This window comes from Neolamprologus brichardi, chromosome 10 (genome assembly GCF_056152115.1).
Source record: "Neolamprologus brichardi isolate AB-2024 chromosome 10, ASM5615211v1, whole genome shotgun sequence".
In the NCBI taxonomy this organism is placed as follows: Eukaryota; Metazoa; Chordata; class Actinopteri; order Cichliformes; family Cichlidae; genus Neolamprologus; species Neolamprologus brichardi.
In genome coordinates, this window is record NC_142113.1 from 34,789,968 (window position 1) to 34,860,734 (window position 70,767).

The window sequence follows — 70,767 nt, forward strand, 5'->3', positions numbered from 1 at the left end:
TGGAGGCCATGGAGGAAGCGATCACCACATGTTTACGCCGCTTGGACGCGACTCAGCGGAGTGTCACAGCTCAGAGCTGCGTTTAAGGTCACAACAAAGAGCTGAGAAATGATTGTCCTCTGAGGGTGGAACACACTGAACAATCACACACACACATACACTGCTGCACTTTCATTTGATTTAATAAAATATTTAAAAATTAAAACACATTAAATCACAGATCATCACGTGAAACAGCGTCACGAGTCACAGCACACGGATGAGATTTATTGATTTCAGTGGTTTGTTCCAGCATTTTTGTACTTCATCAATCTGTCTCTGTGTGTGAGAGTTTCTACTATCAGAGTAGAAACTAATCTGGAGTTTCTACTAAAGCGTTGGAGGTAGTCCATAAGAGATTACAGGACGAACCTAACCTCAGCAACAGGACCGCTCTCAGCATCGACCAAGTGTGTTTAAACTGTGTCTTAATTCCACCTACTTCACATCCAAGGCTCACTTCCACAGGCAGAAACATGGGTGTGCCATGGGCTCCCAGTTTCACCCATCGTGGCCAATTTGTACATGGAAGAAGTGGAAAAGAGGGCTTTGCTATCCTACCCTGGAACACCACCAAGCCATTGGTTCAGATATGTGGATGACACCTAGGTGAAAATCAAATCTCAGGACGTACCACCTTTCACGGATCACATTAAATTCACCAGGGAGGATATGAAAAGTGGCAGGTTAGCCTTCTTAGACTGTGAGATTTCCATCAGTAATGGGGGACATCTAAAAGCTGACGTGTACCGTAAACCTACACATACGGATCAGTATCTAAGGTTTGACTCTCATCATCCACTGGAGCACAAACTGGGCGTCATCAGGACGCTACAGCACAGAGCGAACACCATCCCCACTGACACAGCAGCCAGGGAAGGCAGAAGAACATCAAATCAAGGAGTAATACAGCCCATTGTTGTCTGTGAAGGTTCTCAGTCATCCAGGTCATCGTAGTTTAGGGAGCTTGGAAAGAAAAATGTCTGGACTTCTTTAAGTTTCTTGAAGACTTGTCATCCAAGAAGCTTGTTCAGTTGTAAGGTCAAATGGCCGAGAGTCCCAGATTTAAGTCCTAGAGGAGTGTCCCCCAAGGGTGTCATGAATCCCCTGTTGATCCTCTACCTAATTGCACAGGTCAAGGTGTGAAAGTAAGTGTAGGTCACAATCAGCCAAGGTTGTTTGGCCATTGTCCAACAGTGCTACTGGATTCAGTCAAACAAATGTCCTGTTTAAAAGGTTGGAAACCTGCAGACAGCTGAGACTGAAGAAGTCACCTGATGATGATGAAATGTTTCTCAAACTGAAAACATTCAGATGGACAGAATCAGCTTTCTGTGCTGACTCCAGGTCAGTTTAACCCTACTGTAGGAGGCTGTGTGAGGCTCTGTTTAACATCCATGATGTGAAGGAGCACAAACACGTTTGATCTGTCTCATAATGCACAAAGTGCATTGTGGGTAAACGCTCAGGCTTGTACCAGCGTGAAAGACAGGTGTCTGCTCGGCACAGGTGAGCACGTGAGGGGTCTGCTTTACTCTACAGCATTTATTAGAGAAAGAAACATGTTTAAAACTAACAATTCTGTTTTTCTTTATTCAGCTGATAATAAAGCAAAGTCAGAAATTGCTTCAATGTCTAAAGAAGAGGCAGCTGATTATTGATCACTAATGTACTGATGTATTGATTGAACATCTGTAGGCAGGTGCGACTGCTCCTCCTGTCAGCCATGAGGAGTTCAGGGTCTGGATGGAGGTCCTGTTCCCACGTTCCTGTGCTGTCTGTGTCTGTGGGTACTGTGGGTGTGTGTCCTTCAGCTGCTGAAGCACAGCAAACCCTCCAACCTCGCTAGACTTCTTCTTCAGGTTTAAGGCGGTGCTTACTGCTTTACAACTCACTTAAAGTTTGCATTATTAGGGGCGTGGCCTCTTTGACTGACAGGTGGATGGTGACACAGGTGACTGCAGCTGCTGGCTGTCTGCTAGCTTCACCTGAGCAGGACCTCTGAACATGTTTGTGCTGCTGGAGCATTTTAATGACATCATGTGACCAATAACATGGCTGTTGTGAGTAACAGAGGACTTGGCTGCAGGTTACTGATTAGCAGGTATTCTAACAGCTGGATCATTATAACTTTATTTAAAAAAATAATTATAGAACTTGAATTATAAATTTTTACAAAAACGAAGCAGCAAACAAGACTGTGATAGAGATACAAGGGAAGTGAAGAAGACACAAACACAGAAATCACTTCAACTTTCAGCAGAACTACAGACCACGCTGACAACACTCCAAGCATCATGTTCATGGAAATCACCGTTTTCAGGTAGAAGCGCTGACAATGATCCAATCAGAATCCAGAGGACAAAAGCACTAAACATGACCTCCTAATGAGGACTGTGACCCCCCACCCCCCCCACGTGTACGTTAACCACCGCTGCACAGACACGTTATCAATAACCTGGGTCTGATTCCACGACATCATTTAAAAAGGAAACTATCAGACATTAAAGCAGCCGTGCTGTTCCAGCCGTGTGGTTCCAGCTGTGACCCAGTGGTCCCGGTTCTGACTGAAGCTCTGTGCAGACGCTGCTGTGCACATTTGCTTCCTGTGGTTCAAACAGCAGTTTAACTGTCCACAAACTTTTGTCCTGCGAGCGCTCTGAAAGCAGCGCCTGGTTTCCTGCTGCTGAATGGCTCAAAGCCACAACAATAAGAGCCTGAGGTCACATGACCCACGCAGTTGGTCAACAAAATCAAAAACTTTTTACAGCAGGTTCACGAAACAAAGAGCAAAACGTGTTTCATGTATGATATTATATTAAAATATTTTCTCTTTCAGAGAAACAAAACATCAGAAAAATTATAAAGTATTTATTAGTTACTCCAAAAGTTGATTCTGTTCATCTGGACGTAGCGTTTTCTGACTGAAGAAGTCACTTGGATGAAAACGCTACGTCCAGATGAACAGAATCAACTTTTGGAGATTTATTTTCCTGGATGATTGAGAATGCATCAAGATATTTATTAGTGAGAAATATTAAAACATCAATCTGAGCAACAAATCAGCCATTTTCATTCCTGTTGCTCCTGTGTTATCTAAAAGGATAATATACATGTGAAAATCATGTAATAAACATGTAATAAACTAATGACACCATTACCAAGCTGTAATAACATAAAAAAATCTTAAAATAAAATTAATCTTTTAAAACCTGAACCATGAAATAACTGCCAGAAGTCTTTAGTTTTTTGATAAAGGAGTGTTTGTTGAACTTTCAGACAATATATATAAAAATATATCAAACTTTAATTTGTATATAAATGAATTTTCAATTGTATCATATTTGCTACATTTTTGCAATTTAGTCATTAAAAACGTGCCATGTATAATTTTTTGAAGGTAAAACAAAGTCACACTGATGATGTAGAAGTCTCAAAAGTCACAAAAACACATGAATCAGTTACGATACGCTGGGCTTTAAAGGGTAAAATGTTAATTTCAGGTCATGAAAAGATTAAATGTGTCATAAACATTTTTAATAAAATATTTGTTTTGTTCATTGAACATTACTGATCGGTTTGATTAAACAAACAAGCTTCCTGACGTTATTGATTTGATTATTAATAAGTGATGTTACTAATGTAACTGTGATCTGAGACCAGTTTCAGGTTTTCCTTTTCATCACTTTGAATGTTTCAGAGTCTTGTTTCTGTTGTTTATTTATAGTTTGTTTTGGTAAACAAAGAGTAAACATAAACATGTTTGTTTTCTTACCTCCTGCAGAGCGGCTCAGGGCGATCAAAAGCAGCACACAGTGGAGCCACATCTCTCTCTCTCTCGCTCAGTGTTGTTGGAGCTGAAGTCAGAGTGAGTCTGACTGAATGAGTCCAACTTCCTCCTGAAACACCGAGCACTCAGCTGCCCCGCCCCTCCTCCTTGCATCCAATCACAGGAGGGGCTCAGTCCTCCAAATTTGATCCACAGGTAACTTCAGCTGGTTTCTGTACTATCAAATTGGTTCACTTCTTACCTGGACCATCACCATGGTAACTGATGCTGCAGACCTGATCTGGTGTGGAGTAGGTAATGTTTGCAGTATAAATTACTATGGTGATGCACCTTTGAGTATAGAAACCAGGGTGAAGTTCTGCCTCTGGGCTACAAACAGAGCTTTCCACCTGGATCCTGATCCAGGACGCAAGTTCAGATTAAACTCTGACTTTGTTCATCCTGAGATTAGATGAAGTTGTTTAACAGACTCTGTGCCAGGTGATCCCACTGACTCCTCCCCTCCTGCTCCACCTGAAGCAGCTGACTGAGTTCATAAAACACTAAAGTTTCAGGTAGACATCAGTTTTCTCTATCACAGCTTAAATAACCAATCAGATGTGAGGACTGACAATAAACCGAGCGGGTGGAGGGAGTGTGACCCCTCAGGTAACAGCGAGACTCGGCATCCTCACCCGGTGTGGGACAAATGGTTTGGGCTGCAGAAACGAGCGGCCTGGAAATGAAACACAAAAGCTTCTGAAACAAGCCGAGCAGACAGAACCTGTCACAGAACCCACCCACAGAAGAACCGTCCACAGCAGAACCCACCCACAGAAGAGCCGTCCACAGCAGAACCCACCCACAGTAGAACCGTCCACAGAAAAACCAGCCACAGCAAAAACTGTCCACAGCAGGACCCGACCTGAGTCACAGTGAGCTGATTCATGGGTTCATGCTCGGCGCCCAGTGTGAATGTTGGCGTTCACTCAGACTGATGATCTGCAGTCTTCTGAGGTTATGTGTAATACGTTTCTTAATTTCTCTGTGGATAAGGTTGCCAGTTTGAGACCCTCCACTTTATCTTCTGTTGGCCCGGCTGTGCATGTTCCCTGTTTAAATTTGCTTATTGCTTTTCAACCAATTGTTCTACCTGAACTCGAGAAGCTTGTGTTAACTGCTAACCCGTGTGGTTCTCCGAATGATGTCGCTCATCCCCGTTTTCTAAAAAAAGTGTTTCCTACTGTTGGACCACATATTCTGAACATAATCAATACCAGCCTCTTGTCAGGTCAAGTACCAAGCGAGTTTAAGCTTGCAGTTATTCATCCCTTACTTAATAAGCCAGGCTTAGATATTTCTGTAATGTCAAACTTTAGACTCATCTCTAAACTTCCTTTTCTGAGTAAGACCTTGGAAAAGGTTGTTCACACTCAGCTGATGGATTATCTAAACAACTCTCAAATGTTTGAAGTTTTTCAGTCTGGCTTTAAGCTGTTTCATAGCACAGAGACAGCTCTCATAAAGGTTATGAATGATATTCTGGTAGCGACAGACTGTGGTAAACACGTAGTGCTTATACTAGATATGACTGCTGCATTTGACACAGTGGATCACGACCTGCTGATCTCTCGATTACAGCTTTGTGTGGGCATTTCTGGCTTGGCACTCCTGTGGATAAAATCATATCTGTCAAACAGGAGCTTCTGTGTTAAGTTGGGCTCATCATCGTCCTCTGTGGCCCCTCTGCCATGGGGTGTACCACGGGGATCTATTCTTGGGCCATGAGCAGGTGGGCTAGAGATCGATGGTTGACAGCCCGATCAGGGTTCCTGCGAGGGCGGCGAGTAGCAGACCAGAACGATTTAGTTCCATTGGAGTTATGGAAAATCCTGCGGGACCTGCGTATAGCGGAGCAGTCCAGCCATAGGATGGTAGATGAGCGTCAGGAGAATCCAAAATAGTGCCGACCAGCTCAGGAACATCTTGGCCCACATCTTCAATTATGTGGAGGAAAAGGAGCCGAGCCGGAGCGACAAACAGGTAGGCTAAAATAGCTCAAACAGTTAAGCTAGTGCAGCTCACTGAGAAGAAGATGTGAGAACACATTCAGCTGACATAACAGAAGTTGAGGACAAGCGTTGCAAATCAATCCCTGGCAGAGATCAATCTGGTCCTGAGTGTGAATGTCCCTGTTCATTCAAATCTGAATCCAAATGATCCAGTTAATCCAAATAAATCCAAATAATCGAAAAATGTACCGGTGAGTAGTGGCAGCCAGGCGCGGCAGCGTTCACTCAAGCCGGAAGTCTTCCATTTCATCTATATGCTGATGATTGCCAGCTTCATGTTCCTTTCAGTCGTTCTGATAGCTCCCCAATTAGACTCCTGCTTGATTGCCTCAGTGATGTTAAGTCATGGATGGCTCAAAACTTTTTAAATTTTAATGAACGTAAAACGGAAGCAATTCTGTTCGGCTCGAATCGTTCCTCTGATACCCCTGATGTTGACCTTGCTGCTCTGACCCCTCACCTGAAGAGCTCGATTACCAATCTTGGGTTAAAAATCGACTCTGCACTTACCTTTGATGGCCACGTGAATGGGGTGAAATCGTCATTCTATCATCTCAGGCGTCTGTCGAAGGTTAAACCTTTTCTTTCAAGGCATGATTTGGAGACTGTTATCCACGCTTTTATAACCTCACGCTTCGATTATTGCAACTCCCTTTTAATAGGGGTTGGCACTCTGACACGCCTGCAACTAGTCCAGAATGCTGCAGCACGGTTTTTATCTGGTAAAAGGAAATTTGAGCACATTACTCCGGTTCTGGCCTCCCTGCACTGGCTTCCAATTTAATTTAGGATTCATTTTAAACTCCTTTTATTGGTTTTTAAATCTTTAAATGGTCTGGCACCTGCGTATCTGTCTGATTTGCTGAAGCTCTTTGTCCCCACTCGTTCGCTCCGGTCGGCTGAGCAGCTGTTGCTCTCAGTCCCCAAATCACGGCTGAAACTGAGGAGACCGAGCGTTCTCTATCGTGGCTCCTTTGGAATAATCTTCCTCTTCACATTAGACGATCGACGTCAGTGCTGGTTTTTATTTTTAGGTTTTTTTTTATTCACTGGCTTTTGACTCAGTGGTTGACTGACTTGTATTTACTTATATTTTATTGTTTTCACTATGTTTATTATTTTATCGTATTTATTATTCTTATGGTATCTATTATGTTTCTATTGTTCAGCACTTTGGTCAGCCTTGTGTGTTTTTAAAGTTCTATATAAATAAACGATGATGATGATGATGATGTTTGGAGACGATGAGGTCAACGTCTAGCTGAACACACACCTCTGTGGTTAACATGATTTCTTACCTGCCTCAGTGCACCCGTGTGCTCCTCCCTGCTCGTTGGTCAGTGGTGGTTCGCTCCTTCAGCAGATTAATGATGGCGTCCACGTCACTGAGAGGTCGCATGCTGCAATTCCTGCTTGAACCAAAGAGTGGTGTGAGGTGGTTGGAGTAAAGGTTCAACAGGTGGACCAAACCATCTGCTTTGGGGTTATTGTTTCCATGGGTTCCCCTCTCTGTGTGTATGTTGGTGTGGTTGACTCGGGCTCTGTGGTGAGGTCAGGCGGTCAGCTGACCTCTATCTGACATTAATGTGGTTTTTGTCATGTTTGGGGGACCAGCGCCCTGCTGGGAGTGGCACACCTGTACCTGTCAGCTGGTTTCCATGACCACAGGTGGACTCATCGTAGGGCCTGAGGTCTAGTTTCATTAAGGCAGAGTCTGTGTTACTGTCTGTGAAACAATGTCATTATTCTGGGACTTCCTGTGGTCAGCCTCAAACCTGCGGTTGCTAAAATGAGCAAAAACCCTGGAAGCTGCTCGGGGATCCATGGTGTGACGACAATCAAGATCTTAGGAGGTTTTCTTGGGTTTAATGAGCTTTCTCACAGTTCAGGGAGTAAACAGCGGTAACCTGGAGGTCCTTTAAGCCCTTGCCTGCTGCCTTCTGACACAATATTTTAACTTTGCGGGATAAATGAGGAAGAAGCTGAGTCACAGCGATTCTTCTTTTCACAGGAAACATTTTCAGACATTCAGCACATTTCTGCCCTCCAGCTCTCCAACAGGAAGCAGAAGAAATGCGTGGCTTCCAGGGCTCTGAGGTCCCTTTATACTGAGCTCTCACCTGCAGGGGGAACCTCCTCCTCCACCTGCTGCAGGTTTCTTGTCCTCATGTGCTGACACTAAGAGTTTTTTTCTCTTTGTCACCTCCCCTCTGCATGTATTATTGTAGGGTCTACCTTATAAGAAGTGACTGTTGTGATTTGGCTCTATATAAATAAAATTGAACTGAATCTGGTTTAAACTTAAAAACTCAAATATTCTTCTCCACCACCAGCACCTAACCAAAAATAAGAAATCATGACAACTGCAGTGCCTCTGGTGTCCAGCAGAGGCAGCAGTGAGTCATAGACTCCCATGTTAAAATAAACATGCCCACAGCCTGATACACAAACTGGTCTATATAGATACCAAAGCAGCTTCATGTTCAGAAATTGTATTGAACTTGGCATTATTAGGGGTGTGGCCTCTGTGACTGATATGGATGGTGAAACAGGTGGCTGTAGCTGCTAGCTTCACCTGAACCTCCACCTGAACATTGGAGGTGAGCTGACTGTTGTTGACCCTGATATGTGTGTGTGTTGTGTTTCTCATGAGGAAGCATCAGAACAGTCTGATCCACGAGTACATTTTAATGGGAGCTTCAGTCCTGACACGGGCCAGCAGTTTGGATATACAGATAGAAAAGTCAGAGTACATGAGGATACTAAAGTTTATAAATGTGAATCAGGACCTGCTGCACACTCAGCACACTATGACTCTGTAACCTAAACAAGCTTTGCAGGTAAAAAGGTTACACAACCTCCTACAGTCCATACTCAGGGCACAGGAGCCCCTTTGCAGAGATGCATGGGTTATTTAAACCCTGCCTTTCAGGCAGGTGAAACCTTCACAGGCAACTCTCCTCCTCAGGCCCCACAGCTTCCTGTCTGTTCTCTGATGATGTCACTTCGGGAGAGTATGAGATGGCGGGAGAATCTGACATCGAAGGGCTGCAGAGAAAACACAGCATCATTTCTATCATCCACACAGGCATTGTAGCTTGCAGGATCGTACCTGACCGCATCACATGGTTTCGTACCTGACTGCGTCCAGCGCAGCGCCACCGCTGCTTTCAATTGTGACTTCGGTAACGGGCAGAATGTAAGCGACATGCGAGGGACCTGCCTCTACTGGCTCCGCCTCTGGCCTATTTACCTGAGAGGTGGCACTTGCTGTGAAGAAAAGGGGCGGGATTTGTTTTAAACTTCTTTGATTTTCAAAAGTGACCTGTCTGTGTCTGTGTGTGTGTCTGTATGTGTGTGTGTGTCTGTATGTGTGTCTGTCTGTGGGTGTGTGTGTGTGTGTGTGTGTGTGTGTGTGTGTGTGTGTCTGTATGTGTGTCTGTCTGTGGGTGTGTGTGTGTCTGTATGTGTGTGTGTGTCTGTATGTGTGTGTGTGTCTGTATGTGTGTCTGTCTGTGGGTGTGTGTGTGTGTGTGTGTGTGTCTGTATGTGTGTCTGTCTGTGGGTGTGTGTGTGTCTGTCTGGGTCTGTGTGTGTGTGTATACGTGTGTGTGTGTGTGTGTTACAGTGTTTTTTGTTAGCCTGTGTGTTAATGTGCGTGTGTGTGTGTTACTGTGTGTGTGTGTGTGTTAACATGTGTGTTACTGTGTGTGTGTGTGTGTGCGTGTGGGTCTGTGTGTGTGTCTATACGTGTGTGTGTGTGTGTGTTACAGTGTTTTTTGTTAGCCTGTGTGTTAATGTGCGAGTGTGTGTGTTACGGTGTGTGTGTGTTAACATGAGTGTTACTGTGCGAGTGAGTGTTACCGCGTGTGCTACTGTGTGTGGTACTGTGTGAGAGTGTGTTAGCGTGTCTGTGTCTGTGTTACTGTGTGTGTTACCGTGCGCGTCCTCCTGCTCCTCTGCACCGCTGGATAAACTCTGCTTGTATCGGTGCACAGCTGGATTTCCTCCGTTCAGGAAGTCTTCGGCAATCTGCAGGTAACGCTGACACACAACAACATGGTCAGCGTCTCCTGGGTCAGGTGGTGTGTGATGCTTACCTGAGGCAGGTGTTGGTACCTGTTTATAGTCGTCAGTCAGCATGTTGCCCATTGCGATGAGCAGTGAAGAGAATGAAGGTCTGGACTGAGGTTTCTCTTCCCAGCAGCGTTTCATCACGTCGTACCTGCAGACCGAAAAGTGCAGAGGGTCATGCTGAGCGTTGTCACAGGAAGCTGATGTGTGCGCCTGCATGCGTTGTGTCATACATGTCCTCAGGAGCGTGGTCGGGTCGACTCATCCTGTATCCTCTCTTCAGAGCAGAGTAGAACTCCTGGGTCATGGGGAGGTCGGGGTACGGGCTGCAGCCTGGGACCAAAACACAGAAACCCTGTGGTGAGGGGGCGGAGACAAGGCTGACAGTAGTGAGCAGACACACCTGTCACAGTCGACCAGAGGGAAGTGTGAGTCTGAAGGAGATCTCACAGCAACGTCTGGACCTTTGTTCTTGTTTTTGATTGAAATGTACAATAAATTCCCTTTTTTCTCTTTGATTAAAGTTAAGTCTGTTCTTCTGGGCTGTGAGGTTGCTGGTAATGGTTTGTTCCAGCTGCTGGATCTGTTTCCTGGTTTTGAACTGGTTTCCAGTTAATGACCAATTTACACTTTCAAATTAAAACTGTGTGTATAACTTTAAAAGGTAAACGTCAGCAAGAAGAATCAATAAACCAGTCCACCCTGTGTAAATGGCAAATGGTAAATGGCCTGTATTTATATAGCGCTTTACTAGTCCCTAAGGACCCCAAAGCGCTTTACACATCCAGTCATCCACCCATTCACACACACATTCACACAGTGGTGATGGCAGCTACACTGTAGCCACAGCCACCCTGGGGTGCACTGATAGAGGCGAGGCTGCTGGACACTGGTGTGACAGACTGGGTTACCCAGAGAGAATATCTCCCACAACAGAACTCCATAGGACCAAACATCGCTCTGCGAGCTGTAAATGTTCTGGAAGATGCTCTCTGGAGACATCCACTTCAGCGGCAGGAAGCTCTGAAACACACAGGTGGGTGCACAGGTGAACACCTGACCTGATGATGTCAGGAACCCTCAGTATAGTTGACTGAACTGGTTAACTAACGTTTCCCCTGGCGATGTAATCCTGGTCCTTCAGCAGGTCTCTGGCCAAACCAAAGTCACAGACCTTCACCAGCTTCCCCTCGCACACCAGAATGTTCCTCGCCGCCAGGTCTCTGTGCACACACTGAGGGACACACAACACGAATACAGATAAATGGGTAAACAAGGTAACATGTGAGTACATCAACTGGTCAACAAAACCCTCGTATCTCAGTATCACTTCCTGTTCCTGTTACATGGTGCGATGTAACAGGACTGCAGGTTTCAACCATATAAACAGGACATTTTAACAGTGACTGAAACTAGCACCACTGAAAGAATTGTCAAGAATGTTTGATATGAAAGGGAGGTTGGAGATTGGCCTATAATTAGCTAAGACAGCTGGGTCTAGAGATGTTTTTTAAGTAATGGTTCAACTACAGCCAGGCCTATCCGGACCGGGGCCCAAAGCAGCAGCACCGCCCAGCCCCACAGAGTCCGGGCAGCCCACCTGACCCCACTGCAGTGAAAACTGCACCCACCCCATCATCCAATCATCTCCCAGACTACACAAGACACCCAAAACACTACACAAGACACCCAGTTTGAGTTCATTTTCTACCTCTCCTATATCTGTCCCCCACCTGCAGAGTGAGCTCCTGTAGAGAGGAGACCTCCTGCAAAGATGTAACAGCCTCCCCACCAGTTAGAGAGACTTCCAGTTGGGCCGATGCACCAGAAGTCTCCCGCACCGGGGCTGAGCCCCCATGCACCCACCTGCATGAATTCTGGGAACTAATGAGGTTGTACAGTGTGTAAGGCAGAGTATACTAACAAAGACTCGGAAGAGAGAGACTTAATGTTTAATAATAATAATAATAATAATCATGAAGATAATAATAATAATATAATAAATTTCCCTGTTTTACTCTTTTGTGCTGTTGTGCGTACTATATATATATTTTGTGTTTAAATTGCTGGTTTTTAGTTTGTTTTTTGTCTGTTTGGGAGCTGACACAGTCTCTATGGAGATGGGTTTTGGGGGGTAACAGGAGGAGAGAAGCTGCAGAGAGGCGTGTAAGACTGCAACTCTGCTTTATGGTCTCAACTCTGGATAGTCATATTTTGGGGGGTTGGATGCCATCTCTCCTAACAAGACCAGGTTTTCTACAGAAAGTTTCCCAATTATCTATGAAGCCCATATTGTTTTTTGGACACCACTCAGACAGCCAGCAATTTAAGAGAACATGTGGCTAAACATGGCAGTCCTGCAGAGGTGGATAGTAACGAGTTAGATTTACTCTGTTACATTTACTTGAGTACGTTTTTGAAAAAAAAAAGTACTCCTAGCAGTACCTTTATTGCACCGTACTTTTTACTCATACTGGAGTACATTTGTGAAGAAGGAACACTACTGTTAATCTTCTATATTTGGCAATATTTGACTCATTACTTTAAAAATAAATAGTAATTAATTTCAAACATTAGATAATACTAGAAATAACAGATTGTGCCACCAGTGGAGTTTCCTGTACCTCTTTCACCAATCAGATGTAGGCATGCAGTCACATGACCAGTTATACACTATGGCAGGCAGAGTGGCCCAAGAAAGATGAAACACATAATAACATGGGAGAGGTAACCGTGTCCGCTAGAAGTGAAGAGGATGAACACCCTTGGCCTCAAATACAAAGAATTTGAAAGAAAGAAGCTTACAAGAACAGCTTTATAATGCGGTGACTTCAGTGTGAGCCACAACAAACCAACATTCAGCATGAAAAAACTCAACTTGTCTAACTGTGTCCAGGTAAGTTTACTCTAAATTTAAGGGGAAGATGCGGCTAAACATGCCACTCCTTGTCCAATTGGGGAGGGGACCAGAGAAATCTACAGAGTCCCACATTGTTTTGGCAAAGTTACACACTGATTCAATATTGACTTTATTGACCTCTGATTGACTTAGCTAGTAATCAGACACTTATTGCACTCACTGCATCCACAAAGCCACCAGTGGCAGACCCCACGAACTCTTCACGCATACTCTTCACTCTGCTGCATTGGCTCCCTGTTAAATCCAGAATTCAAAATCCTGCTCCTCACATTCAACATCTTAAATAATCAGGCCCCATCTTATCTTAATGACCTTATAGTACCATATCACCCAATTAGAGTTTTTAAAAGTCGAATGGGACACAGAGATTCAAACCACTGCAATACTGTGCCTTTAACCCATTAAAATGGATGGGATCATAGGTTTTAGGTTAATCTACCAACTCTTTAACCATTGGTGCAATCACAACATTTCAACCATTTGAAGTTTGAATCTGCTTCATCAAAACAAAATTTAAATTGTAACCTGTAACAGGTAAACTGTAAGAGGAAATTGCTCATTAATTAAAATAAATCTTATATTTCAGAACAGCTGAGAGCAACAATGAGATTTTATTTAAAGCTGCTTTGCTCTCGTCAATCTCTGGCTGCTCCATTGTGCTTGCAATATGCAAATATCCTCGGGCAAACCCAAGTATGAATGTGTGTGAATGTTAGAAAAAGCACTTGCATAGAAGGAAGTGATTCAGTGAATAAGGGAGGTTGTGTCAAGCACTTTGAGTGCTCAGTTAGAGTAGAAGAGCGCTATGTGAGAACCGATCCATTCAACAACTTGAACTCAGTTTACACCTATGGTCATGTGACAGGTACATACTGAAGAATTTGTGTTTATGAGTGTTAGTACCTTTCTAGATGATAGGAAGTCCATAGCCTGAACAATCTGGTAAGAGAAGCTGATGAGATCATTGAGGCTGAGGAGAGGACTGTCACTGAGGAGCAGCGATGATGCCTCCTGCTGGTCTGAAGTAGAACAACACCAGTTAAACCAGAGATATCCCATACTGGTCCATGGAACAGCTTCTTAATATGGATGTTCAGTGACTTGACTCTGCAGGTAGGAGTGTGGTGTGTCCACATATTTATGGCCATAAATGTGTGCAGCCATCACCTGCAGGCGTGTACGGTGTCTCGTATACGGCAGGTTCGATGTCGGCGTAGCTGAGCTCCTTCATGGCAACGTACTGAGCGCTCTCCTCTTTGTTCATGTCTATGTAACCTCCATCATTGTCACTGTGGATGAGCCGGTGAGTCAGCACTGGACAGAATCTACGTGTGTGTGAGTGTGGGTGTGTGACAGACCTCTTGGTCTGTGTGTCTCCATGTAGAAAGGTATGTTTGTTCCTCTGCAGGTAGTTCACCAGGTCTCCATGACAACAGAACTCAGTGATCAGATAGACGGGACCTGCACAGGTGACATGTCAGGTTTAAGTTAGCATCAGTTTGAGTATGGACAGCATTGGAGATGGTTTAGGACTAAGACTTGGGTTAGAACTAAGTCAAGTATCTCCATGAATTATAATCCCAGGATACTGCAGACAACAAGAACACCTCTGTTTAATCTCCGCTATGTACAGTTGGTGTGCCTCACCTGTTCACTCATTAGTGTTGGTCATAATCAGTCACGGTTAAGTTGGAAACTTGTAAATAAATAAAAATAAAATTACTTACTGTAGGATAGACATTAGTTTGTGAATACTCGGGAAAAGAATAGTCTAGAAATAAATGAGGATTAAAAGAGGATTAATTCTGTATTTGCTTGGAATTATGTCTGGATTATGTCTTGATGCATGCTCAATCATCCAGGTAAGTAAATCTCCAAAAGTTAATTCTGTTCATCTGGACATAAAATGGTAAATAGTAAATGGCCTGTATTTGTATAGCGCTTTACTTGGTCCCTAGGGACCCCAAAGAACTTTACACTACATTCTGTCATTCACCCATTCACACACACATTCACACACTGGTGACGGCAGCTACGTTGTAGCCACAGCCACCCTGGGGCGCACTGACAGAGGTGTAGCATTTTCAGTTTCAGAAACGTTTCGTCACTCATCCAAATGACTTCTTCAGTCTCAGCTGACTGCAGGTTTCCCAAATCTTATAAACAGTACATTTGCATAATGACTGAAACCAGTGAAACCACTGAAGGAACAATGGGCTGGGGGGCCAGGTTCTTCAGTGGGCTGGTTTCAGTCATTATCCAAGAGTACTGTTTATAAGATTTGGGAAACCTGCAGTCAGCTGAGACTGAAGAAGTCACTTGGATGAGTGACGAAACGTTTCTGAAACTGAAAATGCTGCGTCCAGAAGAACAAAATCAACCTTTGGAGATATGTCTGGATTTGTTTAAGAATGATATTAGGGTTATATGAGGAACACTTAGGGATTAAACAAAGATTATATCAGGAGTAAACTGAGACCTCCTCGCGTGCAGGCTCCCAGCAGGTTGACAACATTCAGGTGAGGACCGAGATGAACCAAAACCTTCAACTCTGACATCAGAGACTGAACTGCATCACTTCTCGCTGCAGAAAGACAGAGTCAGTCAGTCAGACAGATGGGTAGATAGCCCAACCAACAGAAAGACAGAGAGACAGACCTACAGACAAACAGATACATTCAGACAGACAGACAAAAGAAACAGTCAGGAAGAGTTTGTCAGACATACAAACAGACAAGAGACAGACAGTCAGATAGAGTGTGACAGACACACAGTTAGACAGTATGTGGCGCTGTCATTTGGTGTTGGCTCTCTCTGCGGTAGAGTATCACTTCCTGTTCCGTTTGTGTAGCTCACCTGTGCTCACCTCTTTAATTAGACACCTACAGATAACATTTTATTTCACAGTATAATTTTCACGTACTTCATCCAAAGCACAGTCTCTGTGTACTCACTACCTAATTTATAGCCAAAGTATTCACTCACTGTGTCTTTACTGTTTCGCTAGCTTAGCTTAGCTTATAACGCGCTGGCTAGCAGCATGGCCTCTTCACCTGTCCCTCCTGCACTTTCCTACTCATTGTGTCAGATGTTTAGTTACTCTTCAGCCTCCTTTAGCAGTAATGATACTTGTAACAAATGCAGCATATTTGCAGCTCTGGAGGCCAGGATTACTGAATTGGAGACTCGGCATCGCACCCTTCATTCACCCGTAGCTAGCCAGGCCCCTGTAGCTGGGGCAGCCAAAGATATCGTAGGCCCCGCTAGCTGTTCCCCGGAAGACCCCAAGCAGCTGAGGAAAGAGGGCGGCTGGGTGACGGTGAGGAGGAAGCATTGTCTTAAACAAAAGCTCCAGGTACCCCACCAACCCGTTCATGTGTCTAACCGTTTTTCCCCACTCTGCGACACACCTGCCGGGGTAATTGATGATTCTGTTCTCAGACATGTGAAGCTACAGACACCAGCAATCATAGTCAATTGTCTTCCAGGGGCCAGAGCAGGCAACATTGAGGGAAATGTAAAACTGCTGGCTAAGGGCAAATGTAAATTCAGTAAAATTATAACTCAGAATCAGAAGATTCTGGAGACTCACCGGAAGTGACACACCGAGCTGTCAGCAACAGGTTCTCTGAGCAGAAACGTTGACAAACTTAACATATCTCCTGAAAACGGCAGCTCTCCGCGGATACTAAACTTTGAGAGCGTGTGTGGGAAACCGTCCAGAAGTGGTGGCTCGTCATTTGCGACCTCTCGAAAACTCACAAGTTGACGTTTTTGAACCGTAGCGGTGAGAGAGAGGAAGGACGCTAGCATCAACTAGCTAGCCGGTCGTCACGGCAATGCTACAAGCATGGGCCCGAAAAAAGTTCTGTCAGCCGAGGAAGGTGACGATATTAAGAAGTCACTCGAGTTTATGACAGAGGAGATTTCTACTGTCAAACTGCAGCAGAAAGCCATCCTGGACCTGGTCGAGGAAGTTAAGGGTCTCCGCATCCAGAACGCCGAGAAGGATCGGCGGCTGGCGTACCTGGAGAACAGAGTGGCGGATTTGGAGCAGTACACCCGGATGAACGATGTCATCATCACGGGGCTTCGCATCAAACCCCGGTCATACGCCCGGGCGGTCGCCGCCGACAATGTAGGAGGGCCAGGAGAGGAAGATGTCAACTCCACGGAGCATCAAGTGGTTACCTTTCTACGGTCCAAAGGTGTGGACCGTACCCTTTTTCTAAAAGGGAACGGGGATACAATTTGAGGGGGGAATTAAATTTAAAACATCCTCGTATCCGTACAACATTAAAAAGTTTTTGCATCTCTGTGTGTGGAGTGAAACTGTGGAACAGACTAAGTAAAGATATAAAGCAATGTCCGAGCATGGCACAGTTTAAAAAGCGGTTTAAGGAGATGGTTTTTACAGGGTACAGGGAGGAGGTAGAGATTTGATAGGGTGTTCTTGTCTAATATTTTCATGTGTGTGCGGGTGGACGGGTATGTTGGTATGGGTATATATATATTTGTAGGTTGTGTATCCTTTGAGGTGTTAATGGGGTTATTGAAAATGTGTATATGTGCGTATGTGTAAATACGTATGTATGGATAGATAGAAACATATATGTATATATATTAAAAAAATAAAAAATAAAATAAAATAAATAAATAAAAAAAGAATAATAATTAAAAAAAAAAAAAATACACATGACACATAATGTGATTGCAAGGAGGTATTTCGGTAGTCTATAAATTACTAGATAGTGGAAAAGGGGTGGGATTAAATAAGCTCATGCTTCTTCCTGCTCCTTTTTGAACATAAAAGATATTTGTAGTTGTGGTTGCTCATTTTCTTTTTGTTTTGCTTTGTTTATTTGTCTCTTTTAATTCTATGTTGTTGTACTTTTTTAACATGTTCAAAATAAAGATTCAATCAATCAATCAATCAATCAATCAATCTGAAAAACTATTAATCCCAGAGGTAAACTGAGTTGTCATAGTAGCAAATATAGAATAACCAACAAGCACTCATATAAAATTAGTGTAGAAATATCAGAGATATTGATCAGAGATATTGATAGATAAATACAGAAATAGGTGTAACCCAGTTTCTAAAATCATCACATTTCATGTTCATTGTTTCTGCTCTTATAGCCCTTCTTTAATGACAGTGAAACAAAATCAATATATTTATGTAAACCTAAAAGGGACGCAGATTTATAATAAATTGTTATTATTTAATAATTGTCGGGCTATAAGCCGTTACTTTTTGCACAAGCTTTGAACCCTGCGGCTTTTAGTCGGGTGCGGCTTTTCTATGGATTGTCCATGATTTTTGATTTTTGTGATATCGTAAGAGGATTTGTTTTGTTTGTTCTGCTGTTGTATTGCACTACGTTGCCTGGCGGAAGGATCGGGGTTCAAGAGTGGTATGTTGGTCACATGTCCGTCCGCCAGGCAACGTAGTGCCGTGCGAAGTAGCGCGAAAAACAAACTTCAAAGTAGCGCTACGCGTTCAGCGGGAGGCGTGGATGATGAGAGGCGATAAACTTGTGAAAAGCAAGTTATGCCCAACTCCACCAGTTGATTCTGACAGTGTGGAAAAGTGTGAAAACATCCACGATCACCAACGGATTTCGAAGGGCTGGACTGCTGCATGATGGAGACACCGCCACGGCCCTTCTGAGGGTGTTCGACTCTGACACTGACAACGAGGATTTGTTTGGTTTTGAAAGTGACAACGAGGAAAGAAGCGGAGAGTGGAGGACGAAGCCATCCTGAGCCTGTTCGTTTCCGACACTGGAGAAGAGGACTTTGGTGGTTTTAGTGCGCAGGAAGAAGAGAAACATGGTGGTGAATGACTGACTTTTCTTCTTGTTAAAGCCGTGTCACTGCACCTGAGCCTAAAAGGTAGTCCGAATCTATTTTTCTGGTGTGTTGTAGGTTATTGTTATGTACTACTACATTTGTTACTCATTTATGAAGCACAGTACATGTTTCGTACTTGTAATTACCGGTACTTGTACATATACCTAAAAAGTTATGCAAATATGTACCCGTAACTTGTTTTTCAAAATATTAATAAAGGGGTGTGTCTCCAAACAGCCATCTCTTTCCTGACAATTCCCTTTGTGCATATTCTCTTACATATGATATGTCAACATTGAAACACCTGCGGCTTTTAGTCAGGTGCGGCTAATGTATGTACAAAACAGGATTTTCCCCTGATTTTAGCTTGTGCGGCTAATATTCGGGTGCGCTTTGTAGTCCGGGAAATACGGTATGTGTTTTGGTTAAACAAGGGTTTATTTTTTCCAAGTGTTGATGAGCTCTGATGAGAGCCTATTGTTTTATTCCACTCCTCTCGTGTAAGCCAATTGGTAAAGCTCTAGGTAGCTCTTGTCCCTCTTTAGTACCAGCTCCCAAGTTTTAGTGTCTTGCTTCTACAGCCGATCAGAGCAGGTGGGCTAAAACCTTTTTATCGGTAAGCTGGAGAAATTAACCTCTAACAAGTTAAAAACCATTTAAACGGATATTGTTCATGAAGTACAGTTTTGTGTTTGCTATCATAGAGGACAGAGCGACACCTTCCTTATACTGTTTTGATGTCAATCGGTTATTTTACTATGCTCAGTAATGGATATGTGGAGGTAATTTTTAGTGTATTTCCACTTGTACTATTAGGCCTATAGTAAGTGAAGCACATCTATGTTAATATTCCTATTCGTAGACTGAAGTCACCTGTTTACATGTTATTGAAATTGATTATATGCACTTTGTTCAGTTTCTGATAATTCTTTGCATATTATTCCATTTCTTAAAAGGAGTGATATACTTATATATTTGGGACGAATCCAAGGACCAGTTTAGCAATTCCAGATCCCAGAGCATTCCAGTGTTCATTGGAGCCAACCTGAGATTCTAGTGGACAATACACATATGTGCGCACACTCTTTTGCACATTGATGGACTGCAATCCTGCACTGTACAAGTAATGCGGTAGGACAGACAAACACACGCACACACTTCTCATTAGACAGAACTTTGTTGCAATACATCCATTTGTCATGGGCCCCACTGGTACCATTTGGACCTAAAAGACTCATTCTTTACTTATGCACAATTTAATTTAATTTAATTTATTTTTTTGCTACTTTGGGGGAAATTTTATATACTTCAAATCTTTGTTAAAATGTGTTGTAATTCTATGTTGTTTAAAAAAATATCTTTTTAAAAAAAGGCTTAAATCACTTAAATCACATCGTTTCCTTTAAGCCACACAACTGTGCTTTGTCTGGTTTCTCTGTCATTCATTTCTCTGTACCAGAGCTCTAAGAGTCATTCTTACTCTTCTGATACTAGCCGATATTACTAATCACCTTGGTTATTACCAATTGGTACTGTATATAAACCCACATAAGTGCTACATATAGGTATAAATAGGGGTGGGCGGTTTAAATGGTATACGGTAGAAACTATATAAATTTGGCCAACAGTAGGGATTTTAACTACCGCAATAGCACATGTTGATGGTGTAATCAAGCTGCGCCTGTTTTGGTCGAAAGCATTGCAGCGGCTGCAAGCAATATCATCTGCAAATTCTGCCGGGTGACAGTAATGGCAAAGAGACGAAGCACTTTTGGAATATGGTGCAAGCCAAAAACTGATCTTCTTCCACTTCTTTACCATTGATTCTTCTTGTCCCTGCCAACACCCCTCTCAAAAAAGCCACCTCTCCAAACACCTGGGTCATGAAAATGTGGCCAGATGATGTTCTTCTACAGGACTACTCTACAGGACTGTCTTGATCTCACAGACTGGTCCATCTTTGAACAGCAGGGTCCAGAGTCTTTCATTCAGTCTGTCCTTATCATTTCCTTACCCTAAACATTTCCTGATAACATTTACAATAATGATTACACCGCAGTGGAGAGTAGACTTTATCACAGTAGACGTCTTTCTGAAAGTGCTGTAACTAAGTTTAAGAATATAATCCACCCACTGTTATCATCTTCAATGCCCTGTACCAACACAGAGCAGAGCAGCTATCTGAACGCTACTCCAACAGAGGTCGATTATCTTGTTATTAACCTCTTAGGACCTGGCGTCCACTTATGTGGACATCACATTTTGGGTTATTTAGACCAAAATACTCAATTGTGCTCTACAACTGCCTGATATCCACTTACAAGGACATTATACTGCTACTGTTCTATCGAAATTTTTAAAAAAATATCCTCATATGTGGGTCTGATTTTTCTTAGAAACAAAAATTAGGTTAAAAAAAATCTGGTGATTCTTTGTTTTTACATTCATCGGGTCCCAATCAGCCCAAGTATCAAAGAGAAATTAAAAATGCATGCTGTGGTAGAGTTCGGGTCTTAGGAGGATAATTTTACCTCCTCACTACGTACGACTCTGGATACTGTAGCTCCACTGAAAACTTAGGTCTCTAATCAGAAGTACCTGACTCCGTGGTATAATTCTCAAACACATAGCCTAAAGCAGATGACTTGTAAGCTGGAGAGGAAATGGCGTGTCACAAATTTAGAGGATCATCATTTAGCCTGGAGAAATAGTTTGTTGCTTTATAAGAAAGCCCTCCGCAAAGCCAGAACATCTTACTATTCATCACTGATTGAAGAAAATAAGAACAACCCGAGGTTTCTCTTCAGCACTGTAGCCAGGCTGACAAACAGTCAGAGCACCATTGAGCCAACTAATCCTTCAACATTAACTAGTAATGACTTCATGAACGTCTTCGCAAATAAGATTTTAACCATTAGAGAAAAAATGACTCATAATCATCTCACAGATGTAACATTATCTACAGCTGTCTGTGAAGGTTCTCGGTCATCCAGGTCATCGTAGTCAAAGGAGCTTGCAAAGAAAAGCATCAAAGGTTTTGTCCCTCTGTGGGGGGATACTCCCACTAGGTTTATATCTGGGACTCTCCACCATTTGACCTTAGAACTGAAGAAGGTTCTCGGATGAGAGGTGAAACGTCTTCAAGTAACTTAAAGAAGTCCAGACGCTTTTCTTTGCAAGCTCCTTTGACTACGATGACCTGGATGACTGAGAACCTTCACAGACATAACTTTAGAGATGTTGCACAAATGGAAGAAAGCAGTCTTACATATTTGTTTAATATGTGCGTTGAAGGACATGTCCTGGTCAAAAATGACTCCAAGGTTCCTCACAGCGTTACTGGAGGCATAGATAATGCCATCCATGGGGTAACCGTGGTTCAGGGGTTTGGGAAGCGCATCTTGTAACCGGAAGGTTGCCGGTTGGCTCCCCTGCTTTGTCTGTCCTGGTCGTTGTGTCCTTGGGCAAGACACTTCACCCTACTGGTGTTGGCTGGTGGGGCCGATGGCAGCCTGGCTTCTGTCAGTCTGCCCCAGGGCAGCTGTGGCTATAACTGTGATTTGCCTCCACCAGTGTATTTTATATTTGTATTTTATTGTACAGCACTTTGGTCAGCCTTGGTTGTTTTTAAATGTGCTTTATAAATAAACTTGACTTGACTTGACTTGACAGTGTGTGAATGTGAGAATGACTGACTAGTGGAATTGTAAAGCACTTTGAGTGTCTAGAAAAGCGACAGATAGAGTTGGGTGTCATCTGCATAGCAGTGAAAATGTATGCTATGCCTTCTGATGATACTGCCTAAGGGAGGATGTATAATCTAAACGGAATTGGTCCTAACACTGAACCCTGTGCAACTCCATAATTAAACTTGTGTGAAGTGTGTGAAGAAGACTCTCCATTTACATGCACAAATTGGAGTCTGTTAGATAGATATGATACAAACCACTGACAGACAGACAGTCAGAGAGACAGAAAGACAGACAGACAGATACGTACGTTTGACCATCTTCACGGCCGCCTTTGTAGAATGAGAATTAATCAGACCAGAGATGGTTGCCTCAACAACACGTCCGAAAGCCCCTGAACCCAGCACCTGTCCTGAAGACAGAGAGGCAGATGGGGTTTATGCGATGATAGAATGACTTTCTCATCTTACTTCAAACTGCAACTGACTCCAAAGCTTAAAGGTCAGTAACATAGTCTTTAGATGTGCAACGATTCACTCCAAATGTGAATGTCAGCTTTGATATAAAAGAATCTGATTAGGAATTCAGTTTTTATACACAGTTGTCCCATTTTTTCACAGGCTCAGGTGTGATTGGACAGTATCGTGGTTGGTTGAGTTTCCTGATGACTTTCTTGATGAAATCTGCAAAGTTTTGCAGTTTGTTCCAAGTGCTCATTGGAACACTGAATATATTATGCAGCATGAGGAAGATCTGAAAAACATCTGAAACACAATCTCCCAGAGGAAATTTCTGTTTACAATCAGGAAACGCCTTCATGAATGGCCCAGAATCCTCAGCTGCACCATCATCAATCTTCACACCTGGTGGAGGTAGGATGAGGGTCACTGAGAGTCAAATTGCTGAGACAGAGCTCCATAGTGCAGATCAATAATCACACAGAAAATTATGTGAAAAATCCAGAAGTGTTTGAAGGCAAAAACAGGTTTATACCTGTTTGGAGCCAAAGACAAAACCCAGGACACAAAGACCCGTGCCGTGTAAGGCACAATGAGGGAGAGACGTTTATGAATTAATCTCATTGTTACATAAAATATGGTTTTGCAGTCTTACCAAGAACTACATGGTCTCTGTCTATTTCCCAGGTTGGGCTGTAGGGCAGCTGGGCGGGGTCGAGGTAGGTGTACTGCTGTCCATCAGGACTCACAGACTCGATCACCTTCCAACGAACTTCATAATGAGGTTTCTACACACAGAAATAAAAAGGAACCAAATACTTTGGTGGATTCATGAAGTTACATGAACATGCAGCAAATATTTGACGGTCCATGCAACAGTAATGGAGGTAGTACTACTGTTCAGCTAGAAGTTTATTTCATCTGAATACTAACTTTCCTCCATAAGATGATGAGGATGATGAGGAAGATGACAGCAATGATGACCAACACCAGGACTACTGCTAAGACCACCACCTGAGACAGAAGAGCTGAACACAGATAACATAAGAAATGTTAGAAATAAACACAATAATTTACCCTAAACAACAAAAAAACAAACAAAACCTGCCAAAAACTGTAGGATTAATTATTATTTTGTTTTAATATTAACTTTTTTTAGCAGAAGGATTGACTTTATCCCTCTCACCCAGTACTGATCATCTTTTCTTGTGGGTTTATCCTAAATAGAGCTTCTCTTATTGAAAGCAATTTTATTTATATAGCGCCAAATCACAACAACTGCCTCAAAGCGTTTTATATTGTAAGGTAAAGAAGCTAAAGAAGAGACAGAAATCTCCAGCAGAACAAGGCTCAAGGACCGGTGGGGTGAGGGGAGGATGCCGGTTCCGTCATGATGCGGAGTCTAGTGACTCCGTGTTTATGTTTGCGATTATTGATATTGTTTCTGGTTATTAATGATTTCTAGTGCTTAGATGTTCCTGTGCCTCACTTTTGTTCCCTCTTGTCATCCCTGTTTCTACGTTCATGTGTCTCCTGTTTACTTTGACAGTCTGTGTCGGGTGCCGGTTTCTGTTTTGCTTTCTCCATGTCTCATCTTGTCCGATTAGTTAAAGCTGTGTTCCCCTCCTGTTCCCTGTTTCCTCATGTGTGTATTCTCCGTTGCTACCAGTCAGATCGTCTGTTCGTCGTCCCCTTTGTATCTCCACCTGCATTTCCAAGTTTCAGGCTTTTCTTTGTATTTGTCAGTTCCCCGTTTGCCTCTGTTTTTTATTTTTAGATTTTTTCCCGCCAACAATTACGGCTTGCTTTTTGTTAAACATTCACCTCCACTCCATGTGTCTGCATTTGTGTCCACCCTCTAACCCCGCCATGGTCTGCCAGCTCAGACAGTGACAGGTTCTCCTGGCTCTTTAATATTTCAGGTTCCTCTTTTTAGCAGAAGGTTTGACTCTGTCACATCCAGCACTGATCATCGTCCTCTGAGGGTTTTCCTAACCAGTGCTGCTCTCTTTGTTGAGGCCTCAATTCTTCTTCTTTTCTTTAGAAATAATTTCTTCTTTGTCTCTCTGAGCTCCTCCTGAGATGTTTGGGTCTTTGTACCAAACTCAGTGAAACTTCAGCTTCTGATCATCTCCTCCATGTGTCTGCAGCACCTTTATTCAAAGTACTGAACATCTGGCAGGAGATCCCGATGTTCACATGCTGACCAGATGAGTTATGGTGTGTTAGTCTGAGTCACAGCATGAGCTTGTCTCCACTTCTCTACTCACATTTCTCTTTTCAGCTCTTCCTTCATGCATTCAGCCACTCCTGTGACCTCTGTGATGGACAGGAGCTCTGAGGAGCTCTTTCTCCTCTGTCAGCAGCTGTTTGTGTGCTCAGGATGTGGACGATGTTTTAAAGCAGACATCTGAAGACAGTGTTTGAATGAATGTTCTGCCTCAGTTCCTCAGAGAACCCGCCTGAGCTCAAACGCCAGCAGCATGGATACGTACAGCTGGAGAGGACTCGCAGGTCCTTCGCTTGTCTGCCCACCGAGTTTGTGGCTTCACAGCGAACGGCCGACAGAGAGCTGAGAGTCTGGAGGGTCAGCATGCTGTTTACCTGGTGGAACAAACACACACAGAGCCACCGGTCAACTTCATATGTTACTGTTTCCCCTCCCTTCTGATGACATCACTCGTTTGATGTCAGTGGTTACCTGGGAGACGCCTCTCTCTGCCACCATAGTAATGTTCTCCTGTAGCGTCATGCCCTCTGAGTCTTTTGATTGGCTCCTCCACTCGCCATTCAAATGATTGCATCTGCAGTAGGTTAAAGGACAGAATAGAATAGAATAGAATAGAATAGAATTCAACTTTATTGTCATAGCACATGCACAGGTACAGGGCAACAAAATGCAGTTTGCATCTATCCACAAGTGCTTTAGTGATATAGATATATTACAATATATATTAGCAATAATATAGATGTGTGAGTATATTACAGAAATGGGTCTATTATGGTATGTTATAATGTACACGGTATGAAGTATGTTATGAATATGCTATAACTATAAGTATGTACAGGCTATGAACAGGATATAAATATGAAAAACTATACAGAAATCTGAGATATACAGTTATACAGAAATGTGAACTATGCTAAGTTATAAACAGTTGTAGGATTAAAAATTATCGTATGTACAGAATGATTATTTACACAGAGCTATACAGTAGTGCAGTTAAGATCAGTGAGATATGTGGATAATTTCTACAGAGGCTATAAAGTGCTGGTGGTTGTGAGTGGTGGTTCAGTCCATGTTATTATTGTGTGTTTGAGGGTACAGTTGTCCATGTGTGTGTGTGTAGGTGGTTGTGTGTGTGTGTATGTCCAGTCCATGAGTTTAACGTGGGTCAGATGTCAGGAGGCAGAGTTCAGGAGTCTGACAGCTGTGGGGAAGAAGCTGTTCCGGTACCTGGTGGTCTTAGTCCGGAGGCTCCTGTAGCGCCTCCCAGAGGGCAGGAGGGTGAAGAGTCCATGTGATGGGTGACTGGGGTCTTTGATGATGTTCCCAGCCCTTTTCAGACACCGCTTCCTGTAGATGTCTTTTATGGCAGGAAGTGGTGCTCCGGCGATGTGCTGGGCAGTTTTCACGACCCTCTGCAACGCCTTCCGGTCCGAGGCAGAGCAGTTCCCGTACAAGACTGTTATACAGTTGGTCAGGATGCTCTCGATGCTGCAGCGATAGAAGTTCACCAGGATGTCTGAGGACAGGTGGTTCTTCCTCAGAGTCCTCAAGAAGAAGAGGCGCTGGTGAGCGTTCTTGACCAGCTTGGAGCAGTTGGTCGTCCAGATGAGATCCTCGGAGATGTGGACTCCCAGGAACTTGAAGCTGCTCACACGCTCCACAGCCGTCCCCTTAATGTGGATGGGTGGATGTGGGTCAGCATTCCTCCTGTAGTCCACGATGAGCTCCTTGGTCTTCTCTGTGTTAAGCAGCAGGTTGTTTCTGTCGCACCACTCAGCCAGACGATCCACCTCCTCCCTGTAGGCGGTCTCATTGTTGTCACTGATGAGGCCAATCACCGTGGTGACCAGACCAGACCTGAGATGGTTGCCTCAACAACACGTCCGAAAGCCCCTGAACCCAGCACCTGTCCTGAAGACAGAGAGGCAGATGGGGTTTCTGCGATGATAGAATGACTTTCTCATCTTACTTCAAACTGCAACTGACTCCAAAGCTTAAAGGTCAGTAACATAGTCTTTAGATGTGCAACGATTCACTCCAAATGTGAATGTCAGCTTTGATATAAAAGAATCTGATTAAGAATTCAGTTTTTATACACAGTTGTCCCATTTTTTCACAGGCTCAGGTGTGATTGGACAGTATCGTGGTTGGTTGAGTTTCCTGATGACTTTCTTGATGAAATCTGCAAAGTTTTGCAGTTTGTTCCAAGTGCTCATTGGAACATTGAATATATTATGCAGCATGAGGAAGATCTGAAAAACATCTGAAACACAATCTCCCAGAGGAAATTTCTGTTTACAATCAGGAAACGCCTTCATGAATGGCCCAGAATCCTCAGCTGCACCATCATCAATCTTCACACCTGGTGGAGGTAGGATGAGGGTCACTGAGAGTCAAATTGCTGAGACAGAGCTTAATGTGGATGGGTGGATGTGGGTCAGCATTCCTCCTGTAGTCCACGATGAGCTCCTTAGTCTTCTCGGTGTTAAGCAGCAGGTTGTTTCTGTCGCACCACTCAGCCAGACGATCCACCTCCTCCCTGTAGGCTCATCGTTGTCACTGATGAGGCCAATCACCGTGGTGTCATCTGCAAACTTAATGATGGTGGAACCATCAGCAGGTCTGCAGTCGTGGGTGAAGAGGGAGTAGAGGAAACGGCTCATCATACAGCCTTGTGGTACACCGGTGTTCATTGTGATTGTAGATGAGCAGTGGTTATCCAGCCGGACATGTTGGGGCGGTTTGTCAGGAAGTCCAGTAACCATTTGCAGACGAGGGAACTGATGCCCAGGTCTGTCAGTTTCCTGATGAGTTGTGAGAGGAGGATTGTATTGAATGCTGAACTGAAGTCTATAAACAGCATTCTGGCGTATGTGTTGTTGTTGTCCAGGTGTGAGAGGACAGAGTGCAGTGCGATGGAGACTGCATCCTCTGTGCTCCATGGATCACAGGATCACCATGGTAACACCAATACTGTTACACTGTGTGTGTGTGTGTGTGTGTGTGTGTGTGCGTGTGTGCGCGTGTGCGCGTGTTTACCTGTGTGAGCTGGAACAGGTGTACCAAGTAACAGAGGGGGATGGAGCTCCCTCGCTCACACACAGCACAGCGTTACTCCTGACCTCTGACAGGGATGTGATCCTGGGTGGAGCTACACACACACACACACACACGTGTTATTAAAAAGTCAAATGTGCCCTCTGTTTAAATGCATACACAGATGTCTGCTAGGAGGCGGAGCCTGAGGTCATGTGATAATGTTACTCCTCAGCTCACACAATACACTCGTTACTGAGCATGCACACAAAAGGTCTGTAAATGACAGCATGATGTCACATGATGTGGCATACACATCTGGTGGCCGTGTGGCTCACCTTGTACCTCCAGGTTGAATGTAGCCTCTCTGATGTCGTCATCATTGGAAATAGTTGCGGTGTAACTTCCTGTCTGATCCATCTGCACGCGCACCAGCGTCAGTGTGCTCACATACCTAATCAATCAAACATTTAGCTCCTCCTCATTTTAGCAACCATTAGCACATATGCCAGGGCTGTTGCATTAATAAATACACTTGGGGGATAAATCACTGCGAAAACACACCCGTCAACTATGCAATAGTTTCTTTTCTTTTTTCGTTTTAACTGTGGAATATTTCCAAGGAACTGTGCAATATTCTAAGGTCTGAAGCCCTGTGCGGCAACCGTATTCTCACTTATTCATTCTTATATAAAGTCTTGTACATACTATATTTATTTATTTATTTATTTGTTTATTTGTTTAAAATTTATTGCACACATAAACTTCTTTCCTTTTAAAGTGCCCTTTTTTCACTTGTGCTGAATGGGTTTTCTTACAATTTTTGTTGTTTGCAAACACAATGACAATAAAGATTCTGATTCTCCTCCTCATCTGAGGTCTGACCTCTGACCTACCGGCTGTCTGACAGGTGTGTGGTGTTGATAGTAGAGGTTTCTGTGGCAACAGATTGGTTCTGTCTCGTCCAGATGATGGTGGGGGCGGGGTGGGCGTCAATATCTACACTTAATTCCAGCGTGTGATGGAGGAGAGATGACACATTGGTCTCACCTGAGGGCCACAGGTAAACGTAACCTCGGTCTGCAGAGACATGGAGACACACACTTTACATGTGTGTGTCTGTTCTATGTGTGTGTCTGTTCTATGTGTGTGTGTGTGTGTGTGTGTGTGTGTGTGTGAGTGTGTATGTTTGCTGACCCAGCACTGTTATTGTGATATTTTTCATCACAGTTTGTCCCTGTGTTGTCTCCTGCACCGTGCAGCTATAAACACCTGCAGGAACAGTACGGCATTATTTCCCTCAGCACAGTTTCTCAGCAAGCTGCACACCTTTACCTGAGCCACCGAGCGCCCTACCTGAATCTGCCACTGTTGCTGCAGTGATGTTAACAAAGGAGCGGATCTGATTGGGCAAGAAGTCCGTCAGCGGCTCAATTTCCTGCAAAGAAAAATCATCATAGTTAGGTGACACCAGACAGACAGGTAGGCAGCCAGGTACAGACAGGTACAGGTGGGTAAGCAGACAGGAAGGCAGACAGGTACAGACAGGTACAAGTGGGTAAGCAGACAGGAAGACAGACAGGTACAAGTGGGTAAGCAGACAGGAAGACAGACAGGTACAGGTGGGTAAGCAGACAGGAAGGCAGACAGGTACAGACAGGTACAAGTGGGTAAGCAGACAGGAAGACAGACAGGTACAGACAGGTACAAGTGGGTAAGCAGACAGGAAGGCAGACAGGTACAGACAGGTACAAGTGGGTAAGCAGACAGGAAGGCAGACAGGTACAGACAGGTACAGGTGGGTAAGCAGACAGGAAGGCAGACAGGTACCTGTCTGCGGGGGAAGCCCCAGGAGAAGAACACCATCTCTGTGTCTTTAACTGTGCAGTTTACTGTGAGGACCTCGCCCTGCTTCAGCACACTGCTGGACACCGTCAGGTCCACCTCCATGACCTTTGGGACTGAAATACGCAGGTGCACAAAAATGATACAGGTAGCAGGGGAGACAGGTAGGAATATGACTTGTTTATGAATGAATGGCAACCTTTCAGCATAAATGTGAACTAAACATTATCAGAAGGTAGACAGACACAAACCTATAATGCTGAAGACGTAGTACGTCTGCGACTCCCTCTCCTCAGCTCCGTTTGTGGCGATGCACATGTATGATGTGTCATTGAGGTGACCCGTGAAGCCACGCCCCGGCTCATATGTCACCCCGCTTATCAGCCTCCTGCTGGGGCGCTCGTACAGCGAGACATTGAGGTTCGGGTTGGACACCATGCAGGGAATTGTGCCTTCCTCACCCTCCTTCATCACCACACCCAGATCCAATGGGACAAACCATTCATCGGGACCTGAGGGGGGAACAGGTAAACACGGAACATCACGAGGAATGCAGGTACCCCCCAAAAAAACTATGGTTCTTTAATGGTTCTTCAGATGTCTTCATGGTTCTTTAAAGAACCATCACACATCAAAGAACCTTATTATTTTGTAGATGGTTATTCAGCTATTACAAATGGTTCTTTAAAGAACAAAAGGTTCTTCATCCTTAGCAATCTAAGTTTGATGGTGTAAAATGGCATAAATATTTATTCACTATAATGAGGCTGTGAATTATGCTGTGTGTTTTGTTTGTGTGTTTTGTTTGTGTGTGTGCGAATGGGGAGGGTGGGTTACCTGGTGATTACCCTTTAAGAGCAGATGGTAGGAAACTGAATATTCAAATAAAAGTTAGAAATACTTAAAAATATACTGGTGGAAGGTGTGGGGGCCAAAGCCTAAAGAGCCTACCCCCAACACTCCTAACCCCGCAAACCCACTAATCACAAATAATGTGGTGATAGAATATGGAATTTATTATTAAGACATTTATGAATATGGTGAGTTAACAAACAGGAGAGACAATGCACACATTCAAATATTGTATTTTAGTTTTACATTTTAATAAAGTATTACTATTTTCTGCTTCAAGGCATTACTTTTGAGATTATTATATATATTAGAAAATATAGCATAATGATAATACTAGTTATTGTAAACTTTACAAACCACCCAGCAGTATGTAAAGTCAAATTATAAAATACAAGTAAATAACAATTGCACAACAGAATGTCAATGTAATGAACACACGTATGTGTTCATTACCAACACACTTACTTAGTTTTGACAAAGCGCACTGCTTAGGTAAATGATCTGAGTATATGTTTATCACTGAGCAATTTGTTAATATGTGTTTCGAGCCAAATGACAGGTAGAGAGAGAGTGACGTTAGAACACTTTGGCTTCTAAAATATGTGGTTCAATTGCGTGCTGCGTACATAACGTAATGTCAGCTAGACCGATATTAAAATTTATAATATTGTTAAAGTCACTAAAATGGCGCCTGAAGCCTGTTTTGACATGAGCTCTGTGTCTGCTCTAGAAACTCTGAGCTGAGCCTTACATTAAATACTCGCATGAACCTGTACTTTGAATTCTGGAAGAGCATGAAGGTGTGTCTTTGACTGTTCCTGCATAACTTATTTTCGGACTAGTTGACAAGTTATGCTCCGGTCATTTGATGTTTCCAAGATGGATTTCTTTTGTAATATAGTTAAATTTTCTTTCCATATTTCATTTATCCACCATCATACATTAAGCCAAGAAGAGGTCGTTATACTAACAAGAGGTATCAATGCTGGGCCAAAGTTGAGCACGGGGTTAAAGTTTATAATCCAGCCGCGGTGTAAATATCACTCAGCAGCCAGTCGTAGAGCTGAAGCAGGTAGCATCAACACATAAATCTACCCAGCTTAAATCACAAGACCACCTCTGACCAAAAAGCTGTAGATTTTTGTTTTTTTCACAAATTAATCCAGATTCACACTAATTCTGTTCACAGCTCCAACAAAATGAGGAAGCGGAGGGAGACAAACAAAATTAGGTTGAATTACAATTGGATGGAAGTCCAGGACAAGGAGAAGGAAGCTTAGGATGAGGAGGAAGAAAAGCAGCAGGAGCATATTTAGTGATCTCTATGATGTCATTGAGGTTTGCTTTCATTATTAATATGGTCCTCTCACAAAGAAAGATGACCTGTTTTAGTTTACCTACTTCCTGTATTAAATAGTGATGTGCAAAGCATTGTGGAAAACCACGGAGCAGGCACGTATAGTGCATGTGCAGGTAAATGAACATCACATCTCTAAGACAGACTCCAATCTGTATATTTATCACCCTTATGATAAATTCCATGTCAGTCATTGGTTTATGGACTTTGTATTTTGAAGCCTCAGCATTTGCTATGTGGGTTTTTGTGAGCCATTTGGAACCCTGTTAGGATGAGGGATCAGAATCTGGAGTCGTGCACAGTACTGTTTCATTTAGTGTGTATCCATAAGATTTGTACAGCAGATCCAAGTTGTGCCTTGAAAACAGATTTGACTTTCTGCAAGACAACAGTTGTCCGCTGGCCAAAACAGTTTTCCAAATACCTCCACGTGATCAAGCCTGGATTTAGAAAAGAATAGCAAAAATGCAATTTGTGTTTGTGTGTTCAGAGGCAGCGGCGTGAGGGGAGACCTCGGCTCATCCAGCTGGAGAGCCTGGCCAGGAGGAGTCAAACATTAACTCGGCTCTTCCAGGGCACCCTGCAGACTCGGCTGCTGGCATTGGCGAGGGAGTGTGGCCGCCACTGGGATGAAGTGAACGCCAAACTGGAGTCCATCGCAGGTCGACTGCAGGTATGTGAGTCAGACCTACTGAGGAGGGTTTCACTTTTCTCTCTTCTTTATAATTGACTCTTTTCTCTCTCTCTCAGCTCCTTGTCTCAGAGTGGGAGGAGTTTGAAGCACAAAGGGAGGAGCGTGTCATTTGGTTGGCTAATATGGATGTCCCCCTGAGTGAGGTTGACCAGCTGACAGGAAACACCTGTGAAAAACTGAAACCACTGCAGGTGTGGGCTTGTTTTGATATGACATATATTTGATATGATACATACGTCAGAGACATTATCCTAAACTGGACTAAGAAAGGACCATGAGTCCAACATGAAACTTACATAACGCTGAAGTTCATTGATCATTTTAATCAAAAACTTGTTGTTGAAATACTTTTACTGAACATGCAAACATCTGCTGATGAAAATGCCTTGATTTATTGGTCTGTTATGAAGCTATTGCTATTTCTAATGTGTTTTTATCACTTTCTGATGTTTTATTAATTAAACAATACATGTATTAATTGTTGTTGTTATCTATAGATGTAGTATTTATATATATTTATTTATAGTATGGCAAATATATTTAATCATTCCTGTTTAAATAACTAATATGTGACATGTATTAGTAGTGATGTTGTACTGAGGGTTAAAAGGCCTTTTTGTCTTTTGGTATACTGCGAAATGGCAACAAACCATTAATATATGTCTATGCTCAATTCAATTCAATTTTATTTATATAGCGCCAAATCACAAAAAAAAGTCACCTCAAGGCGCTTCATAAATACAGAGAAAAACCCAGCAATCATATGACCCCCTATGAGCAGCACTTTGGCGACAGTGGGAAGGAAACACTCCCTTTTAACAGGAAGAAACCTCCGGCAGAACCAGGCTCAGGGAGGGGCGGGGCCATCTGCTGTGATTGGTTGGGGTGAGAGAAGGAAGACAGGATAAAGACATGCTGTGGAAGAGAGACAGAGGTTAATAACAGATATGATTCAATGCAGAGAGGTCTGTTAACACATAGTGAGTGAGAAAGGTGACTGGAAAGGAAAAACTCAATGCATCATGGGAATCCCCGGCAGCCTACGTCTATTGCAGCAAGTAGGCCTGCAGAGCGAGAGCGAAGTGCTGAGATAGGGTGATATGGTACTACAAGGTCATTAAGATAAGATGGGGCCTGATTATTTAAGACCTTGTATGTGAGGAGCAGGATTTTGAATTCTGGGTTTAACAGGAAGCCAAAACAGGAGAAATCTGCTCTCTCTTTCTAGTCCCTGTCAGGACTCTTGCTGCAGCATTTTGGATTAACTGAAGGCTTTTCAGCGAGTTTTTTTGACATCCTGATAATAATGAATTACAGTCGTCCAGCCTGGAAGTAACAAATGCATGAACTAGTTTTTCAGCGTCACTCTGAGACACGATATTTCTAACTTTAGAGATGTTGCACAAATGGAAGAAAGCAGTCTTACATATTTGTTTAATATGTGCGTTGAAGGACATGTCCTGGTCAAAAATGACTCCAAGGTTCCTCACAGTGTTACTGGAGGCCAAGGTAATGCCATCCAGAGGAAGAATCTGGTTAGATACCATATTTCTAAGATTTTCAGCGCCGAGTACAATAACCTCAGTTTTATCTGAGTTAAGAAGCAGAAAGTTAGCGGCCATCCAGGTCTTTATGTCTTTAAGACATTCCTGCAGTTTAACTCATTGGTGTGTGTTATCTGGCTTCATGGACAGATAGAGCTGGGTGTCATCTGCATAGCAGTGTAAATGTATGCTATGTCTTCTAATGATGCTGCCTAAGGGAAGCATGTATAATGTAAACAGAATTGGTCCTAGCACTGAACCCTGTGGAACTCCATAATTAACCTCAGTGTGTGAAGAGGACTCTCCATTTATATGGACAAACTGGAGTCTATTAGATAGATATGATACAAACCACTGCAGCACAGTACCTGTAATACCTACAGCATGTTCTAATCGCTCTAATAGGATATTATGGTCGACAGTATCGAACGCTGCACTGAGGTCTAGCAATACAAGCACAGAGATGAGTCCACTGTCAGAGGCCATAAGAAGATCATTTGTAACCTTCACTAAAGCTGTTTCTGTGCTGTGATGAGCTCTGAAACCTGACTGAAACTCTTCAAATAAACCATTCCTCTGCAGATGATCTGTTAGCTGTTTGACAACTACTCTTTCAGGGATGTTTGATATGAAAGGAAGGTCGTATTTATTTTACCCTACTCAAATTCAATTTATGATACATTTTATTTTGAAAGATTTAAAAAGGTTCTTTAAAATGCTTTTTTTAAAGAACCATTTGAAGGACCTTTTTTAAAATGGTTCTTTGAAAAACCATTAAAGGTGCCCCAAACAACCATTTCTTGATGGTTCTTTGGGGCACCTTTAAAGGTTCTTCAATGAACCACTGAAAGAAATGGTTCTTTAAAGAACCATTTTTTGAATGGTTCTTTATGGCACCAAAAAAGGTTCTTCTATGGCATCAGGCTAAAGAACCACTTTTTTTCCCAGTTGGCACCTTTATTTTTCTGACACAAGCAACAGGAGGAACACACGTTGGAAGATGGTTACCTTGTCCAGGTACAAAGACATCAACATTTCTGCTCTGATCAGATGATGGCTCCTCACAGGTGTATCTCCCAGAATTCCTCCATGTGATGTTAAAGAGATGCAGGATGCTCATGGAGCCTCGATTGTCCAAGAGGACCCCATCTACTGGCGGGTCCTGAGGAAAATGCCACTTCACCTCACTCCACCCCAAACACTCCTGAGGAGAAGAAAAGATCCCTGAGAGAGAGGTACTGGAAGACATCTGAAGACAGAGACAGGTAGGTGTAGAGACAGACAAGTGTTACTGACCACTGTGTAATTGGAGTTAGAGGGGACCAGAACTTCAGAGGCTGATGGCAGCAGCTCCAGAGAAACCGCCCCTTCAGGATGAACCAGGAATACACCTACACACAGAGACAGGTAGACATTCAGGTGTCACCTCTAAAATCCTACTGATGCTTTAACGTTATTACTCACCCAAGAGAAACCCCAACAGGCTGATATTTCCTGTTCCCCTGATGGATGCCATCATGGCTGCCGACCCTGAGCAGTGACAGGTGGAGGAGAGATTTCAAAATAAAAGTCTAACATCATTAAAACACAAAATGGACTTTCTGTGAAGCTCTGATATTTGGTGGAAGCTTTAAAAAATGCAAATAGTTGAATGTAATAAGTTTTGGATGCTGCAGGCTGTGTACAAATACTGTAGTAATGATTGTCTTCTATTACTGCTCTATATTCCAGAGAGATGTGTTTACTGCATGTCAGTGGCAGCTGGAGACTGCAGAAATAATAAACTCAACGAAGTTACTTTGAAGGGAGGCGTCTAAGAAGCTTCATTAAAGTTTAACAAGTTTATTTAAACTGTAGCAGTCTGGACTTTTTTCATTCCCTGCATTCAGTTGCTTGATGCTTCAAACAGACGTGAACACATTCCTGTGTGTGTGTGCATGTGTTTTCACACAAAGCAGCCACTCACAGCCATCCCTAGGGACTTCAGCCAATCAGAGCCCTGGTTGATGGAGAGAGAATGAGGAATGCCAGCTGACCACCGAAGAAGAAAATAAACAGCGAGGTATTTCCTGTGGGCAGCAGAGAGGAGAGCAAGCCTCATCTCAGGGTTTAGCCAATCACAGTTCTGAAGCTCTGTGCCCTGACTAATGCTCAGCAGGTGATGTCACCAGTCAGCTGCCGAGTCTTCCTCTTCATCCCTACCTCCACTGTCACAGAGTGTCAAATTTGAGCGTCCAGATTGGTGGCTTCAGTCTCTCTTGTGATGTCACCAATGGAAGTTTTAAAAGGCTTTTTATTAACTCTCTGAAGGCTGAAGAGAGAGGAATGCCTCAAATGTGTGCTTGAGTAAAATTTGCTTTGAAGTACTGATCTTGTGATCAGGTTACTGACCAACAGAAGACATTCTTTTACAGCTGCTGAGTTAAAAGATGACACCATTGTTTTTCCAGCCTGCCGTGTGTGTGTTGTGACTGCTGTGTGTGTTTGGTTCAAACTGACTGTGCAGCAAAAAGCTGATCTCAGATCGAATCACCAACATGTTCATCGGCCAACGTTCTTCCAACTGTGTTTTTGGATTTTTGTCTAGTTCGTGCTCAGTAAAAATCACCTTTAAGCAGCTCTGATCAGAAATATGAGCAGCTACAAGACATCGATTGGCAAAGTAGGAGACAGCGAATCTGACTATGGTGATCTATTTAAGTAGTATTCCAGATAGGTAGTCATACACCTGTTCATCAACACTGAATATTCTACATGTAATCATTTCATATCCTGTCACACTCACCTACTCTACAGGTGTGCCACCTGCCTGTCACTGCTCCATACTAACGCTGTGATCGGTCACCTCAGACCTGTAGCACACAGCACACACACACTGTAACACAATTAAACTGATCAAACTGCAAACCACGAGATTTATTGTTGGTCAAGTTGATGCATTTGAATGATCAGCATGGCAAACATAAAAATAGAAATCTAAAGAGAAGCAGGTGAGGCCCAACAACAACCAACCACAGTTCAGATAATGCACAGAAAAACTAACTGGATATATGCTCGTGTATGATGTTATTACCACACAATAAGTTTGATCAGAATATTTCTGACACTTAAAGTATTACAAACACCAAATGTGTAAGGAACCAAACTGGGTGGCCAGGTAGGGCTGTTGGATCTGAAAAGTTGATTTTCATAGATTAGACTTTCATCAATAATTCTTCAGTCTGTGTTTTTAAAATGTTTTGAAACAAGTTCAAACTCATAAAAACAGTGAATCTAATAAAAATGAGAATTAGTTCACCAAACCAGTTAAAAACACGCAAACTGAGCAAATACACCAAACCTACAAATGGAAACATCCTACGAGAAGGTTCAAAATATGTTTACACTCATATATGCCTCTCTTCAGCGTCTTAGTCACTTCATTTCTTCATGATGAAGAAGAGAACACATGAATATTCTGACTCTGTGGTGACACACAGCAGGCTCTCCCTGAGCCTGGTTCTGTCAGAGGTTTCTCACTGTTAAAAGGGAGTTTTTCCTTACCACTATCGCCAATGGTGTTGGTTACGTTACTTGAAAATAATAATTAGTTACTATTAATGATTACTTCTCCAAGAAATTAATCCAGTTACTTTACTGATTATTTATTTTCAAAAGTAATTAGTTACTTTATTACTTAGTTACTTGTTAAAAACATGGTACACAACCTGAATACATAATAAAGCAATAGGCCTTTCTGCTTAATTCTATTTTTTTCTGCATAATCCATCATATAAAATGACGCTTGTATGCGGCTGTGAAGGTTCTCAGTCATCCAGGTCATCGTAGTCAAAGGAGCTTGCAAAGAAAAGCGTCTGGACTTTTTTAAGTTACTTGAAGACGTTTCACCTCTCATCCAGTTCCACACCTTGGCTCAGGCGATTAGAGGATCATCAGGGGGTCCTTTTGTCCCTCTGTGGGGGGAAACTCCCACTAGGTTTATATCTGGGACTCTCCACCATTTGACCTTAGAACTGAAGAAGCTTCTCGGATGAAGGTGAAACGTCTTCAAGTAACTTAAAGAAGTCCAGACGCTTTTCTTTGCAAGCTCCTTTGACGACGCTTGTATGTCATTGTCAGCTGCATGAGACACAGGTTTGAAGATGTGAGGTTTAATTAGAGGGAGGATCAGCTGTGGTTCTGTGGTTGCTCAGTTTTTGAAGATGTTCTGACGCTGAGACGTGAAGAGGAACCTGCTGCCCAATCAGAGCTCCCACTGTGAGGAGATGTCAGAGTTCAGGAGGAACGTCTCTTACTGAGCCCAGTTTTATTTATCTGATTTTAATCTGTCAGTTTAACCCCAGTTTCACTGGCAGTAAAATACCTTTATAGAATGGTAAATGGCCTGTATTTGTATAGCACTTTACATAGTCCCTAAGGACCCCAAAGCACTTTACACATTCAGTCATCCACCCATTCACACACTGGAGATGGCAAGGTACATTGTAGCCACAGCTGCCCTGGGACGCACTGACAGAGGCGAGGCTGCCGGACACTGGCACCACCGGGCCCTCTGACCACCACCAGTAGGCAACGGGTGAAGTGTCTTGCCCAAGGACACAACGACCGAGACTGTCCAAGCCGGAGCTCGAACCGGCAACGTTCTGATTACAAGGCGAACTCCCAACTCGGATGGAGCCACGATCGCCCACAATCACTCAGTAACCTCCAGGCCGACAGGTTAATCAGATGTTCTGAACTGGTCGTAGGTGTGAATCTCTCTGTGGCAGCATTGTGATACCTGTGACAAGTGTGATAGGCTGCAGGCAGCCAATGAGCACTCAGGACGGACGGATGTGTGGGCAGTATTTCCTGTCTCTGTGTGGTGCTCCTTTGTTTGATTTTCATGCTATAAATGTGAAAAAAAAGACAGACTTGTACCCGCAGCGGGGACTCTGACTTTTCTTTGGTGATGCAGAGGATGCGAGGAGCTCCTGCACGCTGGAAGTTCCGCCCCCTCACTGGCCTTCAGTCTCATGATTGCTGCACAAGCTTCCCTCCATCACCGATCTGTTCAGCAACAAACTGCAGGAGGAATACCACATTCAGGTGCCGATACTCAGCTGAGATTCACCTGACCCATTGCTCTGTGCACCAATGCAGTGAAAGTATTGCACACAGTACTTACTCGCAGTACGTACTCCCAGTGCTCACAATCTTTACTCTCGGTACTCAGAGTACTTATTCACAGTACTCACAGTATGTACTCACAGCTTTTACTCGGAGCACTACTTAGAGTAGTTAAAGTATTTACTTGCAGTATTTACTCACAGCAGTATTTCTGTATTTCTAGTACATGTAGTACTTGTACATAGCAATACTGTGTGGAATCTAATCAGGATTCAGAGAAAGAAAAGAGAGTAGAGTTGGTTCAAACCTTCTGAAGCTGCTCCTTTTCCTTCTCTTCTTCTTCTTTTCACTGTTTGTGTCTCCTCTTCTTCTCTTCAGTTCATTCCAGACGAACGACGAATGGAAACCAACAGACTGATTCACAGTGAGAGAGGGAGACATAGGGCCAGAGTGGAGAGAGAGAGAGTCTGCAGTACTGAGGGAAGAAAACGGGTGAGAGACACAGACGCACATTGAGAGAGAGAGCGAGAGAGAGAGCGAGAGAGAGAAAGAGCATCTGTTTTCAATCTGTCTCTCTGCCCTCCCCCCTTCTTTGACAGGAAATGAACCGAGTCCAACACACACACACACACACACACACACATACTGAAACACACATACAGAAAAAGTCAGTTTTCTGTTTTACAGTCAGACTTACTGCTTTGTGTGTATGTCTGTGTGTGTGTCAGTATGTGTATGTGTGTGTTTGTGTTTTGTAGTAGACTTTATTAAACAGAGTGCTATGTGAGAGAGTCAGCTTACTGACTGATCAGTAATAAATCAGGGTTGGTTTAACTTCAAACTGATTCAAATTTAATTGTCAGGGTCCTGGGTCTGAGTGACCCAGGGTCCCTGAGCAGTTTTGGACTTGTCTTGTATTGTATCTATATTTGGTGTTGCTGTCCCTCTTCTCCCTGTTTGCGGGTGTGTGTATGTGTTTCTACGGGATACTTCAGGCCTGGTGAGTGTGGCTCTGCTGGCGGACTGGCCACACCCGAAGCTCCTGCAACACCCCCTGTTGTTGATCAGGGCTCGTCGGAGGAGCTATTTAGGAGAGTGTTGAAGCTGAATCATTACGTTAGACTCCCAAGTCAGTGTGTGTGTTTAGGAAGTGCAGATCGTGTGTGTGCCCGCGTGGGTCAGTGTTTAACGGCTGCCTCTATTGTTTTCCTACAGGAGGAACGTGGAGAGGAAGGGCAGCACGCACAGGGTGCGCTGGTGGGCAGCTCTGAACACCACATCCAGAACACCCTGGATTTTGTTGAAAAGGTGAGAGATGTCATTATGGAGGCAGATGAAACCATGGTCTCGTACGACGTTACATCTCTCTTCACTTGCATCCCAGTCACAGAGGCGTTGGAGGTAGTCCGTAAGAGATTACAGGATGACACCAAGCTCAGCAACAGGACCACTCTCAGCATCCAACAAGTGTGTTTGCTTTTGGAACTGTGTCTTCATTCCACCTACTTCACATACAAGGGTCAGTTCTACAGGCAGAAACATGGGTGTGCCATGGGCTCCCCAGTTTCACCCATCGTGGCCAATTTGTACATGGAAGAAGTGGAAAAGAGGGCTTTGCTATCCTACCCTGGAACACCACCAAGCCATTGGTTCAGATATGTGGATGACACCTAGGTGAAAATCAAATCTCAGGACGTTCCACGTTTCACGGATCACATTAACTCGGTGGACCGACTCATCAAATTCACCAGGGAGGATATGAAAAGTGGCAGGTTAGCCTTCTTAGACTGTGAGATTTCCATTAGTAATGGGGGACATCTAAAAGCTGACATATACCGTAAACCTACACATACGGATCAGTATCTAAGGTTTGACTCTCATCATCCACTGGAGCACAAACTGGGCGTCATCAGGACGCTACAACACAGAGCGAACACCATCCCCACTGACACAGCAGCCAGGGAGGCAGAAGAACATCAAGAAGGCCGTGAGTAAATGTGGTTATCCCAGCTGGACTTTTGTCAAAGCGGGAAAGGCACCTAAAGAAAGCTCCAGCCGATCCAGAAGAGAAGGACAACCGCTGCCCAAGCGAAAACCTGTAGTGATCCCATACGTGTCAGGAGTATCGGAGCAGTTGAGAGGCATTTTTTCTAAACACTGGGTCTCTGTGGCTTTTAAACCCCAAAAACACGCTGCGCCAAAAATTGGTCCACCCCAAGGATCGGGTCCCCGACACAAACAGAGTAACATAGTTTACGCTGTTAAATGCAGGAGGATTGCCAGGATTTATACATCGGGGAAACCAAACAACCTCTGGTGAAGCGGATGGCACAACACAAAAGAGCCACCTCGTCAGGCCAGGACTCTGCGGTCTATTTACACCTACAGGCCAGTGGACACTCTTTCAACGATGAGGATGTTCACATCCTGGACAGGGAGGAACGCTGGTTTGAGCGCGGAGTCAAGGAGGCCATTTACGTGAAAAAGGGAAAGACCATCTCTGAATCGAGGAGTGGGCCTAAGGGTACATCTTTCGCCATCTTACAATGCTGTGATTGCAGCCATTCCCCAACTCTCTGTGAATGGTACTCATGGCCATTGATGAGTAGTCTTTGATCAGTAGGTTTTGGTCAGTGGTTGTTGATCAATGGTCATGAGAATTTGCATAATTATGATTAAGGAACTGACCTCCCAGGCCATTGTTCCCTCAGTGGGCTGGTTTCAGTCATTATGCAAATGCACTGTTTATAAGATTTGGGGAAACCTGCAGTTAGCTGAGACTGAAGAAGTCACTTGGATGAGTGACGAAACGTTTCTCCCACAAAAAGCTACGTCCAGATAAACAGAATCAACTTTTGGAGATGTCAACATAGTTGTTTCTTTGCAGGAAGGTAGATAGCCTTTGGGCCAAGACATTGAAGAAGATCTTTCCTTCTACGTTCAGCAGACTGACCTGACGAAACTGGCTGATGGATGAGGAGTTCTTGTCCTTAGGGATGAGAATACCTCCTGCTCTCCGCCAAGCCTTTGGAATCACTCCTTTCTGCCACGCTACCTTCATCAGCTTCCACAGGTATTTGAGGACTTGTGGGGTGTTTTTATAGAGCCTATATGAGATGCTATTAGGACCTGGGGCCGATGCTGCTCTTGCCTGCTTCACTACCTTCTCCACTTCACTCCATGTAAGTGGTCTTATGTCCATTTGGTGTTCAGGTGCCTGGATAGGCAGCATATCACTCGGAATGGTGACTGGATCATGCCTCTAATCATCAGAGTAAGTTTTCCTCAGTTGATTTTCCAGGTCGTTTATGGGCATTTTGAGGCACCCAATCTTCTCTTCAACAAAGAGACTCTTAACAAAAGTTGTATGGGTTGCTGTAGAAAAGGGTCCTTGTCCGTTCTTTCTTCCTACGTTGTCGTCTGAGGTGTTCTGCTCTTTGGAGCTTTGTAAGTTGTTGCTTTATTTCCTCCTGCAGGGCAATGAGTCCCTCCCTTTATGTCTCATAGGCCCTCCTCCATTGTTTCCTCAGTTGTCTTCTCTCTTTCACTAATCTATCTGTCACGGCTGGCGGGGTGAGCCGTGTGGTGTGGAGGAAAAGGAGGACCCAAAATGCAGACAGCCGATATGATGATATGAGTGAGGGTTTATTTACAGGTGGTGGAGTGGCAAAAACAGGCAGTGAGGGAAGAGAATTTACAGAACAACCTAAACTGGGATAGCTAAATAACAAACCGGAGATCATACGAACGGGGTGGGAGGCAGAGATGCCGACGAGGAACAGGACACCATGAAACACAGACAAGCCGACGAGGAACAGAGGCAAACACACACTACAAATACACAGAGGGACACTGGGAAATCACACACAGGTGGGAGACACAGGTGGATCTGATGAGACAGGGGAATACTAACACCAGGGACCAACAGAGGGAGCACAACCCAGAAACCCAGTATCTAAAATCCCCAAAACACCAACCATCCCAAAACAGCTCATACATAATAATGAAAATAATAACAATAAATACACCAAACACAAAATCACTGAGTCACAGACTCAGCATCATGACACTATCAATTTCCCGCTGATCTGATCTTTCCTACTTTCTATCTTCCTTTCCCTTGCTGGTAGTGGTTTGGCTAGACTCAGTGTTGGAAGATTCTGTTGGCTGTTTGTGGATGAGCTCTGGGTTGGAACGCAGTGTTGATTGTGGCTGGCTAACATCTATACACAAATGTGTTCCTAGCTGTTGGTGGCTAAACTCCAAGCTAGGGGCTAATATTAAATGGCCGGGCACTGAGCTAGAATCTAATATTGAGTGTGGCTGGCTAAGCTCTAGACTGGGAACTGCTACTGGTTGGATTTGACTGAGTTCCGATCTGGAGACTATGGGGGACTCAACAATGAACTTCGAAAAGGGTGCTGATATCCTGAGGACTGTGGGGATTCTCCTGTGTCTGGACTTCAATCGAATGATTTGACTTCTTAAAAAGTATGTGTCAATGCCAGGCCCCTTTCTCAGCTCGCTGAGGCACTTCTTCCTGCCTTGGTGGATTTTAAGGACCATGTCAGTAGCTAGTTTTGACCAGCCACAAATGCAGTTCTGCAGCTTCTTTCCTACCATCATTGATGGTCCATTATTAGCTGGTTGATCTATTCATAGTTGGTACCGTTCCGTGGTTCGTTGCCATTAAATCCGTCCAGAAAGGGTCTTTTTCCGCCCCTGATCTTGCAGGCCCTAGGGGTATCTTCTCTTTTGAGATTTCTGTAGCATCAATGGATGCACCCAGGTTCGCTAAAAAGCGCTGGGTCCTGCTGGTATGAGGTGCTAACCCACACCAACCCCGTTAGGGTCTATTCCCTCCTGTCAGCTGTCTGTCCAAGCTGTCATCTGGTCTTTCCCTGATTGTCAGCTGCCCTTTCACAGCGGTCACTGGATCAACTTCTGATTCAGTTAAAAGGACTAGATGTTACAGTACCTGATAATAAATTGCTTTAGATGGAGAGACTCTTGAGGGATTGCTGTTATGAGGACAGGCAGCCCAGAAACTTTGCCAGCAGCACGCATCGTTGTGTGCCTCAACTTTCGGTCTTTTACCCAGGCTAATCTGCCATTTTCCTTCCTTGGTTAGGTTTAGGGATTAGCAATCGATCTAGATCATCATTTTAAATTGGGGCACATCATCAGTAGAGGACCTTGGATTCATGAGGTGTTTCGGCCATTATCACTATACACCCTCATCCAAGGAGGCCCTGCCAGGGTTGATCAGGCCTTGGAGTGTGTCACTGGTTTACGTTAAATTGTTATTTAATTTAAGTTAATCTGTTATTAGACTCAATTGGCTTCTCTCAAAATGTAAAAGAACGCACCCACCACTTTAATCACACTTTAGATCTTGTTTTAACATATGGCATAGAAACTGAACATTTAACAGTGTTTCCTGAAAACCCCCTCCTGTCTGATCAATTCCTGATAACATTTACATTTACAATAATTGATTACGCAGCACTGGGGAGTAGATTTTATCACAAGAGATGTCTTTCTGAAAGCACTGTAACTAAGTTTAAGAATATAATCCACCCACTGTTAGCATCTTCAATGCCCTGTACCAACATAGAGCAGAGCAGCTACCTGAACGCTACTCCAACAGAGGTTGATTATCTTGTTAATAATTTTACCTCCTCACTACATACGACTCTGTATACTGTAGCTCCGGTGAAAACTAAAAACCTCAAATCAGAAGTACCTGACTCCGTGGTATAATTCTCAAACACGTAGCCTAAAGCAGATAACTTGTAAGCTGGAGAGGAAATGGCATGTCACTAATTTAGAAGATCATCATTTAGCCTGGAGAAATAGTTTGTTGCTTTTTCAGAAAGCCCTCCGCAAAGTCAGAACATCTTACTATTCATCACTTATTGAAGAAAATAAGAACCACCCTAGGTTTCTCTTCAGCACTGTAGCCAGGCTGACAAAACGTCAGAGTACTGTTGAGCCAACCACCCCTTTAACGTTAACTAGCAATGACTTAATGACCAATGACTAATCATTAGAGAAAAAATTACCAATAATCCAACACGTTCTCACTCCCAACTCGTCAAATGTGTGACACATGGTCAGGCTCCCTCTGCTTCACTTATCGACGTGCAGGGTAACCCCCTTGCATCGAGAATTGACGTGCAGGGTCCTCTTATTGAATACTATAGACCTCCCTAAACGTTATTTATTGACGACAAGAGATTGCCGTGGAAGAGCCTGTTTTCCGTATATTTATATATTTCCGAAATCACATTGTAGTGACGTATACTGAACACACTATATTATATAATGTAAACAACTACCTGAGAAACAGCAGATCCAGCAGATACATTAAATACAGCTATTACTTTTGTATCGTTTATTGCATTTATGGAGGGAGTGGTGTATGCTGGGTAATGGCACAGCTAGCGACTGGGTGACTTTATTCACCCACTTCGGATGTTATCAGTCCATACAATGGGCGTTATTAGCAGAAATCAGTCCCATAGATATGGGCCATCTCCACCTGCTAGATTGTTCAGAAGGTTGTTATCATCCATCCAGATGGAGGATCACCATTTATAGAATGACTATTAAAAGTCAGCGAGTGTCAATAATGTTAATGTGGTTATGTTAGTAATACACCGAGTGCTAATATAACAGCTTTAAGATACATTTGCAGATATTATTACGTGTTTTACCGTCTTTATGGTGCTATCTTAAAGTTACGGTGTAAACGTTAGCTTATATTGTAGTAAAGCTGTTACTGTTTAAACGATGCTAGGACAGAAATATTAGCTTCTGTCATGACTGATGAAGTTACTAGCTAATAAAGTTTCAAGTAAAGTGATTAATCGCAGCCACAGATTGACAGTAAATATCTCGATTAGCTTCAATGCATCTAATAAATATGTGCAAGTTTCAGTGCTTAGTTTAAACTGTATGATACTTATACTGACCCAGGGTCTGTCACGGGTAATGGAAAAATGCAGACTCAGTCGCGGAGCTCTGGATGCAAAGTACACAGTGCGTTTATTTACAGTGCCCAAAAACAGTTTCAAAACACAAAGTGAAGTGCAAAGTCCAACGGTGATCTTCTCCAAACTCCCAGTGGTGCGCAGGTGAGTTCCCAAAGTGACATCCAAGTGTGTGTTCTCCTCCAATAGCTTAACCCCACGGGCTCCTTCTCTCCAACCTCCAGCTCTGTATCTTTTCCTCCTACAAATGAGCAAAAACACCAGGTGAGGAGGCTAGCCGGCTAAAGCTAAGCTACAAGTCAACAAACACTCTTTACTACCAAGCTTCCAGTACAATCCAGCATCGACTGCCATCTGGACGGCAAATTAGGTGCAGGTGTGTCAGCCACTGGGTAGGAGAGGAGGAGAGAGAGAAACACACACACATACACACAGGCAGGTCGCCCCGGGAAGGACCGTCCAACCATGACAGGGTTAGTGTAAAATACAATCCTAGCTGTGTGAACAAAGCCTGGCTCCTTTAATCCTGCATGGCAAACCTCAGGATGCAGGTTATTATTACTCTTTCCTGCTGGCACACCTGTCACACCTGAGAGTCAGCTAGAAACTTACAGTGACGTGGACATCATGCAAAGACTGCCAGACTCTGTAATACTGTAAATGATCAGTGACTCAGGTTAACACTAAACTTTAAACAGTACCTCTGTGTCTCTGTGTGTGCTGAACATTTAGAATCAGATTGAGTCAGGCTGCATCAGCTGAAGCTGTTATATGTAACTATCAGTATTTTTTATTCAGGTGTGGGGAAAATACCTATTAGTGCAGTGAAGCAACATCCCAGATTAATCTCTGGCCAAAGATATTGTATTGAAATCAGACTACTGAACCAGCCACTTCAGCCTTTTGTGAGGTTTGTTTAAAGTAGACTAAAAATGAACTACATGTTCTTGAGAAGTGGACTGTGAGCACAGAAACACATGTTCATACATACAGCTGTAGCAAGCTTACATTAATTTTATTACTCCAATGTCTGTCTCTCTATGAAAGAATAAAGTTAAGTTGAAACCAAGCACACCATTGTTTTTCTTGTGACATTACCAATAAGTTTGATGTGTCGCATGGCCCCCTTCCTATTGAAAAAACAAAAGTTGTATCCAAGATGGCCGACTTCTAAATGGCCACCGTGGTCACCACCCATCTTGAGGAGTTTGCCCCCTCACATATACTAATGTGCCACAAACAGGACTTTAATATCACCAACCATTCCCATTTTATTACGGTGTATCCATATAAATGGCCCACCCTGTATTTTGGATTACATCATGGAGAAGTTCACTCAGAATAATACCTCTGAGCGAAAGTTGGATCACATCTTGGAGCAGTTCACTGCGGTCGTGAGGTCTCAGAATCTGCTCTTTGAGCACAAGAATGACAAGACTATGGAGCGCACGTTTGATAACATCATAGAGACGCTCGCGGCTCTCCAATGCGAGATTGAGAGACCAGTGTCAGTGTCAACAGCTTTGAAATTCTCATGAGTTGTTCGCATAAAAGAAAAACCACCATTATAATGCAGCTATCACTTCGGCTCCAGCTGTGGGCTCAAGGCTGGAGCCGAACAAAAACTCCCTGATAACGACTGTGTTTAGACTGTTCCTTCCCATTCCATGCAAGCCCACCTGGGTTGGCTGGAAGACTGTTTACTTAGCCTGGCAGGGCGAAGGACACTGTCTCAGCTGAACTCTGGACATGCACACACATACACATACACTGATATTCACACAATCATCCCCCCTCCCTTTCCAAACGCCTTCGGCCCAGGAGCCCAGCATGAGTAGAGGTCTCTTTTTTTCCTCTTGTACTTTCCCATTGTAGTGTATTTTTCAGTGTTTTTTTTCTCCGACCTGTATCCCCATGTGATGTCTGTGCTGTGTGTGTAAGGTTGGGGGGGTCCCATTAATTGCTGTAGCCTGGCTTCCACAGCGCCATGAAATCCCTCTCCCTCATGTTCGAGCCACAGGTTAACCAACCTCAAAACAGATTCAATTAGTTCCTCCAGAAGCTCCTCGGAAAGTGCGGATGCCGCTGGGTCCATGTTTGGTCGGCTCGTACTGTCACGGCTGCCAAGGCGAGCCGTGTGGTGTTGAAGGAAAAAGGACCCAAAATGCAGGCAGTGACTGATGATACGAGTGACGTTTTTTTACAAAGTGGCGGAGTGGCAAAACAGGCAATGAGGGATGACAAATAACTGAAGAAAGCTAAACTGGGAAAACTAAATAACAAACCTGAAATCATACGAACGGGGTGAGGGGCAGAGAGCCGCAGAGTAGGGAACAGAACACCATGGAATGCAGACGAGCCGACAACAAGCACAGACCAACATCCACTATATATACACACACACAAGGTAATCAGATAATCACACACAGGAGGGAAGAACAGCTGATCGTAATACACAAAGACGACTGGAGGATACAAGCTGAACACAATGACGACAGACACAGACCTTCAAAATAAAACAGGAAAACCAGAGCACGAACAGGGCACAAGGGGAGGACACAGAATACCAAAATCAGAATACCTAGAACAGAAGACAATAATCATATTAAACACAAAACGCTGGGTCAATGACCCAGCACCATGACAAATTCAGCCAACTTTTTTGTCATTGAGGTGCACTAATGGATACTATGCCTCACCTTATATGCAGCAATGGCTAACACATTTATCTCTTGTGGAGCTGTATAGGAATTGTATACCAGTTCTATGCATTGCAATGTTGAAGTGTAATAATTGTTTAATTGCCATGCAGAGTGAGGGTAGTGTTGCAGGAATTTCCGGCTTGTCGGTGGCTGGGTGGCATGTGAGGAGTGTATGTGATGTGTGTGTGACCGAGGGCAGCGTTCTAACAGGCTAAAGCCTATGCAGTGTCTATTGGAATGTGCAGTACCGTATTAAAGCCTCATCGCTTCAGTATTCCCGGATGTCTCAGCTGATTTCTGCCTGCCTCACTACTCCACAAAAGTGAAGGGCGTTAACCCCGAAGAAGGACAACACTTTGGCCCTAGAGGAAGCATCTCCCCTTGGGTCTCCCGACCACGGTCATGGGACTGACGGTGAGGAATGGTTAACATCTGAATCCAGGAGACTGAACGATAAACAGAGGAAATTCGGGGCACTTTTTAAACTCAAGCAAAGATCTGAATTTAACACATTCAGGAAAACTATTTTTCTACACTGTCGAAACGCACAGTGTTGAGATTTAATTATTTGCTTTTCTGCCTGTTGTAGATGTTTGATTTTGCCAGAGGATGAATATGAAAGAAGAAAGAAGTTGGAGGCTCTTCTCAAACAGGCTGTTACCGAGTAATTTGTGCAGGCCTTACATGGAAAAATGCGGGCTCAAACAACTGGATGGAAAGATACTTTCTTCTTCTTTCCCATCTACATCCTTCGCAAAACCCTCTCCTCAGGGGAGTGATTATGAGAAGCTCCAGCTCTAAACTATAAGCAAGTTTTCCTATAACCATATTCCTTCCTCTTTGTATTTTGGGAATGTGAAAAATGTGAAGGAACATTTTTAAAATTTTTATATTTTCATCACCATATACCATAAAAATATCTACAGTCTAATGAGGAAATTGTCATGGTTCTGAGTCTGACTACTCAGTGTTTTGTGTTTACTTTTTTGTTATGACTTGCTACTTGTTAGGCTTCTGTTCTTTGCTCGCGCTGGTACCACTTCTCTCTGTTCCCTCTGTTTGTCTGTGGTATCATAGTGTTAGCTTGGGAGTCTGTCTGTTAAGTTCAGTGTGTAATCTGGATCTCTGTGCCTGTCGTGTATTTCCTGTTTTACTTTGAAGGTCATGTTTATGTGAATGGGTCTAGTTTTGATTCCCTAATCTCATTAGCCCTGATTTCTCCCAGCTTGTGTTTCCCTCCTGTCTTCTATTCCCTGATTACTCCACTGTGTATTTAAGCCCTGTGTTTCCTCTTGCTCATTGCTGGTCGGCCTTTGTTGTCTTCCTGCATTTCCTCCCTGTGTCATCTTCCCCAGTCTCCCTGCATGTCCGATTTCAGGTTTCAGGTCTGTTTTGTTAGTTTAAGATGACAAAGCAACAAGGTGATATATACCATTTTTTAAAATTGTGTTGATAGGCCATGTAAAACCAGCGTCATGATAAACAATATATACGTGGTGTTTTTTCCTGAGTAGCTTCATCACGTTTACTGTTTAAGGACAGCGCTAGCAAACACTCCGCTTATGACCAAAAAATAAAAAATCAACACAAAAATCAGCCCTTTTGTGTTGGTGGAAAAATACACCATGTCGACCAATCAAAAAATGATATGGCAACATGACATTTTGCTGTTTAGGAAGAGGGGGAAGTTAGGAGTGATGGTGTTTGTGTGTGTGTGTGTGTGAAAGAGAGAGATAAAGTAGGAAAGACAGCAGAAAAAGAGAGAGCGAGTTTTGAGATGTGAGAGATTTGTGACATTTAGCTTGTGTGCCATTAATGTGTTGTCTTGTGTAGTTGGTGTGTAGTGTTGTGGATAGTTTTGTGTTGTGTGTCAGAACAATGAGGTAACTGCTGTCTCCAGGTATCAGGCTCTGATGTTCTCCTTTTTAGTGGACAGAATCATTTTTTTTGTTGGAGTGGCACAAATAATTTGTGTGGCATCTTATTGAATGCAGAACACCTGATTGTTCTGTAAATAGTTTTAAATGGTTATAAAAAAGGGTAAAAGGTAAATGGCTGCAAATAACTTTGTCAATTTTAAAATCATTTGCACAGGTTTTGCAAACAATTTATATTTACATTAAAAGTTATGAAATATGATTCAATAAACATGTCTGTGATTGTTACAGTAAAAATATCACTTTTCCTACTCAGATTGTATGTTTTTTGTCTGATTTTAGATCAACTGTGTTAATACAGTCAAAATGAAAACATAACATAAATTCAGACACGTGTTGTTGTGCTGAAAAGGATTATAACAAACAAGGCAAAGTAAATAGTTTTTAAAAGTGAAATGTAGAGGAAACATCAAAAGTAGTTAAAAATGGCCAATTATACCTTGGACCCCAGAGGGTTAAACTTCTTTTTTTAAAGTAATGCAATAGTTACTTTTAAAGTAATTAATTACTTTTAGAAACTTGAAACTCAGTTACTAACTCAGTTATTCTTTTGAAGAAGTAACTATAATTAATTACTTTTTCAAAGTAACTTACCCAACACTGCTCCTGAGACTGTTAACTCTGGTTTTAAGAAGATTAAGGACTGCTGTTTGTCTGCATCTGCTCACTCTGAACAGAGAGCTGATTTCTCTAAGACCGTTTTCATTGAGCCTGCCCCTCTGCCTGTTAGTGTTCCAGCCCCTCTTCCACCACAACCACCATTCTAGCCAGAAGCTCAGTCAGCTGCCCAGCCAGAAGCTCAGTCATCTTCTTCACGACCAGCTCCATTCTCACCTCAACCATTACTTTACTCGCCCTTAGTAGCCCAGCCATTATCCCTTCCACCAGCTCCACTTTCATCACAACTCTCACTACAACGAACAGGGGAAACTTACCCATCTCTGGCTTCACTGTTACCTTGGAGTTGTACTGTCTACAGAACAGGCAAGTCCTCACATGCTCCTGCGCCATGTCCTTCAAGTATGGGTGCCACCAATGACAGAGATTTCTCTCCATCTGGGTCACACCCACATGCCCTAGGCCATTAGCCTCTCTAAAAATCCTCTTTGCCAGACCTGCCGTAAGGACTGGTCTCCTGTTGGGTCCTCTCCATATTTCCTCCACTTTTCTAACCCCCCTTTCTCTCCATACTGATTTCTATTCCAGTGGGGCCTTCTGCTATGTAATAATGTCCTACTTCTCCAATCCAGGATTCTCCTCATACTCCATACCCATACTCACCATCTGTTTCACTCCCGTGTATCCGGCCACCTTCTTCGCCACCTAATTGGCTATTCTGTTTCCTCTCGCCAACCATGTGTCTGAATCATCGTGATCTTTGCATTTGATAATTGCCACCTCCAAAGGTCCTTTTAGAGCTTCTTCCAGCTCATTTATTTCCTTTTCACGCTTGATCGGCTGTTGTGCTGAAGTTCGAAATCCAGCCAATTTCCACTGGCCCAGTTCCACATGTGGAGCCCCAAACACATATGCTGAGTTTGTGTAGATGTTCACTCTTTTCCCTTTCCCCAATTTCAGGGCCTCAATTACAGCTTTAAGCTCAGCACACTGAGCAGACTGCTGGGCCCACAATACTCCCTCTTTTTCAGTCACCCATCTCCCATTTTCTTCCCTCACTACTACATAACTTGCATTCAGTCCCTCTTTCTCATCCCTAAAACAGCAGCCATCTGTGAAGAGGTCCTCCGCCCCCTCCAATGGCTCTGCTTTAATGTCTGGTCTAGTCTTTTCTTCCTTACAGACCACCTGGGCGCAGAGATGTGGTTCTCCGGATCCCATTTGGTCTGCCATATTGATTCCTTCATGTGTGAATATCAAATTTGGGGCTTCAAAGACACTGCTGAGTCTCTGCAGTCTCAACTAGGTCATAGTAAAGGCCTGTGAATTCACATATGCCACCACGCTGTGTGTGGTTAACACTCTCAGCGGGTGCCCCCTCACAATATGAGTGACCCTTTGGATAGCTTTAGCTACTCCTGCCGCATGTTGTGTGCATGTATTTTTCTTCCTTGGGTCGCAGTGGTAGAAAATAGAGTTGTCTGGCTTTAATACCTTCTCCTCTCTTGGTAGTGGATCATTTGTCTCCTTGGGTCACTTCTTCTATGGTGAGTTAGATTGCTTCACTTCCTTTAAACATTTTTTCAGACTTCAGGGTGATGAATCATCAGATTACTCCCTGGTAAGAAGCGCCCACCCACACTCACTAGCAAAATCAGACATATGTGTTGAATTGGAAGCAAGAATTTCAGCATTTTCCTACTAGTGGGGTTAGTGAGCTAGTTGGTGCTAATTTAATAGGGACATACTGTACTTTACTACACCATAAACATATTAACACTCACAGTGTAAGTGAGTTTTGAGTGGGACACCTGATTTAAAATTTAATGCAAACCGAGTGACATCCCAATTAGATCTCACTTAGGACACATGATTCGATGTCTCTTTTGTGCCAACAAAGCATGTTTCTTTTTCAAGTACCCAACTATACCCCAAATCTACAATGTGGAAATTGGGAAATTATGATTTAGAGTGTGAGTTGATAGAAAAATGGTGTTGTTTTATGATTGTCAGCGCTTCCTTTATAGAAACTGATTGAATGGGAGGTGATGAAATTTGTCATGAGATTCATGATGATGCTGTGATCAGCAGTTTGTACATGTCTGCTTAAGTCAGACCAAACCCACAGGCCTCAAACAGGAAGTAGAGTGTCTTCCTGGTCAGTTAATTTTGATTGTCATCTTCCTCCACTCTGGTTCTTGGATGAGCTCATGGCAGAGATCTCTTAATATCTGAATTATAGGTGAGTACATTTTTTGTTCCCACATCCTTGACTTAAATCACCTGTTCATTACTGTAAAATAATGTTGAATTAAACTTTTCAGTTTCTTTAAGACAAATAGGTCTCAGTTCCTGTTTAACATCTTTGCACATTTTTGATGACGCAGATCTATTCAGAGATTTGCTACATGCCTATTTAATGCACTGTTTTCAAAGCTGTAGTTTTGGGTAATGGACCTGTTAAACTTTAAACTTAATCAAAAATTAAAGTAAAAGATTCTTTTCTGTCTCAATTCTGTATCATCCAAACACGTCATAATACCTACCAGACCCACTCTGAGTCTTATTCTGAGTTTTCTTTTTCTAACTGTAACCAAATGTTTTCTAATGTGCCACTTCTTGGGTTTCTTTCTACAATAATTTAAAGTCTGTTCTTATGAAGTAAAGTTTATTGAAATAGCGTGAGTAATTTAAAGAAATACATTCATTTCTTATATAATTTCAATTGAAAAAGTACAGGGTCTCTACAGTAGCCTTTAATGCTTGGATGAGAAGCGGTACCCAAAACTTTTGTTTGGACTAGTGCTTGCATTATATTCATATATTTCTTTTCTCTCTTTTTTTAAACATAAAATTAACAAGTCACATTAGATAGTAACAGATATTAATAAAATATTAGTAAAGTAAAATTTAGTAAAAATACAGTAAGACAGCAGGAATAACATCAACACTATATGATGTCAAAAACTTTATGTGAAAACAAGTGATTTATGACAAGGAAATCACAAAGTAAATACAGTGGTCCCTCGCTATATCGCGGTTCACCCGCCTAGCTGTTTCGTGGATTATTTTTGTGTGCAATTTTGCATGTTTTTTTTTTTTTTTTGTACAGCACATTGTGTGCTGCGTCCTGGTCGGCTGTACACCAAGCTAAGCACTAAGCTTGTCAAATTTACATAAATCTTCGATCGCTAGCAGTGTGACTCTGGAGTTCTGTACTGTATGTTTGTAGGTTTTCTCTCCAAGAAACACATCAGTGTTGATGAAACTCTATTCCCATGTTCAGATCCTGAAAACAGGGTTTGATATTAGATTTCATTCTATAATACTAGACATATTGTTGTATGAAGGTTTGAACTTTGAGAGTTTTTAAACAAAAGAAAAAAGTGTTAAAATGTTCATGCGTGTTTGAAAAAAGTGTATAAAGTGTGTAGTGAGGGGTTTTACAGCCTTAAAACATATATAATAATTGTAAAAACAAAAGCTGGCTACTTTGTGGATTTCATTGCGGGTCATTTTTGGAACATAGGTCCCGCGATAAACGAGGGATCACTCTAATAAAAGTTTATGATGATCATAATTTTTCTGAACATCACAAAATTATGATATTTCATAACTTGTTAATAATCAATTATCATATGACCACAAAATATGATCACTAATAACATGCCAATAGTATTGGGTGATGAATATAGGTGTTAAGACTGAAATTAAAATGATGGAACAATAATTCATAATGCTGTGCTGTTGCCATTTTAAGGAAAAAAACTTTTTTTTGACCAAAATGTCTTTTTAAACAGCTGTTTTTGTGGGGTTGTGTGTTTGTAAGAAAATCTGTTGTCACGGTTCTGGGTCTGAGTATTGACCCAGCATTCTGAGTTCTGGTCTATTTTTGAATAAACGTTTTGTTTGTCTGGTGTTTTGTTGATGATGATTATTATTGTTTGAGTTCTATGTGTTATATTCGGTATGCCTGCTTATGAGTCTGCGTCTGTGTCGCTGTCTGTCGTGTGCTTCCTGTTTTATTTTGTAGGTCTGTGTCCTATGTCAGTGCGTTCAGCTTTGTGCTCTCCCTGTCTCGTCAGTGTAATCAGCGTCAGCGTGTCTCCTAGCTGTTTCCTCTTCGCTCCGTTCACCTCTTGTATTTAGTGTCTGTGTCTTCCCCTACTCAGTGTCGCGTCGTTAACGTCTGTTCATCCTCTTACCTTCTCCATGCTGTGTGTTAGTCATGTTCCAGTTCTCCAGCACCACTGTTTGTAAGTTTTTGTTCAGTTTTGTGAGTCGTAGTTTATAGTCATAGCTCATGGTTTTGAAGTCTAAGGTGTTGTCATTTAGACCCAGAATGGCTGCTGTGTGAAGATGCACCTGATTCTCAGAGTCAGGCCCATGCTGAGCATGCTGAGTTAGACATTGTGTAAGCCTGTGTAAGTTGATTCAGATTATTCTTTTTGAATTAAACTTTATTAGATATTTTTTGTCTAAAAAATAAATATTTGCTTAAAACGACCACAGCACACCATTATTATTAGAAAAAAGAAATAAACAAATTAGAAGAACATATTGCAAATTGTTTGGTCTGAGTAGAGTGTGTGTGAGTGTGATGAGGGATAGTCAGACCATGGCTCAGACTGGTGGGTGGGATAGTGATTTAAGTGTACTAACTGTGTTTTTCCTCCATATATCAAATTAGTTTTCAGCCATGGGAGACTGGTCTTACCTGCTGACACTGCTACACAAGGTCCAATCTCACTCAACTATAGTGGGTAAGATCTGGATGAGCGTCCTCTTTCTGTTCCGGATCTTTGTCCTAGGTGCTGCTGCAGACAATGTTTGGGCAGATGAAGTGTCAGAGTTCTACTGTGACACTCAGGAACCAGGATGTGAACATGCTTGCTACAACTGGAAGTTTCCAATATCCTTTGTACATTACTGGGTCCTGCAGATCACCTTTGTGTCAACTCCTACCCTTGTCTTTCTGGGATATGCTGTACACATAATTCATAAAGAGAAAAAAATGATGGAACAGCTGCAGGATGGTGTTGATGGAACTAAATTAAAGAAACGTAAATATACGGATGATCGTGGAAAGGTGAAGTTAAAAGGGACACTCTTTTGCACGTATGTGACACAGCTTTTTTTAAAGATCTTCCTGGAAGTTGGATTTAGTGTGAGCCAGTTTTTTATCTTTGGTTCCCCATTCATTCACTTAAAGTTCCACTGTAAAATGTCTCCTTGCGCCGAAATGGCTGGTGCCCAGTGTATGGTCTCCCGTCCCACAGAGAAAACGATCTTTATCTTTTTTATGCTTGCAGTTTCAGGCATTTCAGTACTCCTGAATATAATTGAGATCATTTACTTGTGCTGTACAAGGAGAAGAGATAACAGGAAACAGTTTTTATGTGAACAGCATGAACTCAGTTCACAGTACTACCCATTCAGTGGAGCTCGCCAAAACACAAATCGCCCACATGGAGGAGTTCCATTGTTCACTCTGCCAGCTCATGCTAAGACGGGACTCAGCGCTAATGAGAACCACAGTGATTCCATCGTTAAAGAGAAGGATACCTGACAGAAAGGATCTCTGAGTACTTATATATAATCATTTGACAGAATCTGCTCTTATTGAACTTTTTGTAACTAACTTTAAACATAAGAGCCTTGTATGATGATTAGCAATATGAATTATTTCTGTTATGCATTGTTCAGAAACCAGTCTTTTTTTTATCCACTTTAAAAACATTTAACAATCATTAATAAAAAACTTGACACTGGGCAGGATAGCCTATATTCCTGAAAGAAGGAAAAAGAATGTGGCTTAATTGCACAAGGCTGCTGATGTTCACTCCTCAGAGTTCCAACTCGAAATAAGTTCCTGGCTGACTCCACATCCCTTTATACTCTTCCCGCTTTTCAAACTTGTATTAACCCTATCTGTTTAAACTCTTTTTAAGATTCCCTGCATATTTCAATTTAAACACCGTAAAATCTATTGGTTTTAATATGTAACGCTTTTAACTGTATTTGTTTTGTGTAAAATATTTTTTGGTGTAAATAAAATGTTTTTAATATTGTACCATATTATAAGCCTTTTTGAATAGAGTGATGTTGATGGGTTAGGAAGAAAGAAAATCGGGGCTTGGTTGCCAAAGGCAACTGGGCACCAATGCACGGGCCATCCTTGCTCCTGACTCAAAGACCCATGTCCCGCACTTGCTGCCCTGGAAAACGGATCTCTTTCACATCCTGAGTCTGAAGTACAGGGAGAGAGGGAAAGAGAGAGAGAGAGGGTTGAGTTTGGGGTCTAGGGTCATCCCAGAAAGGGTAAAAGGTGGTTGGGGGAAATCAAATTTGAGAGTTAGGGTTAGGGGTTAGGGTTAGGGTTGTGAAAATGAGCAGGCCGCCAGCAAGCTGGCAGCCTGAAGTGCACGGGCCATCAATGGGGCTGGGTGGTGATGTCCCTGCCCTGTTTCAAAAAATTACCCATCTTGGGTGTATGCGCATTTTACATCATTGGGCCCTCGCGACGTTTCGGCATATCTGTGCCTTCTTCAGGCTGGCCCAATGTGTGTTGTCTTGTGTCTGTTTGACTTCTGTCTTGTCTGTGCCTCTCTTGGCTTTTATACTCTTTCTTGGCTCCTCCCACTCTTGGGTTTCCAACTTGTGTTTCTCAAAAATTCTTACTTGCTTTTCTTTCTGTTTTTCTTTTTGTGACTTCCTTGTCTTACTATACTTATTTTTTCTCTTGTTTTTCGTCTCTTTATCTTTGTTTCTTACTTTTCTTTCTCTGTTTGTTTTTCGTGACTTTCTCTTTGTCTATTTTTCTTCATTTCTCCACTTATTTTCTTTATTGTTGTTCTTCATGGCACCCCCTACTGTTTTGACATCCCGTCCTTTGTTCTTTGTTTATATTTATCCTTATGGCACCCCCTTCCTTTTATGTCCTTTCCTTATTTCCTACTTGGTTTTTTTTCGTGACTTTATCTTACTTTCCTACTTGGTTAGGGTTAGGGGTTAGGGTTAGGTAAGGGGAATGAAGCTCCTCCCTGCACGAGGAGGGCAGGAGCAGGGTTAGGGTTAGGGTTATGGGGTTAGGTTTTGTGTAAGAGAGCAGGCCACCAGCAAGCTGGCAGCCTGAGATGCACGGGCCATCGATGGGGCTGGGTGGTGGTGTCCCTGCCCTGGTTCAAAAAATTGCCCTTATCTAGGGTTTTAGTGCACATTTAGTATCACTGGGCCGTTCGCGACGTTTCGGCATGATTTTGCCTTCTTCAGGCCGACCCAGTGTGTCTTGTCTTTGTCTCTCTGTTTTCTGCTTGCCTCTCTTGGCTTTTTATACTTTTGTTAGCTCCTCCCACTTGTGTTTTTAGTTGAAAAATTATTTCTTAGTTTTTGTTAAACATTCTTTTGCTTTTACTTATTTTCTCCTTTTTCCTTTGACTTATTTTCTCTTTGTCTTACTGGTTTTCACTTCTTTTTCTCTGTTTGTTTTCTTTCATATCTTTATTTTCCCACTATTTTTCTCTTTGTTTTTCAACTTGTTTTCTATGATCTCTTTGTTTCTCTTCATCTTTTTATGGCACCCCCTGTCTTTTTTGACATCCCGTCCTGTGTTCACTGTATTTGTGTTCATGGCACCCCCTTCCTTTAAATCCTTTCCGTGTGTTCGTGTACGTTATTCTCTTTGTTTTGTCTTACTCTTTTTCTGTTTGTTTTTCTGCTTATCTTTCTTTCTTGTACGTGACTTCTTGTCTTTTTCTTTAAGTCTTACTCTTTTTCTGTTTGTTTTTCTGCTTATCTTTCTTTCTTGTACGTGACTTCTTGTCTTTTTCTTTTTTTGTGTTAGGGACCCCCCATGGTTAGGGTTAGGGTTTGATAGAGGGCAGGGGCACCCCCAACCCCACGAGGCACTGGCCGGTAAGGTTTTGTGTAAGAGAGCAGGCCACCAGCAAGCTGGCAGCCTGAGATGCACGGGCCATCGATGGGGCTGGGTGGTGGTGTCCCTGCCCTGGTTCAAAAAATTGCCCTTATCTAGGGTTTTAGTGCACATTTAGTATCACTGGGCCGTTCGCGACGTTTCGGCATGATTTTGCCTTCTTCAGGCCGACCCAGTGTGTCTTGTCTTTGTCTCTCTGTTTTCTGCTTGCCTCTCTTGGCTTTTTATACTTTTGTTAGCTCCTCCCACTTGTGTTTTTAGTTGAAAAATTATTTCTTAGTTTTTGTTAAACATTCTTTTGCTTTTACTTATTTTCTCCTTTTTCCTTTGACTTATTTTCTCTTTGTCTTACTGGTTTTCACTTCTTTTTCTCTGTTTGTTTTCTTTCATATCTTTATTTTCCCACTATTTTTCTCTTTGTTTTTCAACTTGTTTTCTATCATCTCTTTGTTTCTCTTCATCTTTTTATGGCACCCCCTGTCTTTTTTGACATCCCGTCCTGTGTTCACTGTATTTGTGTTCATGGCACCCCATTCCTTTAAATCCTTTCCGTGTGTTCGTGTACGTTATTCTCTTTGTTTTGTCTTACTCTTTTTCTGTTTGTTTTTCTGCTTATCTTTCTTTCTTGTACGTGACTTCTTGTCTTTTTCTTTAAGTCTTACTCTTTTTCTGTTTGTTTTTCTGCTTATCTTTCTTTCTTGTACGTGACTTCTTGTCTTTTTCTTTTTTTGTGTTAGGGACCCCCCATGGTTAGGGTTAGGGTTTGATAGAGGGCAGGGGCACCCCCAACCCCACGAGGCACTGGCCGGTAAGGTTTTGTGTAAGAGAGCAGGCCACCAGCAAGCTGGCAGCCTGAGATGCACGGGCCATCGATGGGGCTGGGTGGTGGTGTCCCTGCCCTGGTTCAAAAAATTGCCCTTATCTAGGGTTTTAGTGCACATTTAGTATCACTGGGCCGTTCGCGACGTTTCGGCATGATTTTGCCTTCTTCAGGCCGACCCAGTGTGTCTTGTCTTTGTCTCTCTGTTTTCTGCTTGCCTCTCTTGGCTTTTTATACTTTTGTTAGCTCCTCCCACTTGTGTTTTTAGTTGAAAAATTATTTCTTAGTTTTTGTTAAACATTCTTTTGCTTTTACTTATTTTCTCCTTTTTCCTTTGACTTATTTTCTCTTTGTCTTACTGGTTTTCACTTCTTTTTCTCTGTTTGTTTTCTTTCATATCTTTATTTTCCCACTATTTTTCTCTTTGTTTTTCAACTTGTTTTCTATGATCTCTTTGTTTCTCTTCATCTTTTTATGGCACCCCCTGTCTTTTTTGACATCCCGTCCTGTGTTCACTGTATTTGTGTTCATGGCACCCCCTTCCTTTAAATCCTTTCCGTGTGTTCGTGTACGTTATTCTCTTTGTTTTGTCTTACTCTTTTTCTGTTTGTTTTTCTGCCTATCTTTCTTTCTTGTACGTGACTTCTTGTCTTTTTCTTTTTTTGTGTTAGGGACCCCCCATGGTTAGGGTTAGGGTTTGATAGAGGGCAGGGGCACCCCCAACCCCACGAGGCACTGGCCGGTAAGGTTTTGTGTAAGAGAGCAGGCCACCAGCAAGCTGGCAGCCTGAGATGCACGGGCCATCGATGGGGCTGGGTGGTGGTGTCCCTGCCCTGGTTCAAAAAATTGCCCTTATCTAGGGTTTTAGTGCACATTTAGTATCACTGGGCCGTTCGCGACGTTTCGGCATGATTTTGCCTTCTTCAGGCCGACCCAGTGTGTCTTGTCTTTGTCTCTCTGTTTTCTGCTTGCCTCTCTTGGCTTTTTATACTTTTGTTAGCTCCTCCCACTTGTGTTTTTAGTTGAAAAATTATTTCTTAGCTTTTGTTAAACATTCTTTTGCTTTTACTTATTTTCTCCTTTTTCCTTTGACTTATTTTCTCTTTGTCTTACTGGTTTTCACTTCTTTTTCTCTGTTAGGGTTAGGGTTAGGGTTAGGATGGGGAAAATAATCCCTTCTCCGGGAGGAAAGGGTTAGGGTTAGGGTTAGGGGTTAGGGTTAGGGGGTTAGGGTTAGGGGGGTTAGGGTTAGGGTTAGGGGTTAGGGTTAGGGGTTAGGGTTAGGGTAGGGTTAGGGTTAGGGGGTTAGGGTTAGGGGTTAGGATGAATGTTTGGGCTAGGGTTAGGGTTAGGGTTAGGGTTAGGGGTTAGGGTTAGGGTTAGGGGTTAGGGTTAGGGTTAGGGGTTAGGGTTAGGGGGTTAGGGTTAGAGGGTTAGGGTTAGGGTTAGGGGGTTAGGGTTAGGGTTAGGGTTAGGTTTGAATTAGAAACAGGCCACCAGCAAGCTGGCAGCCTGGCGTGCACGGGCCATCGATGGGGCTGGGTGGTGGTGTCCCTGCCCTTGTTCAAAAAATTACCCATTTCTAGGGTTTAGTGCACTTCATTGGGCCTTCGCGACGTTTCGGCGTAGTTTCGCCTTCCTCAGGCTGGCCCAATGTGTTTCTGTCTGTTTGTGTTCTGTTCTGCCTCTCTTGGCTTTTATACTTTTAGTTGACTCCTCCTTCTTTTAGGTTTTCTATTTGTGTTTTTCAAAAATTCTTTCTTAGTTTCTCACTTGTTTGTCTTTGTTGCTTTCTCTGTTTCTCTTATTTTTCTTAGTTTCTTACTTGTTTTTCTTTATTGCTTTCTCTATTTCTCTTTGTCTTATTTATTTTTCTTTATTTAGTTTCTTACTTGTTTTTCTTTATTGCTTTCTCTATTTCTCTTCTTTGTCTTCTTTGTTTTTCTTTATTTACATTTCTCTTTGTTTTCATGGCACCCCCTGCTTGGTTTGACATCCCGTCCTGTTTCGTGTACGTGTTTTCTCTTAGTTCTTTTTCTATTTCTCTTTCTCTTATCTTTAAGTTCTCTGTTTGTTTTTATGGCACCCCCTGCTTGGTTTGACATCCCGTCCTTTGTTGTTTATATTTCTGTTCTTTATTTTTCTCACTTTTCGTCCTCTTTGTCTTTTGTATTCTACTTGTCTCACTGTTTTTCTCTTTTCTGACTTTCTTGTCTTTCTGCTTTTTTTGTTTTTCTTAGGGACCCCCCTGGTTAGGGTTAGGATTTGTTTGTTTTTCTCTTTTCTGACTTTCTTGTCTTTCTGCTTTTTTTGTTTTTCTTAGGGACCCCCCTGGTTAGGGTTAGGATTTGTTAGTGGGCAGGGGCACCCCCAACCCCACGAGGCACTGGCTGGTTAGGTTTGAATTAGAAACAGGCCACCAGCAAGCTGGCAGCCTGGCGTGCACGGGCCATCGATGGGGCTGGGTGGTGGTGTCCCTGCCCTTGTTCAAAAAATTACCCATTTCTAGGGTTTAGTGCACTTCATTGGGCCTTCGCGACGTTTCGGCGTAGTTTCGCCTTCCTCAGGCTGGCCCAATGTGTTTCTGTCTGTTTGTGTTCTGTTCTGCCTCTCTTGGCTTTTATACTTTTAGTTGACTCCTCCTTCTTTTAGGTTTTCTATTTGTGTTTTTCAAAAATTCTTTCTTAGTTTCTCACTTGTTTGTCTTTGTTGCTTTCTCTGTTTCTCTTATTTTTCTTAGTTTCTTACTTGTTTTTCTTTATTGCTTTCTCTATTTCTCTTTGTCTTATTTATTTTTCTTTATTTAGTTTCTTACTTGTTTTTCTTTATTGCTTTCTCTATTTCTCTTCTTTGTCTTCTTTGTTTTTCTTTATTTACATTTCTCTTTGTTTTCATGGCACCCCCTGCTTGGTTTGACATCCCGTCCTGTTTCGTGTACGTGTTTTCTCTTAGTTCTTTTTCTATTTCTCTTTCTCTTATCTTTAAGTTCTCTGTTTGTTTTTATGGCACCCCCTGCTTGGTTTGACATCCCGTCCTTTGTTGTTTATATTTCTGTTCTTTATTTTTCTCACTTTTCGTCCTCTTTGTCTTTTGTATTCTACTTGTCTCACTGTTTTTCTCTTTTCTGACTTTCTTGTCTTTCTGCTTTTTTTGTTTTTCTTAGGGACCCCCCTGGTTAGGGTTAGGATTTGTTTGTTTTTCTCTTTTCTGACTTTCTTGTCTTTCTGCTTTTTTTGTTTTTCTTAGGGACCCCCCTGGTTAGGGTTAGGATTTGTTAGTGGGCAGGGTTAGGGTTAGGGGGTTAGGGTTAGGGTTAGGGTTAGGGTTAGGGGTTAGGACGTGGGTTACGGCCCCGTCCTCCCTGGGGAGGACCGAGGTATGCGCGGTCCTTCCCCCCTGGGCCCCCACCTCCCCGGTTCCAAGAAGACCAGTCCTGGTCTTGAGATTGGGGTCGATAGGTATTGGCCCGCATACGGGAGCGACCCCTCCTCCCATAGCGGACCTGCTGCCACCCTTCATCAGTCATGATGGAGGGCTGGTTAAGTTTTCAATATTTTTTTGTGTTTTTTTTGTTTTTGTTAATTTTTTTATATTTTTTTGTTTTTTTGAAAAAACCAAAAAATAAAAAATAAAAAAATAAAAAAATAAAAAAATAAAACTCTTAAAAACTAAAAATACCTCTAAAAAGGTTCAAAAAATTAAATAATCGTGTGCCGCTGTGGCGACGTTTCGACCTATATTGGTCTTCTTCAGGCCTGGGCACACTCCAAACTAACTAAAATAAGTCTGCTGCAGAAAGAGCGACTGTCTTCGTCGAAGGGCAACGAAAGAATGAGCCTGGCCTGCAGGCTCACCTCTTAAGTAAGCTCTGGCTCCGCCCCTACGGCTTCTGAAGTTTTTAAACAAAAAGAAAACACCACAGTCTAAATGAATTAAAGAAAACGTTTTTAAACCTTACCAACAAGATTCTAATGAACTAAAACCACACCATATGAAATTATATGAACTAAATGGCGGTATATAAAGTAAATTTACTATTTACAGAAAAAGTTTTTAAACTAAAATATTTACATATTTATATACTTATGACAAGCATTTATTTATTCACATATTTATTACAGAGTATTTATTCAAACTGTGTGTATATATTGTTATAACCTCTATATCAAAACCCACAAAGGTTATATATTAATATATTTAAAATACTTACAATGAAATGTACAAAAACAAAATAAATGGGGGTGGGGGAAGGGAAAGGGACTAGGGTTAGGAATAGGAGTAGGGAAGGGGATTAGGGTAAGGATATAGGACAAGGGTTGGGACAATGGGTTAGGGTTAGGGCTAGGAGTGGTTAGGGTTAGGGTTAGGGGTAGGGGGTTAGGGTTAGGGTTAGGTGTAGGGGTAGGGGTTAGGGTTAGGTTAGGTTAGGGTTAGGGGTTAGGGGGTTAGGGTTAGGGTTAGGGTAGGGTTAGGGTTAGGGGTTAGGGTTAGGGTAAGGAAACAGGATAGGGGATAGGAGTGTGGAATAGGGTTAGGATTAGGAATAGGGGAAGGGGATTTGAAATGGGGAAGGGAATTAGGGTTAGGATAAGGGAAAAGGATTAGGGGTAGGATAAGGATTTGGGGTTGGGGTTATGGGTTGGGGTTAGGGCTAGGAGTGGGAAGGTGGTTAGGGTTAGGGTAAGGAAACAGGATAGGGGATAGGAGTGTGGAATAGGGTTAGGATTAGGAATAGGGGAAGGGGATTGGAAATGGGGAAGGGATTGGGATAGGGGTAAGGAAGTAGGATAGGGTTAGGGTAGTGATTGGGGATAGGAAATAAACTTAAGCCAGGCTCATAGGCCGGACAAGCTTGGTCTTGGCCTTCAAACTAAACTCACTGCCATTTAAGGTTCAGGCCAAGTGGTTCCCTTGTGCCCAACCAATAGATCCATCGTCGTTCCGTGGCTTTCCGCTCCCTATGTGTCCAAGTCACATTACTGCGAATTCCTGCAATCCTAAGTGCTTGGAATCCGTGTGAAAGAAAATGTCCAACCAAGGGAGTCTGAGTTTGTTTTTTGTTTAGAATGTTATATTTATGTTGCCACATTCTCATCCTGATTGTGTTCCTTGTTTCACCGACATACTTCATGTCACATTTTGTACAAAAAATCAAATAAACCACATTTTTGGTTTGTGGTGAAAAATCTTGTGTTAAATTAAACATTCTTTTGGTTGTTGAGTTTTTAACATATTTCAGTGAGCAAAAATTCTCCATGTAACCATGGGATTTCTCTTCCAAAGATTTGAGCTTTGCTCTAACTAAAAGGTCTTTTAGATTTTTATTTTTCTTATATGCTGAAATGACATCATAATCACTCAACAGCCCCGTATTACCCAGAATTGTCTCAAAATTCTCCTTAAATCTGTAATTAAGGGTCCTACTGACCGAAGAAAATTGAGTGATTAAGGGAATCATCTTATTTTGCCTTATAAGTTTCTGTTCCCTGAAAGATGCTAAGCATCTTCTCAAAAAGGACCTGGAATAGCCTCTAGTTCGTAACGCGCGAAACAAAATATGTACCGCTTCCCAAAAATCTTCCTGTCTCGTACAAATCCGAGAAAAACGTAAAAGTTGTGACTTAACAAGTCCCTTAAAAGTGTGTTGAGGATGAAAACTGGACTTAAATAAAAGAGCGTGCGTGTCCGTCTTTTTGAAAAAAACTTTAACATCCAGTTTACCACTTAAAGCAAAATCATGACCCTTGTAGACCGTCGTATCCAAGAAATCAATGGCTGAAGAATTAATTTCAGATTTTAGTTTAATGGAGGGGTCATGAGAATTCAAAATTTCCATAAAATCCCCGAATTCTTCTAAAGAATAACCCCATACCCCCCATATATCATCCAAATAACGGAGGTAATGAATTGGTTTCTTTGGGCACTTGGCTAATGCCCCTTCTTCCCAATTAGCCATAAAGAGATTCGCATATGCGGGGGCAAATCTCTTCCCCATTGCAGTCCCTTTGATCTGCAAATAAAACTTTTCATCAAAAACAAAATCATTTCTTGTCAAATTAATCTCAAGTAGTCGCAATACTTCCTCGTCTGGTCTACTCTCATCAGGGTACTTCAAAAAAACCTTTTTAACAGTTTCCAATCCCGCGGCAATGGGAATATTAGTATATAAACTGTCTACATCTAGACTAAAAAACAAAACATCTTCAGAAAGTGTTAAACCAGTCACTATTTCAATAAAATGATATGTGTCCTTCACATAAGAAGGATGAAGAACCGATAACGGATTCAGAAAAAAATCAATAAATTCAGCTGTTGCATAAGTTTCACTCCCACAATCTGAAACTATAGGCCTACCCGGAGGGACCTGGAATGGTACCGTCCATGTCTCCGGGGGCTTGTGAATCTTAGGAAGAACGTAGAAGCGTCTCTCTCTAGGTTCATCTAAACCCTTTAAATACTTTGCCTGTTTGTGATTAATGAATTTTTTAACCTTTAATGTGTTTACAATATCATGAATTATAGGAATTGTGTCCAAATAAATCGGTTCATCTAATTTTCTATAATAAACTTGGTCGCTTAATTGCCTGGAAACTTCCAAGACATACTGGTCCCTATCCAAAACCACCACCGAACTACCCTTATCTGCCGGCTTAATAATAATGTGTTTTGCCTTCATAAGTTGCCTAATCGCTTGATTTTCCTCCCTTGTTAAGTTACATTTTTCCTCCCTTACTGTAAAATATTTATTAAAATCTTTTAAATCCTTCTCAATTAACAAATGAATTTCCTCCGGCACTTTCTCCTTTTGTGGAATCCAATCTGAAGGTGGTGTGAATGGCTGTTTCCCAGTTCGTTCTGATCCCTGAAAGTACGCCGCCAGGCTTAATTTGCGATGATAATTTTGTATGTCCAATTTTAATTGATGTTTCTGTCCCTTTTGTAAATCCAAAGTGGGGACAAAAGAAAGACCCTTGTTTAAAATATCAAATTGAGCCTGTGTGGGAGTGAAATGTTTTGCCAAAATAATGACATTTTGCGCCGTCAGGGGTTTCTCACCCCCAAGCCCCTCCCCTAGAGGGTTCAAGGGGCTTACAAGTTTAACGCAGTCGACCAATGGTTAAACATGTCCCGTGCCGTTCCCCTGGTCCAATGAATGTTGTCACTTTCAGTCTGGAACTGATCCACAGGGAGTGGGCTGACAAAGGGCAAGTTCCTGAAAATGTGGCCGTTCAGCATAATCAGGTTCCTCTGCTCTGACTCAGGCAAAGCCGTTGAGTAGTTCAGCAAAGGAACCCATATTTCCGCAAATGGAAAACGTCTCTTGACCATACGGATGGCCGTCTGCAACTGCCTAAGAGTCGTTTCTTTAAACTTTTGCCCCCGGGAGTTCAGCCCACATGAAATCAGCACTTTTTCAACCCGAACCTGCACGACTGCCTTCAAAAGAACCTCCCCCAGGTGCCGAAAATTGGCCCCTGGGAAGCTATCTATCTGGAGATCTGCAAATCCATGATGAGGAAGCCTGGACAGGTTGGAATCACCAATAAAGAGCCACTTCTTAGAAACTGAGACCGTCCAATCCACCATTTTCCGATCCGTTCTAATATGTCTGGTCGGTCCAAACTTGTTAAGTTGTGGGGTAGAGACCCGACTTGGCTCCTCCAGAACTGAATCAAAGTCCAACAAGTCAACTTCTTCAGCTGAACCGCCTTGCGGATCTCTGTGGACATGAGCCTCAACCGTGATGCCTCTAGCAGGAAGTCGTACCAGCGGCTCCTCGGCCCTTGACTTATCCAAACTCGGGTCCCTCCCCCGGACCCTCTGCACCCTCGGTGGCTGAGGGGGGGCGTCTGTGAACGGTGAGGACGCTGTCACAATTTGGTCCCAAAAGTCGTCTCCATTTGGGCCGTCCTGCTGTCCACGCGTTGCCTCTTGTCCCCCCTGTTCCCCATTGGTTTGAGTGGATCGCTGGTGTGTTGTAACCACTTCCTCCACAAAGGCCACCTGGGAAGGATCCTCTTGTGTGTGTCTGCGTCCCAATGTCCCCCGTGTGGATTCGTCTCCCCCCATCGGTTCATCCCCCTGATGTTGTCCGGCATCGGTTGGCTCGGTTGTTCCATCTCTTTGAGGGTTACCATCCGGTCCCATGGCAGCTGTCACCAAGGCTTCAGCATGCTCCACCACGTCCCGAGGCAATCGTGGCAAATTACGCCGAGCCCATCTTGTTGCAACTTCAAAGGCCACCCTCCAGTCCACATCTGTATCCAGGACCAAACCCCCCAACGTCTCTTCCAAGGCTGTTTCATAATGATCCCGAAGGATCACCATGGTGGTGTGGCCCCAGTTTTTGGCATTACCAACGATCATATCAGCCGTCCTTGCGTTGGGGGCTGCTGGCTTAATGACATTAGCCAACATGTCCACCATCCGGGAGATCATCTGGGGTTGAGACTTCTCTCCAGTGACCTGTCGTAAGTGGTGCACAATCTTAATCACCTTTTTTAATTGGCGCACCAATGCCCCAAATTTGGGGTCCGCAGACATGTTTCCCTGCTGTCCCCTAAGTTGAGGAAACCTCCCCTGCTGCCTAACCCAAGGTTGCCGGAAAAAACCACCATCCCCGGCATTGCCCCCCCATCTGGGGTTGGCCTGGCGAACCACCTCCGCATACGATCTTTGTTGTGGCCCCCAATATCTTGGTGGCATGGGAGGAGGACGACGCGGGAAGGAAGGAACCCTAAAGGGAGGCACAGGCTGGTTAGGACGTGGGTTACGGCCCCGTCCTCCCTGGGGAGGACCGAGGTATGCGCGGTCCTTCCCCCCTGGGCCCCCACCTCCCCGGTTCCAAGAAGACCAGTCCTGGTCTTGAGATTGGGGTCGATAGGTATTGGCCCGCATACGGGAGCGACCCCTCCTCCCATAGCGGACCTGCTGCCACCCTTCATCAGTCATGATGGAGGGCTGGTTAAGTTTTCAATATTTTTTTGTGTTTTTTTTGTTTTTGTTAATTTTTTTATATTTTTTTGTTTTTTTGAAAAAACCAAAAAATAAAAAATAAAAAAATAAAAAAATAAAAAAATAAAACTCTTAAAAACTAAAAATACCTCTAAAAAGGTTCAAAAAATTAAATAATCGTGTGCCGCTGTGGCGACGTTTCGACCTATATTGGTCTTCTTCAGGCCTGGGCACACTCCAAACTAACTAAAATAAGTCTGCTGCAGAAAGAGCGACTGTCTTCGTCGAAGGGCAACGAAAGAATGAGCCTGGCCTGCAGGCTCACCTCTTAAGTAAGCTCTGGCTCCGCCCCTACGGCTTCTGAAGTTTTTAAACAAAAAGAAAACACCACAGTCTAAATGAATTAAAGAAAACGTTTTTAAACCTTACCAACAAGATTCTAATGAACTAAAACCACACCATATGAAATTATATGAACTAAATGGCGGTATATAAAGTAAATTTACTATTTACAGAAAAAGTTTTTAAACTAAAATATTTACATATTTATATACTTATGACAAGCATTTATTTATTCACATATTTATTACAGAGTATTTATTCAAACTGTGTGTATATATTGTTATAACCTCTATATCAAAACCCACAAAGGTTATATATTAATATATTTAAAATACTTACAATGAAATGTACAAAAACAAAATAAATGGGGGTGGGGGAAGGGAAAGGGACTAGGGTTAGGAATAGGAGTAGGGAAGGGGATTAGGGTAAGGATATAGGACAAGGGTTGGGACAATGGGTTAGGGTTAGGGCTAGGAGTGGTTAGGGTTAGGGTTAGGGGTAGGGGGTTAGGGTTAGGGTTAGGTGTAGGGGTAGGGGTTAGGGTTAGGTTAGGTTAGGGTTAGGGGTTAGGGGGTTAGGGTTAGGGTTAGGGTAGGGTTAGGGTTAGGGGTTAGGGTTAGGGTAAGGAAACAGGATAGGGGATAGGAGTGTGGAATAGGGTTAGGATTAGGAATAGGGGAAGGGGATTTGAAATGGGGAAGGGAATTAGGGTTAGGATAAGGGAAAAGGATTAGGGGTAGGATAAGGATTTGGGGTTGGGGTTATGGGTTGGGGTTAGGGCTAGGAGTGGGAAGGTGGTTAGGGTTAGGGTAAGGAAACAGGATAGGGGATAGGAGTGTGGAATAGGGTTAGGATTAGGAATAGGGGAAGGGGATTGGAAATGGGGAAGGGATTGGGATAGGGGTAAGGAAGTAGGATAGG

General features: G+C 42.9%; 4 protein-coding genes across 13 annotated transcripts in view; 2 read left to right on the plus strand and 2 right to left on the minus strand.

Moving 5' to 3' along the window:
* Positions 1 to 3,902, minus strand: part of LOC102779147 (macrophage colony-stimulating factor 1 receptor 2-like) — a 38,776-nt gene extending 34,874 nt beyond the window's left edge. For both annotated transcript variants that reach the window (XM_006808812.2, XM_006808813.2), the window contains exon 1: positions 3,815 to 3,902. In XM_006808812.2, the coding sequence (XP_006808875.2) occupies positions 3,815 to 3,866 (52 nt within the window). In that variant the 5' untranslated portion in view covers positions 3,867 to 3,902. The remainder of the gene's footprint in view (positions 1 to 3,814) is intronic.
* A 4,651-nt stretch (positions 3,903 to 8,553) lies between these two features.
* LOC102778488 (platelet-derived growth factor receptor beta-like) lies at positions 8,554 to 39,990 on the minus strand. 9 transcript variants are annotated; one of them, XM_006808809.3, is made up of 28 exons: positions 39,852 to 39,980; positions 39,356 to 39,499; positions 35,900 to 35,965; positions 35,732 to 35,826; positions 35,444 to 35,639; positions 30,240 to 30,500; positions 29,974 to 30,104; positions 29,500 to 29,581; positions 29,341 to 29,415; positions 29,040 to 29,223; positions 28,482 to 28,597; positions 28,147 to 28,258; positions 25,579 to 25,681; positions 25,373 to 25,481; positions 23,811 to 23,905; positions 23,533 to 23,665; positions 22,730 to 22,831; positions 15,354 to 15,458; positions 14,233 to 14,335; positions 14,042 to 14,163; positions 13,778 to 13,893; positions 11,066 to 11,188; positions 10,866 to 10,977; positions 10,188 to 10,287; positions 10,000 to 10,105; positions 9,819 to 9,924; positions 9,018 to 9,150; positions 8,554 to 8,928 (listed from the first exon to the last, which is right to left on the minus strand). In XM_006808809.3, the coding sequence occupies exons 2-28, from the start codon at positions 39,450 to 39,452 to the stop codon at positions 8,826 to 8,828; spliced, it is 3,186 nt and encodes a 1,061-aa protein (XP_006808872.1). In that variant the 5' UTR covers positions 39,453 to 39,499; positions 39,852 to 39,980; the 3' UTR covers positions 8,554 to 8,825. The 9 variants fall into 9 exon arrangements, with proteins under 9 accessions (XP_006808872.1, XP_006808873.1, XP_006808871.1 ...); XM_006808810.3 differs by lacking the exon at positions 39,852 to 39,980 and adding exons at positions 36,402 to 36,504; positions 37,221 to 37,287 and having other exon boundaries at positions 14,042 to 14,335; positions 39,356 to 39,482; XM_006808808.3 differs by having other exon boundaries at positions 14,042 to 14,335.
* On the plus strand, positions 32,122 to 33,115 carry LOC148101050 (nesprin-2-like). Its single transcript, XM_087847672.1, has 3 exons — positions 32,122 to 32,178; positions 32,688 to 32,870; positions 32,948 to 33,115. Exons 1-3 carry the CDS (start codon positions 32,122 to 32,124, stop codon positions 33,113 to 33,115), a joined length of 408 nt encoding a protein of 135 aa, XP_087703798.1.
* Positions 39,991 to 53,976: 13,986 nt separating the features above from the next.
* On the plus strand, positions 53,977 to 58,805 carry LOC102778211 (gap junction Cx32.2 protein-like). Its single transcript, XM_006808807.3, has 2 exons — positions 53,977 to 54,038; positions 56,487 to 58,805. The coding sequence occupies exon 2, from the start codon at positions 56,496 to 56,498 to the stop codon at positions 57,363 to 57,365; it is 870 nt and encodes a 289-aa protein (XP_006808870.1). The 5' UTR covers positions 53,977 to 54,038; positions 56,487 to 56,495; the 3' UTR covers positions 57,366 to 58,805.
* Positions 58,806 to 70,767: the final 11,962 nt, after the last annotated feature.

What these genes read in the sequence shown, in the direction of transcription:
- LOC102778488 (XM_006808808.3), bottom strand. Translation starts at nt 39,452, where the DNA reads ATGAGACTGAAGGCCAGTGAGGGGGCGGAACTTCCAGCGTGCAGGAGC. An exon ending in TGTCTTTGTACCTGGACAAG is followed by an intron (nt 30,501 to 35,443) that starts GTAACCATCTTC and finishes TTCCCCCCTCAG; the next exon opens with GTCCCGATGAATGGTTTGTC. An exon ending in ACTTCCTATCATCTAGAAAG is followed by an intron (nt 11,189 to 13,777) that starts GTACTAACACTC and finishes TGTGTCCCTCAG; the next exon opens with TGTGTGCACAGAGACCTGGC.
- LOC102778211 (XM_006808807.3), top strand. Translation starts at nt 56,496, where the DNA reads ATGGGAGACTGGTCTTACCTGCTGACACTGCTACACAAGGTCCAATCT.
- LOC148101050 (XM_087847672.1), top strand. Translation starts at nt 32,122, where the DNA reads ATGAGGAGGAAGAAAAGCAGCAGGAGCATATTTAGTGATCTCTATGAT. An exon ending in ATCTCTATGATGTCATTGAG is followed by an intron (nt 32,179 to 32,687) that starts GTTTGCTTTCAT and finishes TTGTGTGTTCAG; the next exon opens with AGGCAGCGGCGTGAGGGGAG. An exon ending in CCATCGCAGGTCGACTGCAG is followed by an intron (nt 32,871 to 32,947) that starts GTATGTGAGTCA and finishes TCTCTCTCTCAG; the next exon opens with CTCCTTGTCTCAGAGTGGGA.